We start from the raw sequence: 72,089 nt of genomic DNA on the forward strand, positions 1-72,089 counted from the left end.
CTTCTTCGAAGTTCCTCTTTGGTTGTATGTTGCAGTCTGCCTATAACCAACATAAACCTTTCTATTGCTCTCTGTGAGAGTGCTCATCTTTATTTGTTCAGAGGCAGTGGTATTCTGGGTCTTCCACACAACAACACCAGTAAAATATTTGTAAGATTAGACTTTGTGGCTATGGGAAGCTAAAAATACTTTGCAATTTCCCAAAAGCCATCCAACCCACTTCCCTCCTTTTCAGCTCTAGGCCTAGTTCATTGTCCATTAGTATTGTCACTCACCTTTTCAAAACTCCAGTGGCTCCCTATTATATCCATAATAAATTTTAGCAGCTCCCTGTTACCCCTGAGATCCAATATAGAATCCTCTGTAACCTCATCCCTTCCCTCCCTTCTAGTCTTTTTGCATGTTATTCTCTTCCACAAACTATAATCCAGGGAACACTGGATTTCTTGCCAGTGCTTTCCTTCTTCATGGGGGACACTGCATCTCCATATGCATGACAATCCTAACTGTACTTTTCATTGTCTGTCCTCCATAACTGGAATTCTCTCCCTCCTTATCTAAGCCCCTGTGAAGTATTCCTTCAATTCTCAGTTCAAATTCTGCTTCTCGAAGAGGCCTTCATGATCCATCTCAATTCTAGTACCTTCCGCTTTGTGTACATCTAATATAAACATGGGCATCTGCATGTCGCCTCCCCCATGTCGCCTCCCCCATGTCGGCTCCTTGAGGTCTTTTGTATTTGCCTTTCTTAGTGTCCCCAGAGCTTAGCACACACAGCACCTTCCTCAAGTTGTTCCATCATTTTTCTGTCATGGCCTACTCTTCATGACTCCATTTTGGGGTTTCTTGGCAGAGATACTGGAGTTGTTGGGAGCCAAAGAGGCCTGAGCCAGGACTTCAGATAATTACCTGGATATCAGTGGACCAGAATATCAAAGACCTCTTTGAGAAGTGACTTTTCCTCGAGTTAAGCTCCAGAGTTCTTTTGATATGGGTTACACTTATAAGGTGCTGGTCAAAGCAATACACTTTGCCAGAGGGTGAGATCAACCAGAGCACAAAGGATTGTTGTTATGCCAAGCTCAGGGCACAGATTGCTTGCTGGGCCTTAGCTCTGGGAAACAGGGTGTCTCAAAAATATTTTGACAGGAGATACTTTGGGGTAAACGATCCAGAAGGTAGTTTTCTGGAATGTTTGTTGTTAGATTTTGATGTTACATTTTGAGTTTTAAGTTGTCTTCCTCCCTCCCAACCTTACATTAGGAAAGTCCAACATTGGATATAGATATGTATGAGGAATCATACAATACGTGCTTCCATATACCAGTTCTTTCTTTGGAGGTGGAGAGCAATTTCCTTCATAAGCCCTTTATAGTTGAGTTGAATGATCATATTTCTTAGAATAGCTTACTAATTCACTGATACTCTTCAAACAATACTGCTGTTAATGTATACAATATTCCCTTGGTTCTGCTTGTTTCACTCTGCATTATTTCATGCAAGTCTTTCTATGTTTTTCTAAAACCAATCTGCTCTTCATTTCTTACAGTGTAGTAGTACTCCATCACAATCATATACCACAATTTATTCAGCCATTCCCCAATTGATGGGCATCCCATCAATTTCCATTTCTTTGCCACTATATAGAAAGATGCTATAAATATTTTATAACATGTGGGTTCTTTTCTTTTTGCCCTGATCACCTCAGGAAACAGATCTAATAGTGGTATTTCTGGGTCAAAGAGTATACACAGTTTTACAACTCTTTGAGTATAATTCCAAATTTTTCTCTAAAATAGTTGGATCAGATCACCATTCCACCAACAGCACATTAATGTTCTAGTTTTTCTATATCCCCTTGAGCATTTATAACTTTTTCCTTCTAATATTTTAGCCAATCTGCTAGGTGTGAGATGATTCCTTAAAGTTGTGTTGGTTTGCATTTCTCTAACCAATAATTTAGAGCATTTTTTTCATATAACTATATATAGATTTGATTTCTCCTTCTAAAAACTACTGTTCATATCCTTTGATCATTTATCAATTGGGAATGACTCATATTTTTAACAAATTTGACAAAGTTCTCTATATATTTTGAGATATGAAGCCTTTATCCAAGAAACTAGTTATAAAAATTTCCCCTCAATTTTGTTTTCCTTCTAATCTTGACTACATTTGCTTTATTTGTACAAAGCCTTATTAATTTAATGTAATCAAAATTATTTATTTTATATCCCACAATACTATCTATTCTTGTTCATTCATAAATTCTTCCCTTATTCATAACTCTGATAGGTAATATGTTCCTCATGCCTTTAATTTACTTATGATATCTCCCTGTATATCTAGGTCAGAATTTTAAAAAAATAATCAACAAATGATTAGCACATATTATATTCTCTACATCTTTCAAAGATGAGATGGTAAAGATATCCTGCTTGTGAAAACCGGCTTATTTCCTATTAATGGCCTCAGCAAGTATGTCATCTATCTGTATATAGATGACCTTCATAAGGATTTTATATAGTTGAGAAAAGAGGCATATAGATAGTTGCTGATATTTCTTCAGTCATTCCTTTTGAGGAATTAGTAAGGTCTTGTATGTTTTTCCCCTCTTTAGTACCTTGTAAATTGGTTTGTCATAGTTATATTGCCTACAGCATGAATATTTTCCATTTGCACCTGATCAAATCTGACAGCTTTTCCCATCTTTGTTCTCTTTAGTGCCATTTCTTCATTTTCCATGAGCACCTTAGGGACTAAGGTGTTAAGGTACAAGTGTAGTAGTTCTCACTATCCTTGTGACAATTTTTACAAATAGTTTGCATTTTTTTTCTCTGTTTGTATACTTCATTTTCATCCTTGGATGCCCATGGGTTAGATAACTTCTTTATCTTCCACTGCTTTTCTTTTATTTCGGAGAGGATACTAATAATTTTCACCCATTGTCCTTCCTGAAATTATAAAGACAAGTTTATGTTATAACCTGTTATGTTGCTTTTGGCAGCCATGTCCCTCCATTTGGCAAGTAACTCCAATTTTTGATGACTAAGCTGGTTTTTTTGCTCTTTTGGTTTCCTTTTTGTTGCAATTAATTTACATTGGTTTAACTTCTTGATAAAAATTATCATAGTCAGTGTCAATATCATTTCTATTGTTCATTTTTCAATTTTAAAATTTTCAATAGCTTAAATAATTCAGGGCTAAATCTTAATTGCACACCATGTATTTATCTCATTCTAAATCTTTTTATTTATTATAAATTTGGTTCTTACCTCTAACAAGTTGATGATCTAACAATACATAGAAAGCTGGATCAGAGATAACTTCTATGTTCACAGTAAATTTTTTCTTGTCTGCTAAAATGTAACCAATTCCATTCTTATTTTTTTTGCCTTTTGGAGGGGAAATGCAGGGCAATTGGGGTCAAATGATTTGCCCAAGGTCACATAGCCAGTAAATGTTATGTGTCCGAGGCTGGATTTGAATTCAGATCCTCCTGAGTCCAGGACTGGAGCTCTATTCACTGTACCACCCAGCCACCCCAATCAATTCCATTCTTGATGTCCATGTCCAGTGCCTACCCATTCTTTTCTAAAAGAAAAATTTAATGACATGAAGATGTGTGTGACACTTTGCCATACAACTAGGTCCCAGTTAGCATGAATAATGAATCCCCTGAAGTGGTTGCATGTATTCAAATTGCCACTACTCAAGGTTATAATCAAGAGAAAATTTGATAATTGTTTCCAGCCCAGTGGGAATATGCAGTATGCATGCAAACAATGCAACCATTTCAGGGAATTTGTTGTTCACTATCATTAGGATCTTGTTATATTCTATAAATCTTTGGCCTCTCTTATTTCTTTCTCCTAAACCCTACTTTCCAATATATTTCTACCAATCTTTACCTTTTTTCACCTTTTCACTATAGTCACCAAGAATCTAAATGTGATTTGATTTGAAATGGAGAGTTTTATCAAGTTCTTCATAGAATTTATCTACCCCTTGTCCTCTCCAACTGATATTGGTTCATAAGCTGCAATTATTTTCATGATAGTCTTTTGCCAAATGCTTATCATTGTGCTATAAAAAGCAATGATCAAATATCTGATAAAATAACATTACTTGGAGATTTGGAGACTATGACAAAACCTGCTCTGTTGACTCTTTCCTTTGCCTCTCTCAGGAGTATCTGTGAGCCATCCTTCAATTTAGCTGCCATTCCCTTCTTTCTTCTGGATTTATTTATAGCAAGACTCATGTGATTCAGCTCCTCTAGTCATATGTCCACTCATTGGGCATTGGAGAAGGTACCTGTAGGGTACCAGTAGCCAAACTAAAATTTTTGACAGTCCAAAACCTGTGTGATTTAGAGGAACCGCCTGCCCATATCCCTGCTACTCTACTGCCATCACAGTATTTATACACAGGAGGGAGGACCATTTTGGGGGGAAAAAAACCTTTTTTTTCCCTGTTTCATGGGTTCTCATGACCAAAATGTTTCTTTGTCAGGTGACCATTTATGCTGGTAATGTGCCTTTCAGTGATTAGCTAGGATAGTTATTGAAAGACAGATTAGGTCCATTCCTGGGACCATGATCAGGATTAAATCAATTCCACTTTTTTGGGAGTAACTTTGAAATGTTTGTAAAGCTCAAAGAAATGAGGGAACAGGCCCAAGCTTGATTTAAGGAACTTTTGTCTCTCCTTTACATTAAGCTGGTTACTTTGCTCATGGGAATTTAGGTTTAGCTAAACATGCTAAGCCACAGGATTACATATATATGTTCTCAAATAGTTTTAACAGATGGTCTCTTTGGCATGTGAAGAAGCTTCTACTGACTTACTGGGTTATTTTTCCAGTAGCAAGGATGAACATATATGGATCTTACTCCTGGTCTCCTTCCTAAGACTACTGTGTCGTGAGAATATACAATAGTTTTTCACAGGGGTCTCATCAGCAACAAGTTTTAACTAACTTTAGCTAACTAGTCTGATGGCTCAGCTCAGTATTTCCCATATCCAGAGAACCCTGGTGCTGTGTGGTATGAATAATGATTCCATGAGGAAATTTCAATGCTTACAGTATTGTTCCTTTCAAAATATAAGTTTAATTTCTTCTATTTTGTTGTAAAATTTTACTGATCCTTAGAATACCAAGGGTGGGGTTTTTTTTTAATCAACTTAGACCAGCATCTCTCCCTTCCATCAATATATATTTTAGCCATAAATGATCCTATAGCTAAATTGGTTTGGGAAATGCTATTTAGGAAGCACTTACAGAAAAGGTAAGGTATGGCTAAGAGGAGAGAGAAGTTGACAACATGAGTGTGACTGGAACTAGTGAAATGTTTATGGCAAATGATGACTATATGAGAAAAGCTAATCCACCCACTCATGTCAGTAATTCCAGATATGTGACCATAATGGCCTAGAGAATCAACCCCTCTCACAAAGTTCATTGTTACTTGTCTTTGTACCCATGCAGGGCCACAGTCAAATTTTTCATACTAATGATGTCCCAGAAATAGTTATAGTGCCCAAGAAAATATCAGTACTTCAGTGAGGAGAAGACTTGCAACTGAAGGCCAGTAGTCTCCAAATGCACCAGTATGTTACCAGGTTTATACTTAAACTTAATGGGGTAGCAAAGATGCCAGGAAGAAATCAAACAGGCTTTGAAGCTCTTCTGGCGTGTTGTTTCTAACTAAGTAGTTCGCTGACTATGTTAGCTTTCAGAATTGACCAAGTTGAAGGGGATATGTGTGGTTTTGAAACAACAGACTCTCTCATTATCAACCAAACCATGAGAAAACACATTTTAAGCAGTTGATTTTGAAATATTATGTGTGAATAATATCTTTCAGATGACTAATTTATTTTTAATTTAAAATAAATTATGTTGATCTCTTTTGTTTTTATATTACCTAAATTTCCCCTACATCCCACTCTTCCCCCTCCCAAAGAACCATTCCACATAATAAATACTTTTTAAAAAGAAAAATGAAAGAGAAAGAGGGAAAAAATCATCAAAATTGATCAATATATCAGAAAAAAACCTAATAATACATACAATATTCCATATCTGTGGACCTTGTACCTCTGCAAAGATGTAGGGAAGAGACATCTTCTCACATTTCTTCTTTGGGGCCAAGTTTGTTCTCTGTAATATCATAATATTTATTTTTCTATTGTTTTGTGAGGGTTGTAGTTGTTCTATTTTTATATTGTTGCAGTCATGTATGTTGATTCTTGGTTTCACTAGCTACATTTTGCATCAGTTTATATAAGATTTTCCATGTTTCTCTGTATTCATCATGTGATATACCGTGTTTCCCTGATAATAAGACGTATCCCGAAAATAAGCCCTCCCCTTACTGTGTAAGATTCCTCTAAAATAAGCTCTCCCCCGAAAATAAGCCCTATTGAGATTGCTACTGTAGTGAAGGTGATCCCCTGCACTACACGCTACATTAGGGTGCCCTCTGTATGCACCATCCCCTCCCCCCCCTGAAACGCACGCCGTGCTCCGAGCTGCATCCAATCAGAGCTGCAGCAGTGAGCGCGTCATCCTGTTCTTCCCCAGTGATTTGCTTGCTGGCACCATTGAGAGTAGTGCCGTGGAGGAGAGCTGAGGCAGGACAACATAAAAACCCGGTATGTAAGCGGGAGTGAGGGGGCATGATGGAGGATAAAAAGACCATGATGGAGGAAAAAAGAAGAACTCAGGGGGCATGATGGAGTGAAAAGAAGGACTGATGGTCATAATTTTATTATTCTGTCTGTTTTGACCCCCAGACATGAGTACAAAAAGGAAGAGCTATACTGTTGAGTATAAGAAAGCAATTGTAGAGGAGTCACATGGCAAGAATCTTGCAGTTTTCTGTAAAGAAAAACTTTTGGATCTTCGAATGGTCAGAAAATGGAGAGCAGATTATAATAACCTCAATCAACAGGTGGATGAGGGAAAAGGGGAAAAGCGCAGGTCTGGATCAGGTCGGCAGCCCTTATATCCTGACTTGGAGATCCTCATTGGTGAATGGATTGCTGACAGGAGAGCAAAGGCCTTGGTTGTGCGCAGGGCTGATATTCAAGCATTTGCCCTTTCAATGGCACCAGAGTTTGAAATGGTCTCAGAAGGATTCAAAGCATCACAACACTGGTTGAACGGTTTCCTTCAATGGTATGAACTGTCCCTACGTAAGAAGATCAACAACACTGCTTAAGCTGGAAGATGCTGAAGTTATTAAACATGCACTTGCATTCAAGTTCTTTATTGATAGGAGCGACATTTCCAAGTACCAAACCTGCAATATGATTGCTATGGATGAAACTGCAGTGTTTATGGGACAAGGATCTCAAACAACAATTCATCACAGGGGTGCAACGTCAATCTACATTCCCACCACTGGCTATGAAAGTGCACGGGTCACCTGTGTTTTGGCAATTCGTTTGGATGGAAAGAAAGCCACACCTCTAATCATCAGTAAGGGCAAGAAAGATAAGATTGAACGTGTATCTGGCATTTACGTTCTTGAAACCGAAAAAGCCTGGTGTACACAAGCCGTTATAAGAAAGTGGGTTGATTTAATGCTGCCACTTGTTATGAGAGGTAACCAAAGAGGTCTGATAGTCTGGGATTCAGCCAGCACTCACCGCGCTAAAGAAATGAAGAACTTCCTTTCAGAGAGAAGAATAGATCAAGTAATGATTCCTGCAGGAATGACTGCCTATCTCCAGATCCTTGATATTGCAATAAACAAGCCATTCAAGGACCATTTGCGCATGGAAGTCAATGACTACATTGAAAATAGAATGGAAAGAAATCAGCGTGGAAACTTTGTGAAGCCCTGTCTGCAAGAAGTCGTGACTTGGGTGAAGAAGTCATGGGATAAAATTACTGACAGCTGTGTCGCCAAGGCACTACGAGCAGGTTACCTGGGCAAGACATATTCATTTAAAGAGAGCTATATTGCTGGACATGACAGATTGGGTCCACTTCTTCTGAAGGAAATGGAGGCGCAAGACATCCAGGATGGAATTCAGGGTATGGACACTTATGACGATGTTGTTGAAGAAGATGACATGATCATTATTGAATAAAGGTACATTTTTTTGTTCACATTTACCTGTTTATTAAAATTGCTGTCAATGTTCATTAAAATAAGCCCTCCCCTGAAAATAAGCCCTCTGGTGTTTTTCTGTCCCAAAAAAATATAATAAGACAGTGTCTTATTATCGGGGAAACACGGTAGCACAGCAATATTCCATTAGGCAACAATTAAAGCCAGGCACAGCAATTACTTTTAATGAACTATCTTGCTTAAATAATAACCTCAGGAATCCCTGTGTTCATTTCATCTTTGTGTTTGTTTCATGCTGACATCCTGCAGATCTTTTCCATTCCTAGGGATTCCATTGACTTCATAAATAAGTACATAATAATTGGAAACTTTGCTTGGCCCAGAAGGATCTAGTACTATCTCTGTCTCGACTAAAAGGCCTATCTGAATGGATTCACCTACAATCTGGACTGGGTTCAGTCCTAGGGAAGCCTGGCTTACAATGAAGAAGGTTAAGCTTTTTTTTTTTTTCCTTACATTCTTTTTCTCTTATTTCCTATGTACAAATGAAATGCTAGACACACATCACACACACACACACACACACACACACACACAAAACCTCACAAGCGTGCTTTGACAGAAAGACTAAAAATAGGTTTCAGTAACTTAACATTACAAGGTCACTTCCATGACCAGAAACATCCATCAATAAAATAAACATAAAAACAGAAGAAACAGCTAGGGTTCAAAAGTCTGTCTTAGGGCTGTCCTGATGGCAGCTGGGCTAGGGAAAAGGGCAAACTAGCGTTTCTCCACTCCTTCTAGGAAATTCTAGAAATACAGGATGCTTCATTTCAAAGAAGAAGAGAGATAGGGGTAGAGGTCACTTTCTTTTTAAAAGACCATTGACTCATTAGCTTATCTTACTCAGTGACCAATAAGGGGATTGCTTTGTCATTCTCAAAGTATCCAAACACTGAGCTAGTACATATAGTCATACATGGTCGGGGTATCTCTGACATGGCCTATTTACTATATCCAACCCTCCAGTTAAAAATGTGTACATAAAAGAGAGACCTCAGTTCTCTCTTAGACCTTATACATCAATGCTACCACTCCCAATGGATATGAAACATCTTTACTCAATAAATTTCATTGATTCCCTATTGCCTACAAGACCAAATGCAAAATCCTCTTGGTGTCCAAAGTCCTTCATAACCTAGCCTCCTCCTACCTTTCCAGTCTTCTGATACCTTACCCCCTAACAGGTATTCTTCAATTCAGTGACAATGGCTTCCTTGCTATTCCACAAACAAGATACTCCATCTCTCTGCTTAGGGCATTTTCTTTAGCTGTCTCCCATGCCTGGAATGATCCTTCTCCTCATCTCTGCCTACTGGCTTCCCTGCCTTTCTTTAAGTGCCAACTAAGAAGCCATCTTTTCTGGAAGCCTTTCCCAACACCTCTTAATTCTAATGCCTTCTCTCTGGTCATTGCTGTTGTTGCTGCTTGTTTGTTCAGTTATGTCTGACGTTTCATGACCCCATGGACCACAGCACAGCAGGCCCTTCTAGCCTCCACTATCTCCCCTGAAATCTGGCCAAACTCATCTTTGTCGCTTCTATGACACTACGTCTTTGTGTCACCTCTGCTGTCCCCCTCTCCTTTGGCCTTCCATCTTTCCCAACATCATGGTCTTTTCTACTGAGTTCTGTCTTCTCATGTGTCCACAGTATTTAATCTTCAGCTTCAATATTTGTCCTTCCAATGAGTAGTCTACATTAATTTTTTTTAAGTATTGACTGATTTGATCTCCTTGCTGTCCAAGGGACTCTCAAACAAAAGTCTTCTCCAGCACCACAATTCAAAAGTAAAGCTCAGACATACAGCACTACCAGAAAAACCATAGCTTTGACTATGTGGACCTTTGGGGGCCGGGTGATGTCTCTGATCTTTAGCATACTGTCCCTATTTGGTTTGTTAATTATTTCCCATTTATCCTGTTAATAGCCTGTGTGTGTGTGTGTGTGTGTGTGTGTGTTGTCTCCTCCATTTAATCATAAGCTCCTTGAAGACAAGAACTGTCTTTTGCCTCTTTTTTGTATCCCTAGCACTTAGCATGATGTAGTAAGCATACCACAGGTGTTTAATAAATGTCTGTTTATTGGTTGAAACCACAAAGCAAACTGCTAGCAACTCATCTTTTCTCAAGTTCCAACCCTCAGCTCCTTCAGGCTCATTCCTGCCATTCTCATCACATTCAGAGACCAACATAATTATTTTTTTTTCCTATGGAAAAAAGGTTCACTGCTGAGAGGAAAATGATAGCGTCAAACCCCAGCTGTGATTTACCACCTGGATACTGTTTGCCTGCCTGGTTGGTGATTCCACCTTGGATTTCCCCTGACCATTAGCTGTTCCGATTATTTGGATATCTTTTCATCAGTAATTAGTCTGTATCTGTACAGTCTGCTCTATAAACTGTACATAAAATACATCTAGTCCTCCACCATATACTCTGTTGCCTTTGTTCTATCCTCAGTGGGACTAGGGGCCACAGGGAGCTTTTTGAGGACATAGTGGTGGTATAGTGACATGATCCTGAAGCTTTAGATGCAGGATTTAACCACCAACAACAACAACAACATGCACAAAACTCAGAGAGGCGGATTCAAAAACATTTTCAAATTAAATAGTTAACGATAACTCACATATTAATAGATATGTATATATGAAGGGGGAAAGAGAGAGAGAGGAGAGAGAGATAGAGAAGGAGAGAGAGAGAGAGAGAGAGAGAGAGAGAGAGAGAGAGAGAGAGAGTTTTATAGTTTATAAACTTTTTTTTATAGTGAAAAAAGGGTGAAAATGGGAGAAAAAATAACAAGGAGATTTTCAGACAGAAGACAGTCTTTCACAGCCCATGCAATCTGATGCCTTATATCTGATTTGAAGTTCACCCTCAGATATCCATTGGAGAGCAAAAAAAACAATACCAAGGCAGAACAAAAGAGAGAGAGCATTCACAAAACAGAAAGAAACTGAGAGAGGGATCTGAACTACTCCAGCCCATCTGCTTGACAGGAAGTTCTGCTGAGTAACTTTGGTTTTAGATGAAAACCTCATGACCCATTTCTGTCAGGGGTGGGACTAGGCAACCTGGGTTGTGCTGTAGCTACTGGGGTCAGATTTCCTCCTTTATAGGAAGGGCTTGAAAAGTGAATATGGGGACTAAAGTGTTAAGAGGACTGAAGAACTGTGCCTCTGGAGGGAATAGAGGATACCTCAGCAGGCTTAAAATTCAGAAAAGCTTTTCTGTTGTGGTAAAGAGGCCAGGACAATTAATAGTTAGGGCAAGCCCATGCTGATTCCAATGGAAGGAGCACAGCCTTCTAGATCTATGGCTTTAGCTAATTAGTCTTTTTTTTTAATCATTCAAGTTTTATAAACTTTATTATAGAGAAATTACCCTCCAGTGACTAGACAACTGCCAACTCTGATTTCTCTCTCAGGCTCTTAATGGGGGGAGGGGTGCCAGAAGGAAGAGGGAGGGAGGGAAGGAGGGAGCTGAAGGGACTTTTCGACTTCCTAATTGTCATCAGCAAGAAACCTCAGACACTGGTCTAGCTGGTCCAACCAGATTTCAAGAGCAAAGACTCAGGAGTTTCACTTACCCAGAACTCCAGATAAAGATGACTTTGACATTTATAAGGAAATAAGGGTTGTGGGTGAAATGATCTATTACACAGTTTTGTATAAGAAAGATTTTTATATAGAAAGATTTTTCTAGACCTGAACCCCTTGTCTATGCACTCCTAGGAATGGGTGTGTTTAGGTGTGTGCACAGACCTCCTCAGTTTTAGTTCATGTGTCAGACTCCCATTTCAGGTGATTTATCCTACATATAAAATAGGTGGGGTTTTCCCCACCAAAGTGAATCCTCAGGCTGTGTATGCAACACAAGGTTATTTTTAAAGAACCGTGACCTTCATGTTAAATACTTTGCTTTATGTTTTTCGCAAAGTTTCCCCCCTGCTCATCAGTACTTTACCCTGGTTTCTGTATCCATTCCAGGGGTCTGGCAGATGTCCATTTAACATGACTCATTGCCATTATTTTCTGCCCACCCTGCTCCCCATCTCAGGCAGTGAGTGCATGCCACACAAATTCTGCTAGGCCAGCTATAACAGAAACTGTCCATTCTTTCCCCAAACCTACCAAAGCTATTCCAGTTACCTGGAGATAGTTTTTTAAGAAGAAAAAGGACCCTTTTTCATTGGAGGCCAGCTGTATTGATGAAGATCTAGGTATATCATCTTAAGAGGCCAACTGCACTCATTTCTTGGAGAGGTTTTCAGAAACTCTATCCCCTCTCCTCATATTCTTACATATTTGTCTTTTTTCCTGCAGTTCTGAATGTAATTTAATTCCAGACGACAGCAATTTAGTGCCTAGCATAAAATGATCTGGGGCAACTAGCAACTAGGTGGTGCACTAGCTGTGTGACCCTGGGCAAGTCAGGTCCCTATTTGGCTCAGTTTCCTCATCTGTTTAATAGACTGGAGAAGGAAATGGCAAACCCCTCCAGTATCTTTGCCAAGAAAACTCAAATGGGATCACAAAGAGTCAGACATGACTGAGAAGACTGAACAACAACAAAATTAACTGATATTTGTGAGAAATATAGAAGTACATTGCCTCCAATGAGCTCATCACATAGTTCTGCAATTCCTCAACTGTGCTCTGGGGTGCCACAGCAAAATCACAGGGGTGCAGCAGGGTATTTTTAAATTTTGAAGGAAACAGTAATACTCAACAACTCAGTCATGAGGCAACTACTAGTTCAAGGTAACTCAGTTTCAACATTAGATTGTGCTACATTCCTTTTGATAATGTTCTCCAAAGTTGAAGATAAGTTTTTGGCTACTTTTACTTTCAGCTACAACAACAAATAACTTCTTGAACTTTCTCATTTGCAAAACTGAGTTTTTGATAGTTATTGTGAGAAAGCAAATGCTACAGGAAAATCGATGTGGAACAAGAAATGAGAGTGGCAATGTTCAATCTGATTCCAAGGGCATCAAGAGGGTACCTAATAGATACAGACATTTCCTTAGTGATTGCAGTTATTTAAGAATGAAATGAAAATATTACTTTTTCTTTCAATTTATGTGTATTGTTTTCAAATGGATACTAGAATGCTAAGACTTATGTACTTTAGTTGTTTGAACCTAACTACTTAACAAAAGAAACTATTAAATATTTCTTTTTACCTGTGGGTGCTATGAAAAAATTATTGAAACACTAAGGGCACTGTGAATTGAGAAAGTTTGGAAACTTCTGGCCTAGTTGGTAGTTAAGTTCACAATTCTCTCCCTATATTCAAGCACGCTTGGTCCTCCATCCATGAAGTAATGGTTAAGTCCAAACTAACCATTTTGATATTTGCAAGGCTTGAGTAGCAGAACAAGACAGACTATCTTTGAACAGGTCCAAGTTGGAGTAGATAGTAAAACTCCCTTTTTTTTCTTTTTAAACTGAGACATGGAAGGGACCTTCGAGGTAATTTCATTCAGTCCCTTTGTTTCACAGATGAGAGAACAGAGGAATAGAGAGGTTTGCCTGAGGCCATAGAGGTAAGTGGTACAGCTGAAATCTGAGCCCATTTCCTGTCATTTCAAATCCCATGATCTTTTTGCTGTTCTGTCTTAAGAAAAAATTCTGTATTGCATTTGTCTTGGTATCCTCCATGATTGGTATCTTCAATGTGCCTTGCATATAGAGTTTAACAAATATTTGTTGAATTGAATTATAGGTCACTGTAATCTATGGTTTGATATATGCCTTTTGATGATGATCTAAAGACAAATACACAATTATGTGTAAAAGAGATTATAGTAAAACTATATCTCTCTCCTGAAAATTCACCCAATGGTGGAATTGTGGAATTCCTTGTGGAATTTTGCTCAAGTTTCCAGAGGGGAATCCAAAATTAGAGAAAGGCAATACAGCTCGAAAGAGAAACTAACAGGGTTACTGTACTGGGAAATGCCTGTCTTCCATCTGGAATAAAAGTGTGGAAATGTTGATAACACGTGATTCTTAGTCCAAGGACTAGGTAGCTCCCTGTTTCTCTTAAAACAGAACTTCCCATGGCAACTGGTAAGGGCTGCTTATCCTGCAAATTATATATTGAACAAAACAAGGGAAAAGTTTTAGCTTGGAGCCTGAAGATTTTCTTCTTCAACCCCTGCCTTGTACACATTTGGGTTGGACTGACCTTTGTCCAGTCTGCTAACTTTCAGTGGGGGCAGATGGTGAGCAGCCACCAAAATGTAATGAACTTCAAGGGAATTTCCCAGGGAGTCAAACAGAACTCTGTGATCTTCTGGGATGACAGCAAACTCACCAGAAGGACAAGTAAGCAAAAATCTAGCCCTCCCTGAGCTTTCAGATAATTCAGTTCTTAGTCTTCAGACTAAGGAGAAAATGAGCATTTTTCAGCTTTGAAAAAGAAACACCACATCATTCAGTGAAATCTATTGTCATCAGTATATCATCGACTAATATGAAATGTCTTCAACACCTCCTCATAAGGGCTAATATCACATTTTGTAACAACTGTGAGAAATGAAACTCAGTCTAAGAATGAGATGAAGCACAATTCATTCCAATCCTGAAGTATATTTTCTTTATAAATATACGAATATTTAGGAGTATTTCAGCAAATCATACTCAGTTAATATGTTTCTTTCTCAAGATTGCTTATATGTAAAAATCGCTCCAGTGCAAATGTAGGTCTCCCTTAGGATCAATAAGAGGAAAAAGGATTTTATTTTGAAAATGATCCACAGGTAGATCTGCCAAGTATGTAGCCAAACCCCATGCAGCAACTTTGTACTTCAAAATCCAGGTACTTCTAGATAGGCAATCTCAAGTTTCTGATTTATAAAAATTTAATAGCTTATTCTCCCCACCACCACCACCCACAACATGTGAAAATGAGTTTTTTATTTTAATGAAAGGAAAAGAGGACTATTTTAACCTTCGATTGTCTGCTTACATATCCTCCACCCACCTCAGTGTGTCATTTTCAGAATTCTAGAATCACAGAATACTGAATTTGGAAGTAACTCCAGAGATAATGTGGTCCAACTGCATTACTGAGAAAATGAGAAACCCAGGAGGTTAGATGTCATCCAACTAGTTAATGACAAAATTGAAGCTAGAGTTTAGTTCAATTTTATAGTATGGTGCACTTTCTACTGGATCAAGATGCTTCTTCCTTTTTAAAAGTCCAGTAGTGGAAATGACCCCAGGTGGCACAGAGGCCCAGACAGAGGCCTGATCAATGTGGCGGCAAGATGACCCACCAATCACAAGGGCCACTGCCAAGCCTATCACCACAGGGCTGGGACTAGACAGAGCAGGGTAAGAGTCAAATGCATGGCCCCTGGTAGGGGCAGCAGCTACTCCTGGGACTACCAATCCACAGCCTAGAAATTTAAAAAGCCACTATCTGGACTTCCAGGGACCAGGATGGCAGAGTAAACCTGGGCTGCTCCAATCCCCCCCTGACCCTGAAAAGGTAGTAATTATTGCCCCAGGGCAAAACTTTAAACAGTAAAGACTTGGGAACTCTAGAGGAAGGGCAGGCTTGGGTCCTGCCTCAAAATGGGTAAAAACCAGACTGCAAAGACAAAGACTCAGGAATCCTACTATCATGAGAGGAAGGAACCAAATTCAGAGAGAGACAGTGTTGACTCCAGACCCACAGCTGAAGCCTCAATAGGGAACTGGTCTCAAGCACGGAAAGCATTCTTAGATGAGCTCAAAAAGAACTTTGAAAACAAAATTAGAGAGATAGAAGATAAAATGAATAATTCTTTTAAAATCAAAATTGCAAAACAAGAAAAACATTATAATGAAGAAAACAGCTCCTTAAAAAGAAAAATGTGTGATATGGAAAAGGAGCTTCAAAAACTAACCAAGTAAAATAATTCACTAAAAACTAGAATCAACCAAATTGAAGTGAATAACTCTATGAGGAACCAAGAATCAGTCAAACAAAACATCAAGAATGAAAAATTAGAGAAAGAGGTAAAATATCTCAATGGAAAAATAACTGACCTGGAAAACAGATCCAGGAGAGATAATCTGAGAATCATTGGTCTACTGGAAAATCATGATGAAAAAATGAGCCTGGACAGCATCTTCCAAGAGCTCATCAAGGAAAACTTGCCCTGAGATACTAGAACCTGAGGGTAAAATAGAAATCAAGAGAATCCACTGGTCACCTCCTGAAAGATATCCTAACTTGAAAAGTTCGAGAAATATTGTGGCCAAACTCCAGAACTACCAGGTAAAAGAGAAAATACAACAAGCAGCCACAAAGAAACAATTCAAATATCATGGAACCACAGTGAGGATAGCACAGGATCTGGCAGCATCTACACTGAAAGATTGGAGGAACTGGAATATAATTTTTCACAAGGCAAAAGAGCTCTGGTTACAACCAAGGATCACCTACCAAGCAAAACTGAATGTATTCTTCCAGGCAAGGAGATGGTCATTCAATGATATAATGGATTTCTAGACCTTCCTGATGAAAAAGCCAGAGCTCATGGAAAATTCAACCTCCAGTTACAAGACACAATAGAGACATAGAATGGTAAACAAGGAAAACACAACACACACACACACACACACACACACACACACTGTTATTTAATAAGAGCAAACTGTTTATAGACAAGTAGAGGGTATGGGTATAAATTATACAAAATTACAATTAAAAAAACCTTATTAAGGGCTACAAAGGGACTGCAATGGAAGAAGAGGAAAGATTGAAGCGAAAAACGGTAAATTATGCCACACAAAGAGGCATAAAAACATTATAGTAGAGGGAAAGAAAGGAAGGAGATGAGCATTATATGAGCTTCTCCCTCATTGGTTCTGGTGCAAGGAGGGAATAACACAACAGTTAAGCATAAGACTCTATTAATAAGAGACATAAAATGTAACATAATAGAAGGAAAGAGGGGAGGGAGAGAAGCTTTGCATGAGATCTGTTCTTGTCTATCTTGGTTTGAAGAAGAAATAACATACTACACTAAGTATAAAAATCTATCATATCCTACAGGCAGTAGGAGGGGGGAAGGGCTAAGGAAGGGGAGGACGTGGTTAGAAGGGAGGGAAGAAGTAATGGGGAAGAGGAGGAAAGGGGAGGGGGGCTGATAAGAAGGGAATGGCAGTAGTTAAAAGGAAAATTATTAAGGAGGGGAAGGGAGAAGGGGAGAAAAATAAAAGCATAAACAGGGGAGAGAATAGGATGGAGGGAAAGAGATAGATAGTAATCATAACTGTGAATGTGAATGGGATGAACTCTCCCATAAAATGGAGGCAGATAACAGAATGGATTAAAAACTATAATCCTACAATATGTGGTTTGCAAGAAACACATCTGAAACAGAGGGATACACACAGGGTAAAGGTAAAAGGCTGGAGTAAAATATATCATGCCTCAGCTAAAGTAAAAAAAAGCAGGGGTAGCAATCCTTATCTCAGATAAAGCAAAAGCAAAAATTGATCTAATTAAAAGAGATAAGGAAGGAAACTATATCCTGCTAAAAGGCACCATCAAAAATGAAGCCATATCATTACTTAACATGTATGCACCAAATGGCATAGCATCCAAATTCCTAGAGGAGAAGGTAAGGGAAATAGAGGAAGAAATAGATAGCAAAACTATACTAGTGGGGGACCTTAATATCCCTCTCTCTGAACTTGATAAATCCAACCTCAAGATAAACAAGAAAGAAGTTAAGGAGGTGAATAGAATTTTAGACAAGGTAGGCATGATAGATCTCTGGAGAAAACAGAATAAAATAAAATAAAAAACTGAATAAAAAGGAATATACCCTTTTTTCAACAGTACAGGGCACATACACAAAAATCAGCCATGTACTAGGACATAATAACCTTGCAATTCAGTACAGGAAGGCAGAAATATTAAATGCATCATTCTCAGATAATGATGCAATAAAAATCATATGCAATAAAGGGCCATGGAAAGACAAACTAAAAACTAATTGGAAACTAAACAAATTAATCCTAAAGAATGAGTGGGTCAAACAAGAAATTATAGAAACAATCAGTAACTTCATTCAAGAGAATGACAATAATGAGACATGTCAAAATTTATGGGATGCAGCAAAGGCAGTTCTTAAGGGAAGTTTTATATCCCTGAGTACATACATGAATAAATTAGAGAAAAGGGAGGTCAACGAATTGGGCATGCAATTGAAAAAGCTAGAAAAAGATCAAATTGAAAATCTGCAATTAAATACTAAATTAGAAATATTGAAAACCAAAGGAGAGATGAATAAAATTGAAATTAAGAAAACTATTGAATTAATATATAAAACTAAGAGCTGGTTTTATGAAAAATAAACACAATAAAATTGATAGACAGTCATTATGATTTTAAAAAAAGAAAGAAGAAAACCAAATTATGAGTATCAAAAATGAAAAGGGTGAACCTACCACCAATGAAGAGGAAATTAAAACAATAATTAGGAATTATTTTGCCCAGTTGTATGCACATAAATTTGACAATCTTAGTGAAATGGATGAATATTTACAAAAATATAGGTTGCCCAAATTAACTGAAGAGGAAGTAAATTACTTAAATAACCCCATCTCATAAAAAGAAATCAAACAAGTCATCAGTGAACTCCTTAGGAAAAAATCTCCAGGACCAGATGGATTTACTAGTGCATTCTATCAAACATTTAAAGAACAATTTATTCCAATACTCTACAAACTATTTGGGAAAATCAGTGAAGACGGAGTCCTACCAAATTCTTTTTATGACACAAACATGGTACTGATATCTAAATCAGGAAGAGACAAAATGGAAAAGGAAACTTATAGAACACTTTCCCTCATGAATATAGATGCAAAAACTTTAAATAAAATATTAGTAAAAAGATTACAGCAACTGATCACAAGAATAATACACTTTGATCAGGTAGGATTTATTCCAGGAATGCAAAGATGGTTTAATATCAGGAAAACCATCAGCATAATTGACCATATCAACAATAAAACTAGCAGAAACAACATTATTATCTCAATAGATGCAGAAAAGGCTTTTGACAAAATACAACATCCATTCCTATTATATTAAAAACACTAGAAAGTATAGGAATAAATGGAGCCTTCCTTAAAATAATATGTAGCATTTATTTAAAGCCATCAGCAAGTATTAGATGTAATGGGGATAAGCTAGAAGCATTTCCAATAGGATCAGGGGTGAAACAAGGGTGTCCACTATCACCCCTCTTATTCAGTCTGGTACTAGAAATGTTAGCAGTAGCAATTAAAGAAGAAAAAGAAATCAAAGGAATCAAGTTAGGCAAAGAAGAGACCAAGCTATCACTCTTTGCAGATGATATGATGATATACTTAGAGAATCCTAGAGAATCAAGTAAAAAACTGCTTGAGACAATAAATAAATTTGGCAAAGTTGCAGGATATAAAATAAACCCACATAAATCCTCAGCATTCCTGTATATTTCTAATGAAATCCAACAAGAGATAGAAAGAGAAGTCCCATTTAAAGTTACTGTAGACATTATAAAATATTTGAGAATCTACCTGCCAAAACAAACCCAGGACCTATATAAACACAACTACAAAACACTTTTCACACAAATAAAGTCAGATCTACCATGTTTCCCTGATAATAAGACCTATCCCGAAAATAAGCCCTCCCCTTACTGTGTAAGATTCCTCTAAAATAAGCCCTCCCCCGAAAATAAGCCCTATTGAGATTGCTACTGTAGTGAAGGTGATCCCCTGTGCTACACACTACATTACAGTACCCTCTGTATGCACCGTCTCCCCCCCCCCCGGGTGAAACGCATGCCGCACTCCGAGCTGCATCCAATCAGAGCTGCAGCAGTGAGAGTGTCATCCTGTTCTTCCCCAGTGATTTGCTTATTGAATAAAGGTACATTTTTTTGTTCACATTTACCTGTTTATTAAAATTGCTGTCAATGTTCATTAAAATAAGCCCTCCCCTGAAAATAAGCCCTCTGGTGTTTTTCTGTCCAAAAAAATTAATAAGACTGTCATTATCGGGGAAACACGGTAACTAATTGGAAAAACATAAATTGCTCATGGCTAGGTGGAGCTAATATAATAAAAATGACTGGTATGGCATTAAATATGTCAATTTATCCAAAATTACTTTATAGAACTAGAAAAAATAGAAACAAAATTCATTTGGAAGAACAAAAGGTCTAGAATACCAAGAGAATTAATGAAAAAAAAAAAAACTAGGGAAGGTGGCCTAGCTATACCAGATTTTAATCTGTATTATAAAGCAGCAGTCACCAAAACTACTTGGTATTGGCTGGGGAATAGAGCAGTGGATCAATGGAATAGATTGGGTACATGAGACTCAGTAGTCAATGACTCTAATAATCTACTCTTTGATAAACCCAAAGACCCCAGCTTTTGGGATAAGAACTCACTATTTGATAAAAACTGCTGGGAAAACTGGGATATAGTATGGCAGAAACTGAGCAAAGACCATTATCTAACACCATATACCAAAGATACTGTAAGCAATCTGGGAAAGCAAGGAATAGTTTACCCGTCCAATTTATGGAGAGGGAAAGACTTCATGACCAAACAAGAATTAGAGAGCATTATAAAATGCAAAATGGATAACTTTGATTACATGAAATTGAAAAGCTTCTGTACAAACAAAGCCAATGTAACCAAGATTAAGAGGGAAGAGGAAAACTGGGAAAGAATTTTTACAACTAATGTCTCTGATAAAGGCCTCATTTCTAAAATATACAGAGAATTGAGTGAAATCTATAAGAATACAAGTCATTCCCCAACTGATAAATGGTCAAAGGATATGAACAGGCAGTTCTCAGGGGAAGAAATTAAAGATATCTATAAGCATATGAAAAAATGCTCTAAATCACTGTTGATTAGAGAAATGCAATTCAAAACAACTCTGAGGTACCACATCTCACCAGTCAGATTGGCTAAGATGACAAAACAGGAAAATGAGAAATGCTGGAGAGGATGTGGAAAAACTGGAACAATAGTGCATTGCTGGTGGAGTTATGAACTGATTCAACCAGTCTGGAGAGCAATCTGGAACTATGCCCACAGGGCTATAAGTAATTTCATATCCTTTGACCCAACCATACCACTTCTAGGGTTGTATCCCAAAGAGATCATAGAAGCAGGAGGAAGACCCTTATGTACAAAAATATTTATAGCAGCTCTTTTTGTGGTGGCAAAGATTTGGAAATTAAGGGGATGCCCATCAGTTGGGGAATGGCTAAACAAGTTATGGTTTATGAATGTAATGGAACACTACTGTGCTATAATAAATGAGGAGCAGATGGACTTCATATTTACCTGGAGAGGCTTATATGAACTGATGCTGAGTGAGAAGAACAGAACCAGGAAAAATTTGTACATAATTACGGACACAATGTATGTGTGACGACCGACTGTGATAGACTGGACTCTTCTCAGCAATGCAGGGCTATAAGTCAACATTTTTGTCTTATATTTTCATCTTTTTCTTTTCTTTTCTTTTTTTATTTTAGAAAAGAAAAGGACGCAGGACCTGGATCCTATGAACAAATGCTATTTGAATTGAATTGAATTGAATTGAAATCTTATCAAGTCTAGCAATTTTCCCTACTTCTCACCCTGTTACTTACTACCTATTTGACAACCAGAAATCTACTCACAGCTTTTGGTTTCTGAAAATGTTCTTTTGCAAAGAATTCTGACCGGCTTATTGACTCGCTGACCCAAATATAAATGAACACAATACATAAGAGAGAAGAAGAAAATGTTAACAGTATTCTCAGGAGAAAAATCAACTAACATAATGGAAATTATTCACAGAAGGTTAGACCTGGGTGAGAACTTTTATAGACCAGGAAAATGTGTTCCAGAGTAGGTTAGGCCACATAACTCATGAATTCCAGAAGTTGGGTTCAAACTTGGTCCATAATCATAGAATCTCAGGGTTAGAAGGAGATTCATTATGATCTATGTATTTAAGGAGATTTGCTTTAGTCAATACATAATAATCAGAATGATAAGAATAATTAACATTGGGGCCGCTAGGTGGCTCAGTGAATAGAACACCAGCCTTGGAATCAGGAGGACCTGAGTTCAAATCTGCCCTCAGACACTTGACACACTTACTAGCCGTGTGACCTTGGGCAAGTCACTTAACCCCAACTGCCCTCCAAAAAGAAAAAAAAAGGGAAGAAGAAGAGGTAACATTTATATAGCACTTATAATGTGACAGGCACTCTACTAAGAACTTTATAATAATTATCCCATTTTATCCTCACACCAACCCTGGGAGGTAGGTGCTATTATTGTTATCCCCATTTTATAGATGAGGAAATTGATGCAAACAGAGGTTAAGTGACTTGCCATAGCTAGTAAGTATCTGAAGCTGATTTGAATTCAGGTATTCCTGACCCCAGGCCTAGCACTCTATCAACTGCTATACCTGTATACAACCGTATAAAGGGGTGGTTAGTTAGGCATTGAGTGAGACCAAACCCACTACCCACTAGGGCAATGCCTTTCCTTTGGGGATAGCTGTAATGGTTAGAAGGTTTTCCTTATGTCAAGCTAAATTTCTGTCTCTACAACTTTGACTCACTGTTCCTGATTCTTCCCTCTGGATCCAAGTGGAGCAAATCTAATTCTTCCTTCACACAACAGATCATCAGATACTTGAAGGCAACTATCATGTTCCCTCTAATATTTCTTTTTCCTTCAATTGAGCCTCATGAAGCACGATTCCAAGCCTTCACTATACTGGGGATATATTCACTATATCTCCTTTATATGCTTTCCAGCTAATCTGTGTCCTTTTTTACAACAGGCCAGATATGGACGGATCATGGTAGTAGGACTATCATTGCTCCATTCCAAAACAATGGTCCTCTCTTGCTATATCCTAAGGTCACATTGGTATTTTTGGTTGCCACTGTTAACTATCTACTAAAACTCCTCATTCTTTATTAGTTGAACTATTGTCTAATCAAACCTTCTCTTGCACTTGCAAAGCTATTTTTTTTAAACCAAGTGCAAAACTTTACCTCTTTTAAGATATTTACCCTTACTTAATTTTATCTGATTAAGTTCGACCCAGGGTTCTAGCCTTTCAAGATCTTTTTGGATCTTGATTCTATCATGCAGAGGGTAATTTATTTCTCAGCTTTATGTCATCTGAAAATTTGATAATAATAATAACTAGTACTATAACAGGTTTACAAAGAGCTTTATAGATATTATCTCATTTTATCTTCATAATAATCCTGAGATAGGGGATATTATTATTCTCATTTTACAGATGAGGAAAGTCAAACATGGTAAGATTAAGTGACTTGCCTAGCATCACACAGTATCTGAAATGATGTAAGGATGATTCATACTAGATCTTGATATTACCCACAAGTATTCCACTTTCAGGGCAGGTAGGTGGTGCAGTGAATAAAGAACTGGGCCAGGAGTTAGGAAGACCTGCGTTCAAATCCAACCTCAGACACTACTAGCTATTTGACCCTGGGCAAGTCACTTAACTCTGTTTGCCTCAGTTTCCTCATCTATAAAATGAGCAGGAAAAGGGAAACCACTCTACTATCTTTGCCAAGAAAACCCCAAATGGGGTCACAAAGAGTTGGACTGAAACAACTCAACAATAACAACATCAAGACCTCCAATCCCTGCATACCACAGTACTTTCTCAGGACATTATTCCTGCTCTGACTTCACTTATCTCCTTATCCAATCTCAACCCAATAATTAGCCATTTCAACTGTTCATTATCTTCTCTCTTCTGCTCATGAATTTCTTGCTCTCGTCCTAATGCTTCTCTTCTCTTGCCAAACCTCAGTCCTGAATTACTTCTACCATCCATATCCCCTACTCCTACTTACAATATATGTTTCAAATATATATTTCAACTGGATACATTACAAATTTATGTTATCTAACCACAACTGGGCCCTCATTATAGCAAGGAAGTCCGTATGTCCCTCTCCAATGGACTCCCTATCTTATTCCCCACAAAAGCTCTATTCCAAGTTTTCTCTTCCTTCTTCTATCCTCCTATATCTCTACTTTTTCCCACTCACCTCTCTCAGCTGAAGAACCTGCATCTTCCTTTGATGAGAAAATTAAGGTCATTAGCCAAAGGCTTCCTTTTCTCCCCTTTTTTTCATCTTAAAACCCCTTGATTTCATCTCAAAACCTCTCAAAACTTCTTGAGAATAAAGGTTATCTGATTGTATCATTCGTTGTAATTTTATCCCTGGCACATAGAACAGTGCCCTGCACATAGTAGGAAGTTAATAATTACTTGTTAACTGACTGATTATTGTAATGGCAAGCACAGAAGTAGTTCACACCTTGTTTCAGCTATTGAATTAACACCTTGTTTCAGTTCAAGTTTCTTTTGAGCCTTGTATCAAGTCTGTTAAGAAACAGAATGTGTGAACCCCACAGCTTGTGAACCCTAGAACTCATGAACCCTGCAAGAGGAAGGGGAGGAGCTAATGATCATATATAAGGAGAATTTCCAGGCTAGAGACAGCAGAACTGAGAAAAGGACTCTTGTAGTGGCAGAGTCAAGAAGAAGAAAACTTGTGGTATCCCAGCACTCTGTCTGCTCTGTGTGTGTTGATGTTTGCTTGTGATACTTTGTACAGAAGCCCTGGGACCTGACTGGAAGCCCTGAAAGAGAATTTTCTGGTTGTATGTGTACAGAAGTCCTGGAAGAGAGTTTTGGAGGTCCTGGGACTTTACTGATGATTTGTGCTGACCTCTTGGACCTTGTTTGTGGGTCAGTGTTGATTTCTAGGTTGATGATCTGTGTTGAGTTCTCAGACCTTGTTGGTGGGTCTGAGTTGATTTCACAGGCAGATAGTGAATTGATGATGGTGCCAGCAATGTGTATGAATATTATTGTGGCTCTGTCAAGCTTTGCCTTCCCAGAAACAGGAACTATGAAGGACTTGAGGTGGATTGGACACTGTGAATTTCAATATGGAACAGGAGCTGGATGAAGAACTGAACAACGAACTGGGAGATGCCTGCCTTTGAACCCAGGTGACAGTTGGAGCTGGGACCATGGAAGCTGAGAACCAAACTTGAGTCAAGCTGAAAGAAGACTTTACTTGTATACTGTGTACTTACTGAGAAGATTATGATTTACTGTGACCTAGGGGTGAAGAACTTTGACTTTTGTACTTTGTGATTGAATTAAGGATTTTGTGATTTTCTAAATGATTGTACTTTGCTTAAAATTATGTGACCACTTTGGTGAAAACTATGTGGCCATTTTAGTGATAAGTTGTTGACTTGTGACATGGTAAATGTTGTATTTTAAATTTCTGTGATAAGTTGTAACATTGTGAATGCTTTTTAAAATTTTCTATGAATGTTTTGCTCTGATTTGTTATTGAATAAATAGAGAATTAGCTATATTATGTAATCAGAACCTTGAAAGCTATTCACAGCAGCAGTCCTCTGGAAAGCTGCTCATGCGTGGCTTTACAATTATAGATACAGAAGATGCGTTCAAATGTCTAAGATCATATGACTTCTAAGTGTCAAAATCAGGACTAGCATTTTCAAATCTGAATTTGAATTAAAACCCAGCTCTTCTAGCTATTAGGTCAAATATATTTCTATATTCTATGCTATTCTCTTAAGTCCCCCAAATCTACTATGGTAGATATTCCTCCTTCCACAAGTGGGACTTGAAGATGGCATTCACATGACCAGGAAGATGGAAGAATAGTCATTTTTTTCAAATCTCTTCATAACTCTCAACTTCACTTTCTCCCAAAAGAAATTGTGTATTAGACATATAGTAATTACAGCTAAGTCCAAAAAAAGGAGACAATCACCAACAAAGTGAAATATTTTTTTGTTTTAAGTGTATTTTATATAAATCATTGTTGGGGGCAAGCCTAATGGTAACATCCTTTTAGTTCAGGTTTAATTTTGGGATGAAATAGAGCACTTGCATATCATTTAACAGTTAATAAAAAGTCTACTTAGTCCAACATGGCAAAGATGGCACTTAGCTTCTATAGACAAGGGACCACCCTCCATCATCAGATCTTTATGATGACTCACATGTTTTTCAGATATCTACCAAATTGGAGGGGTCAGGATTCCAAATAACTGGGATTTTTTATGCCTGCAGGTGACTGGGAAGTATACCAATACAGCTACACATTTCTAGGAAGATGCATCAAATAAGGAAGGGATCAATCAGGTCCAGGGAAAGTTTTGTTGCCTTTTAGGGAAAACTATTCCATGGTAAGAAGGGAGGTGTGGGAAACCTTCTTAGATCCTATCAAAGCAACATATTATCAGATTCTGTTTTCTAATCCATTTTGCTATTGTTTTCTATTTTGTAGATGAATTCATCTCATTTACATTCCAGAATATAGTTGTCAAATATGTATTTCTCCTCATCATGTTTTCTTATAACTTTTCTTCTCTGCTCCTGCTTCTCCACTCCTTTACAAATGGGATTTGATTAATTGTAAATTGATGTGTGAGGGCTGCTGAGGCCCTTTTTCAGGGCTACTTTCCACTTTTAGTGTCCACCTGCCATCTTATAGATGGCACTTGTGTACCCAAGAAGCTGTAGAATGTGCAACAGTCACATTCTGGTAAAACCATTTTAGCAGATGGGTTAAACCAGGTTAAAGTTAACTAATGGGCTTCAGCCCTGTTGGTGAGATAGAGGGGTGTATACCCTAAGCATGTGAAGATTTCCACCAACAGAATGGGTAGATAGGAGCAATTTGTTGTTCCAACAATTTGAAGGCCACAGAAGCAAGTGTTGTAGGGTTCTTAGAGCTTGGTCAGACATGGAAGATGCCAAGATCATCCCAAGTCATTGCCAATCATCTTGACTTTTGTGTTGTCTCTGGATTCTAATGATTTTGGAAGAGGAAATGAAGCTGATGACTGCACAACTCTGCCTCACTTAAATCCAATTTATGCATGAGTTGAAAAATATCACTCATATCATTTTACCATTTTTACCTACCTCAAAGTCCAATGATGATGGACAAGTGATAAAACAGCAGGTGCAGATACACTGAGACCTGTAGTCACAACCCTACACACAGACAGCCTAGGCCATAGGGTCATCTTCTCATGAGACTGAAGTAACACTGGGATTCAGCAGCCCCCTGGGTGTCTGAGCAGCCTTTTTAAAGGATAACACTGCTTACTTTCTGGTGTGAGGAAGATGTCCTAGAAATTGAATGCCTCACCTAACCTAACCCTGGCCTATTTACCATGGCAGGCAGGGATCCTACTCTGTGGTTGAAACATGAAAAAATGTACAAAAGCTTTTGGGAAGACAACTCCACTCCTGTTGGTATGTGGAATTTGTGCACACTTATGGACAATATAAAATCCAGCAGACCTGAAAGATGAACAGTTCTTTTTGTGAGAGAACTCAGCAGGTATTGCATCCAAACAGCAGCCCCGGTTGAAACAAGACTGGCAAATGAAGGCCTGTTTATTAAAGTTGGAGGTGGATACAAGTTTTTCTGGAGTAGTCACTGTGATGAGCTGCACCATGAAGCTGGTATAGGTTTCACAATCAAATCTAATCTAGTCAACAAGTCTGTATGCCTACTAAAAGGAGTGAACAATAGGCTCATGAAAATGCTATTGCCACTTGCAGGAAAGTGCCATGCCACCATCATCAGTGTGCATGATCCCACCATGGCAAACCCTGAAGAGGTCAAAGAAAATTTTTAAAAAGACCTGAAAACCCTCATCATCAATGTCCCAAAACAAGACAAGCTTGTAATTCTAGGTGACTTTAATGCCAGAGTAGGCACAAACTACCAGAGATGGCAGGGAGTCCTTGGGAGGAATGGAGTAAGAAACAACAATAGCAATGGTTATTTCCTACTGAAGACTTGTATTTTCATGACCTAACATCTAACTAATAACACTAACATCATCTTCTATTTACCTAAATGCAGCGAAACTTTGTGGTTTCACCCTTACAGTAAACTGGCATTTAAGAGACTTTGTCATTGTAAGGAGAAGAAAAAGACAGGATGTGAGAATGATGAAGATGATGTGTGGCACAGAGTGCTGGACCAATCATAGACCTATTTTCACTGAACTAAACATTCAACAAAAGAAGTCTTTTTGTTTGCAGATGATTGTACACTCAATGCAGCCTCTGTGACTGAGATGGAATAGAGTATGTAACCATCAGCTATAATGCTGTGGATAAGTCCACTTACCTTGACAGTGTAATTTTCATTAATGATGAGGTTGGTGCACACATTGCCAGAACTAGCTCAGTTTTTAGGAGGCTCCAAAAGAGGCTGCCACCAAACTGAAGGCCCACAAAGCACATGTCCTGACCTGTAAACCTGGCCAGGAGAGACACACCATGCCAAGAAACTGAATTATTCCCATTTGAATTGTCTTAGGAAAATTCTGAAGATCACCTGGCAGGAAAGGTACTGGACACTTTCTCAAGCTGAACTGCCAAGCATTCAAATTCTACTGTACAGAGTGCAGCTTTGCTGGGCTGACCACTTTGCTGGTGCTTGTCTACACACTGTAGCAGCAAGCACCCCAGCATCCCTAGGGTAGCTACCAACACAGGTTCTTAGATCTGCTTTTCTAAAGGAAAGCAACTCAAAATGGGTTAACAATCTTGCTTTAATCAATCAAACATATAATTTACCTAGTTCAGGGGAAAAAATCAGCACCCCGAACTTCAGATTATACAGAGATTACAAGCAGACAACAAATACAGAGAAACAAATCAGCAGACAGGCTTTCAACTGTCTGACCATTACACCCATACCTAGTCAGTTACCAGAGAGGGAAGCATCAACATCAGGATTTTCAAAGCCGGAGGGCTCAACAGCTGCCCAGAGTCTGGTCAAATCTCACAACACTTCTCAAAGTGACCCCCAAAACAAAGCCTCACATCAGGGTTTATATAGCCTTCTCCTGACTCAGAGAATGTAACAACCCTCTTGACCCACTGCCCAGTCACAAAGTATCTCCTGAAAAACAAGCCACAGGCTCCAGGTGCACTTAAGCCTTCAAAGGGCCTAGGGGCAGGGAAGATTTTAAATTCCCATTCCCATAACACACACCAGATGTACATTTGCCTAAAAGGCTATTTAATGGAGAATTCACAAAAGGCAAGTGTTCACATGATGGTCAGAAGAAGTGATACAAGAACACTCTCAGAGTCTCTCTGAGGAACTTTGGAACTGATTGTGAGACACTGGCAGAGGACCACCAACTATGGCATGTCTGTGTCAAAGAAGGCTCTGTGCTCTATGAACAAAACAGAATTACAGCAGCTCAAAAGTAAAGCACAAATTTAGAGACGTCTCCATTTCAGATTATGCTCAACCTGTGGTAGAGTTTTCTGAGCTCATATTGGTCTGATCAGCCACAGGCAGACACAGGGTATTTGGAACCCCATGTAGTGATATCATTTTGATCCTCTACAAGTAGGAATGCCAACAACTGGATGAGGCATAGAGTGCTGAGCCATGGCCACTTTTGGGGAATGAGTTCAACACTCCATGGGCTGTGCTTTAATATATAGATAATTAGTGTAGGAGGAGATGAAGGGTCCCTGCTACTTCTGATAACCACATTCCACATATTAAACGTTCACAATGAAGGAGTTAAAAGTTTCCAAGGATCTTTCATTTTGGAAATGGATTTTTTTTTTTTGGTTATTTTTACTCACATAAATAACAAGTTTACTAGATTCGCATTGCCTTCCAGAAAATACAAACAGGGTTTCCTTAGAATATACACATTCCTTCCTTATAAAAGGAAGGGAAGGGAGAAAGACAGAAAAGAAATGTGAGAGAGGAGAAAAGAGGGAAACAGAAAGTAAAAGAAGAAATAGTAGAGGGGAAGGGAATAGAAGAAAGACAAAAGAAAGGAAAGAGCTCTAGCCTAGCTGACACAGGAGTCATTCTTATAGATAGCTGAGATGGGGTGTTTAGCACCACCCCTCTTTGTTGATTTATCACTGGGGGTATGGGGAAGAGAAGGGAGTGAGAATATCAATTCATAGAATGCAATGTTTTTCCTGCCATTACTGAACATATAAAGCAAAAGAATATTTCTCCCTGGCTCCATTGCTCCAAACTACCCCCTTTGGATCCATATGGACTATGTACAATCTTGGTGGGTAGGAGGAGACCTTCTCAATAATAAGTCTGTGGTTCATTCCTCCTCCTCATACCCTAATTTCCCCTGTGAATATCAGATTCTGTCTCATTTCTTCTTCTTTGAGCCCCTTGTTGTTCTTCAGTCATTTTTTAGTCACGTCTGATTCTTGGAGTTCCCATTTGGAGTTTTCCTGGCAAAGATACTAGAAATGGATTTGCCATTTCCTTCTCTGGCTCATTTTACAGATGAAGAAATTGAAGCAAACGGGGCTAAGTGACTTTCCCAGGGTCACACAGTTAGTAAATGTCTGAGACCAGGTTTGAACTTATGAAGATGAGTCTAGCTACCCCTACCCCAACCTAAGTCCCTTGGATGCCCTCCAGGCTACCAATAAACATTTAAACCCAGAACAGAATAATTTTTTTAAAGCTATGGAAAGAATGGAAAAGAGACACACATTTGTGTTTGAATCAGGTTAGCTTCCCAACAATTGTGGCACCAAGTAATTAAATCCATTCCTCTTGCCCTGTAATTACAGGTTGTAGTCCTGGAAATGTCAGCTGCCTTCCCCTTTACACTCTGATATCTTATGCTTTAATCACAGATCCCACCCATGATCTTTCACCTAGTGCACAATTGTTCCAGCTCCCAGATTTCCTATTTTAGTCCAGGAATTCACTAGCACTGCCTCAATTACTGTCGCCTTGTACTGCTGCTGCTGCCACTACTGCCAATCTCATAGTTGTACAACCTTGAGATCCTTCTTATCCTTTGTCACAACATCTTCTTAGGTAAAAAGTAAACAGGCAGAGACACATCTTCATCTGATTTTAATCAGCTTTCTGGCACTGAAGTTCTTAATGGGAGTCAATCAGAGGAAAGAACGAGGAGACCTGTGGCCTAAAGCCAATACTGAAGACAGAAATATATACTGAGGATAAGTTACAGTTTTAACTTAGGTGAGGATATTAGGAAAAGAAGGAAGGAAGGAAGGAAGGAAGGAAGGAAGGAAGGAAGGAAGGAAGGAAGGAAGGAAGGAAGGGAAATAAGTGAAATAGGAAAAGAGAAAGTAGAGAAACAGAAAGAGAAAGGATAAATAGGAAAGAGGAAAGGAGGAGAATGAGAGGAGAAAGAAGACAAAGGAGTGGAAAGGGGAAACTGAGGGAGGAAAGGATAGACAAAGAAAAAGGAGAGGAGGACTTTCTCTATGAAAAACAGGGAGCATACTTGACCACACAGATACATTACTTATCTCTTAAAAGAACTAGAGCAGGGGCAGCCAGGTGGCTCAGCGAGAAAGAGCACCAGCTCCAATGTCGGGATGACCTGGAGATCAAATCTGGGCTCAGATACTCAGCACCACACCCAGAAATAACTGGCCATGTAACCTTGAGCAAGTTACTTAACCCCGATTGCTTAAAAAAAAAAGAACTAGAGCATATGTTGACAGACCAATAATGATTATCACTATTGTCAGACCTATCCTCATGAAGAAAATATTCCTGATGTCAGAGAACTTTCTACCTATTTTGCCTACTCAAGAATCTAATTTTATAAGATGTTGTAAAGAAGACCTCTTCTCTCTTTCCCATTCCCACAACCATACAAATGAGTGACTATAACTTTTAAACTGATTGTACTTTATGTTTATAGTTCAAGAGAAACTCTAAAAGGCTTTCCTTTCATTAGTTGGCTTTCCTTTCTGAGGACAGTGGGGACTGTGCTCATCAAATAGAGAGAACCAAGAACATCCAGGAAAATGCCTATGATTGCCAGGACTTTTAGGCTGTTAGCAAATGTTTGAGTTCCTGAAATATGGATGTAATCCCTGGCAGTCAAGGACTCTCTGTAAAGGGCTTCTTCTATTAATTGGATCACTTGTAGAAATCAAGTTAGAGCCAAAAGAAGCATGCCTCTTGAGGACTGGAGGACAGAGAAAGCAACAGTTTATGTTAAGTTTAGGTCTGAAAATTAAAGTGACTTCCTAATGTTCTGGGAGAAGAAATAGGTCATCTTCCTTCCTTCTGGTAACATAGTTAGTGGGTCCTAAAAAAGGAAGAGTCATGCGAGCTGGTTATATCACATACAAAAAGAGCTTTTAGCCACTTCCAAATTTATTATTTTCTATCTCATTCTCCAGGGACCCCTGAATCCTGCAGTTAGGATTAAAGAGCAGAAACAGATCAACTTCCAGCTGTTCAGATTTAAAACTAAAATCAAGAATAAATTTGTGTGGGAGCCCAACCAACGCAATCTAAACTGAAAAACCATGATGGCTCCCAAATTCCTTTAAAAATGGCTAAAAATTTCAACAAATGAAAAAACAAAATCTACTGGCCAACATCCCTCTAATTTTCTGGTTTATAATACTTCTCAAACTGTGCAAAACTAAGATCTGCAAACTGGGAATTGTGAAATGAAGATTCATTTCTCTTGGACTGACAAAATGTTTTTTGGGGAGAGGCAAATTACTAATCCTCTATCCTTACTCTTGTGATAATTATAACAATTTAGGTATTATATAGAAGCTTCTCCCTTTGACTGAATACTGAGCCCCATTGTCAATTTTTTCTTTGTTAACCTAGGTCCCTCATGAAGATTCACTCCCTTTTCGTTGGGAAGTAGAGTTTGGGGGAGAGGAGTCATGAGAAAAAGTGACTGGCTAGATCACCATCAACCCTTCCCAATTTTCTCATTGACTAATCTCCTTCCAAACTGACCCCTGAGTTGTGTACTAATACAATAACCTTTGAAACTCAAATCATCAATATGAAACTATCCAATTGTTTCAAAGCATTTTGACAACAGGTACAAAGGTCTACTCTTATGGCTTTCCCAATCTCTTCTTTCTGCTCATGTTCCTCCTTTGGATTTCTTATTGTTTTTTCCTGGGTTATAGAGACTGCATTCTAATTGTGACATGGAGTGAGACACAATTTTCCTGACTTCTGATCTAAATGGCAATGCAAGCCACAGCTCCCAGGGCGGAGTATCAGGCTGCCTTGTACTTAGCATTTAAGGGTGAAGGAGCAGTGTTCTTCAGGAAGTAAAGCATGAGGACATTGTATAAGCAGGAACTTTTTATTCTAGAAATGGAACTAGGAATAGGAAGAAATGATAGAAACTCTTAATAAAATAAGTCCAATTTCAAGTCAAATCTGGGCAACTTATAAACAATAATTTACTTTCACCAATTCAACAAATCAAAGAGAATTCATAGTATAAGGGTGTTGGAAGGTGTATTGATTGAGTCAATCAATCAAATAGCCAGATAGTAACAAGATGGTAGGTGCTGATACCTAACCAGGTGAAAACATTTCTCTATTGAATCAATTAGTTATAGTTCAGATTGACTGAAAAAAAAAAACCATGGTATTGCCCTAGGATCATCTATAAAATAATGATCCAGTAAGGAGTCTGGGTATTGGAGCATTTGGTAACTTAGGGTTCCAGCCAAGTCCCTAAGAAGGAATCGCTTGGCGGGGGGAAGGAGAAAAGAATACTGTACTCACAGTCTCGGTCTCTGTTATCCCCCTAAACAGTGTCCCAGTACAGCAGCTGTTGGCACCTGTGTCTACATCAAAAGGTTAAGAAAGACTGATATGGAAGGGCAGGTTCAAGGCTTTTCAAAGAACTCAGCAGAAATGCTAGACAATCTAGATGGAACATCTTGGGGACTCCAGCAGAAATGACTTCCAGGGAGAGGATTCTGGGAAGATGGCAGAGTAGGTCAGAAAACTTTCAGTTCTCCAAATTTCCTCCACAAAAATACAAACAAATAAACAAACAAAAGCTGCAACATCACCTCAGAGCAACAGAAACAAATACAGGTAAAGCAGTTGTCCTCATAAGAAAATTTGAGAAGACCCCAGGAAAGACCTGACCCGTGAAGTGCAAACACGTCCAGCCCAATTCTGCAGAATTAATAAACAACAAGCCCCTGGGGTAGCCTCATCCTTAGAAACTTTCATGTGTGGGGATCTGAGAGCTTAGTATGAAAAGATTGAAAGACTGTACAATCAAGGGACACCAAATGTGTCTGCTGACCAGACACATCCTGAGTTGTGGCTGCCGGGAGAAGGAGCTAGTACATACCTGGTGAGGGCAGTAGCAGAGGGGCAGGGACCCTGCTGGCTGTGGGCGTCTGCAAGAGAGCAAAGTCCCTGGTTTCAGTTCCAGGGCAGAGAGGAACTGTAATTTGCAATCACTGGAGGAACCACAGGGAACTAGATTATGGGACAGCAGGACTGGGAGCCATAACTGTGACTTAAGAGGAAAGAGGAGAGCCCAAGGTTGAACCCTGAGACAGACCTCAGAAAATAAGAGTAAGAAGGACCTGAGGCTTGGGGTATCATTCCCCATACCTCGGGACTACAACTCGATTTTACTAACCACTGCTAAAAACAAAAAGTAAATAAATCAAAATGAGCAAGCAAAGGACAAAGAACCTAACCACAGATGGTTACTGTGGGGGTATAGAAGATCAGGGTTCATATCTGGAGGAAGAGAATGGAACCAAAATAGCCACTGCTTTTTCAATGAGAAATGTCCAATGGTCCCAAGTACAAAAAAAATTCTTGAAAGAACTTGAAAGAGACTTTAAAATCAAATAAGAGAGATTGAGGAAAAATTAGTAAAAAATAAGAGCAATACAAGAAAATCAAGAAAATTATAAAAAGAAAGTCAATCAACTGTAAATAGAGAATCAAAATCTAAAGGAAGAAAAGCAAGAGGAAGCTAATGACATTCTAAGACAAAGAAATTATAAAATAAAATCAAAAGAATGAAAAAATAGAAGAGAAAGTGAAAACTTTTCAGAAAACCACTGATCTAGAGAAAAGATTGAAGGGAAAAAATATGAGAATAGTTGGACTACCTGAAAACTATGATTAATAAAAAGAATCTTGATACAATATTATAAGAAATTATCAAGGAAAATTGCACTGAAGTTTTAGAACAAGAAGGTAAAGCAGAAATGGAAAAAAAAACTGCCAACCACCACCTGAAAGAGATCCCAGGAGGAAAACTTACTGGAATATCATAGCCAACTTTGAAAGCTCTCAGGTTAAGGACAAAATATTGCAACAAGATAAAAAAAATAACAATATTTGAATATCATGGAGCTACAATAAGGATTACACAAGACCTAGCAGCTCCTATGTTGAAGGACCATAGGTCTTGGAATACTATATTTAATAGAGCAAAAGAGCTGGGGTTATGACCAAGGGTTAATTTACCCAGCAAAGTTCTGTATAATCCTGAATGAAAAAGAAATGGATACTTAATGAACTCAAAGACTTTCAAATTTTTGTAACAAAAACCCCAGAACTTAAGGAAAAATTTGACATGTAACATCCAGGAGAAATATAAGGTAAACATTAAAGACCAATTATAAGGGACTCAATAAGGTCAAATTGTTTATTTCCTATATGTGAAAATATTAGTAGTATTCTTATGACTGGCATCATTACTTGGGTAGGTTGAAAGAAAGGCATGGACTGAGACAAATATGATGGAGTGATTCTAAAAAAAATAAATAAAACCATGTAGAGAAAGGGAAAAAGGAGCACTTATCTCACACAAATGAGGCAAAAAAGGAAAAATGTATACAGAAGAAGCTAGTGGGGGAGGGCAGCTAGTGCTAGAAACTTACTCTCATTAGGAATGGGTTAAAGAGGGAACAACATATATATAATGGGTATAAAAGTTTTCTAAATTCAGAAAGAAATAAGAAGGCAAGAGGGGAGAGGATAAAGTTGGGGATCTTGTGCAGTAGTTCATTTATTCAACATTGTAAGCTCCTCAAGGTCAGGGGTTGTCTTTTGCCTTTTTTTGTATCTTCAGCACTTAGCACACTGACTGACACATAGTAGATGCTTCATAAATGTTTATTGATTGACTGAACATGTATTATTTGAGTCCCTGCTTCCTACCTTATAGGGGCCCCTCAGGTTCTAGTCATTCCCTATAGGAAACTTGATTAAAGAAAGAATTTGGGACAAAAATCAAAGGATGAAATACTGTGGAATTACTACACTGGATATGTAGCCCTTCAGAGCAGCAACAGATACTAAGACCTAACATTTTTGCCCATGAGATAGGGGAAGGGGTGAGGGATAGTGACTGATTTATTTCCTAGGAAGCTAATTCTCAGTTAATTCTCTCCTCCAAGGGCAGCTACAACTAACTGCTCCCACAAGCTACCTCCTCTCCGTTTTAGTAGCTATGTGAAAGATGGATTGGAATAGGGAAAAATCTGAGACAGGGAGATCAATAGTCCAAATGAAAAGTGCCAAAGGCCTAAATTAGAGTAGGGACTATGTGAGTAGTGAGGAGTCAGATGCGAGATGTTTTAGAAGTAGAAATAATATGTGGCAACTGATTGGATACAGAGGGTGAGTGACACTGCAGAGTTAAGGATGATATGGTGGCTGTGAATTTAGGTGACTACAGGGATAGTATGTCTTTGACAGAAATTGAATAAATTATACCAGCCCTCTAGTAGGACCAGAATTGAGTCCAAAGGCATCCACTTTAAAAAGTTACAGGCTCACAGGATAATCAGAATGAATAACACCAGCTTTGACACTTTCATTTCTCATTAAATGAAACCTCCAGATAGGTGGGTTTTTTTTCCTTCTTTGAATGTGAGAAACCATCTAGTCTAACCCTCTAATTTGGGCAGCTAGGTGGTACAGTGGACAGAGCACTGGACTTAGAGCCAGGAAGACCCGAGTTAAAATTTTACTTCAGATGCTTTCTAGCTATGTGACTGGGCAAGTCACTTAACTCTGTTTGCCTCAGTTTCTTCAGCTGTAAAAATGAGCTGGAGAAAAAATGGCAAACTATTCTAGTATCTCTGCAAAGAAAACCCCAAAAGGGATCAGAGTCGGACAGGACTGAAAACTACTAAACAGCAACCCCTTAATATAGTAGAGAAGCAACTGAGGCCCAGAGAAGTTGTGAATTGCCTAAGTTTACACACCTAGTAAGTAGGAGAAATGGAATTCAAGTCTCAGTCCTTTGATGCCAGACTGCACTGTTTCCTCTCTAACAAGCTTCCTCTTTCATTTCAAAAGGTTAATGCTAGCCTTGTTCTATCAGTGTTTGTAATTTAAGTACAACACAATAGTATATTTAAAGGAAACCCTTGGTCAGGTGCTTTCATAGTTGACAAAGCTAAAATTAAATTTATCATTATTATGGGACAAAAAAAAGTGCCCAAGAGCGGAAAGAGTTCTCTGACCCCCTGTAAGTACACAGACCCTCAGTCTCATCCCCGCCCCAACCCAAATCCCGAAGGCTTTAAGGAAGGAAGAAACCCTTGGTCATAATTTTATCAGGATTTCCTCAGAGAGCCACTAGGCCATGGGCTATCATATTTCTGTTTTCTAATCCTGGATTATTTCAAAATCTGTAGCTACAGGACTTGTTAGCTGAGCTGAGGGGTACCATAAATAATATTGTTCATTTATTTGTTACCTCAGTGGCAAAAAAACAAATTAAACTGGCTCAGAAAGATTTGTTCACTCTACCTCTTTTTAAAGTGTGACATGTTTCCTCTCCCCCATCAGCCACTCCCCCCAACTCACACCTGCACTTGCATTTGTTGGTTGAGTCCCCAGAGGAGGGGTTCTAGGAGTAACCCTGGCTAGACTCTGTACTTCAAAACACTATCACACATGAGCCCTGATAGTGTTCCTTCCCATGAATAATCAGTCAGTTGACTCATTTAGCTTTTAGAAAAAGCATCTACTAAGAAGGTATTACTAATAAGAGCAGCTGGTACAAAAAATCCCCCCAAAAACCTGGGGTATGTTTTCCCACAAATGCATAGTATCAATGGGAAGAATGAGTTCAAATTTAGAGTTCAGTGGTAATGAGGCACAAGTGTAAAAGACACAGTGGCAAAGGAAGAAGAATTCACAACTCTTGCCAGTAGAAGTCCTTTCTCCCTTTGAGGGTCTTCAAACTAAGTTCCCCTTAGATGTAATCTTTGGTAGGTACCTATCTAGAGAATCTGTAGCTGGCATTTCTCTCGGGTACAGATACTGTATCATGAGAGAAAAAGCAAACACGTATAGCAGTATATAAAATCTTGTAGTTATGGATATTTTAAAGTGAAGCACTATACAAATTTAACTTTCATAAATTCAATGCAAATTTAATCTTTCACACCACGCTCAGTCTCTTAGGACTGGTATCTAACAGGATTTATCCTCCACTCCCACTCCCACTCTCACAAACTTGGGGCACCAGGGGCAAGGCTTGATGAGATAAGGCTCAAGCTATGCCTCCCTTGAATCAGCTTTCTGGTGGCCTCTGGTTGTGTGGCTGTGGATTCATGGCCACTTAAGGGCATAAAAGGTCTCACCCATTTAGGGTTAAGGCCACATTAATTTGATGGATATCTGAAGATCATGCAAATCATAACACACTTCCTCTGATGAACAGATTTGCATACAGATTAAGAGAGAAGCATTTATAGAAGTTCTTTGCCACTATATTCTTAGGGTATATCCTTGCTGTGTTAAGCCAAAGTAAACCTCCTTTTGTTAACTGTTCAAGAACTTGCTTACAAGGGACTCATTTCATGCCAACATCAAACCTGAACTAACAGGTTGTTCACACCAGTCCTGTTTCTGATGTTCTCCAAAGTGGAGAATTAGCCAACACGAATGAAGTATGATGAAAAGACAACAGACAAATAAAATGTTCTATAAACATTAAGAGTTTGGCCCAGCTTTTTTTTTTTTTACAAAAGGAAAAAAAAAAAAAAAAAAAAAGAAATGAAAAAAAAAAAAAAAACAAGGAAAAACCACAAGTGCATTTTGCCAACTCAGATCCTCCTAAAGCCGAAGGGCAGCTAATGGACATAAAAACAGCAAAATAAAAAAGGTTATATTGATGGCTGTAGGGATTAACATGACACAGAACTGAGGTACCCCAGAGAAGTATGACCACCGAATCAGAGGTTTTGATGTGTGGAGATGAGATCAGAGACGGGATAAAGGAGATATGAGATTGAGAGGAGGGAGGAAGAAACGTGAGGCCCCTCATTGATCTAAGAAGGCTCTGCTTTATCTTATTACTCCATCTCAGAGAGTGATTTCCTCCACCTAGGCTCCAGAGGTGGACTGGCTTTCACCACCAAGAAAATGCAAGAGAAGTTCACACTGCATGATTCACTGATGAGTCACCAAAGCAAATGAGGGTGTGGTCTAATGCTAAGCCTCCCTCCACGCAGGCTTCCTTAGCCTTGGGGAGCTCTCAGAGTCGGCTGAATCTAGCTACTCCACATGGGTGCTGTTCTCTGTCCTTCTTTAGAGGCTAAAATGGGAAGTTGTGCACGCCTGACATGGTAACGAAGAGTTCTTGTTGCAGTGGAGTTGGTTCTTCAATGAGGTTCTGTAAGGGAAGGGGAGAAATTCATAGAGGAAGTGGGTAGATAGGTCGATCTTTACAATTCCTCCCCTCTCCCAACCTGCCACACCCTCTGACTAATATGTGTATACACCAAAAGGCACAAGATCTAAATTAATAAAAGAAAATTAATGGGCTTGTAAAAAGGTAGAGAAAGTATCACAAGAAAAGTAGGAGACTTTAATTTTCCTCCTTAAGAGCTGGTTGAATGTAAAGGAAAGATAAACAGAAGAGAAAAAATAAGCTAAAAGAATTATAGGAGAATTTAGATTTATGTCATCTTCTGAGTGGAAATATTAGGAATATACATTTTTAACACCACACATAGCCTTTTTAACAAATCATCCATGTACTTGGTCATAGAAATATTATAAATAAATGTAACAAACCACAAAACTCATAAATCCTGGGGTGGCTATATGGCACAGTAAATAGAGCACTGGCCCTAAGTCAGGAGGACCTGAGTTCAATTCGGCCTCAGACATTTGACATACTTACTAGCTGTGTGACCTTGGGCAAGTCACTTAACCCCAATTGCCCTGCCTTCCTCCCTCCAAAAAGCAAAAAAAAAAAAATCTCCCAAAAAAAACAAAGTCACAAATCCATCATCTGAAAACTTATAGTACTAGATGGAAACTTAATAATATTAACATGCTGAACAATGAATGAGGTCAAAGAACAAGTCGCTAAAACAATAAATAACTGTGAAAGACAAAGACAATGCTGAGATAATAGGCCAAAACTTCTAGGATTTCTCCTCACAAGAAAAATGAAATTCCTCTTTAATAAAATAGAACAAGTAGGGCGGCCAGGTAGCACAGCGAGTAAGAGCACCGGCTCCAGTGTCGGCCTGACCTGGAGATTGAATCCCGGGCTCAGACACTTAGCACCCACCCAGAAACACCTGGCTGTGTAACCTTAAGCAAGTTACTTAACCCCGATTGCTTAAAAAAAAAAAAATAGAACAAGAGAGGATTAACTCAATACTGAATTCAAAAATTTACAACTAAAATTCGTTTCAAAAAATAAAAATGAGTAGGTCAAAAAAACAAGTCATGGAAATAATAAATAACTGAAAAACAAGAATAATGATGAGACAATATTCTAAAATTTCTGGAATGTAGCAGTCTTCAGAGGAGGGAAAATCTCTATTTAATAAGATAGACCAAAATTAACTGAATACTGAATTCAAAAAATTTAAAAATACACAAAATTAAGAAAAAGGCACAAAAGAAGAAATATTAACAATTTAGAGGAAAATATATAAATTGGAAAACAAAAAGACTATAGGACTGATAAAACTTAAAGTTGATTCAAAAGACTTAAAATTTTAAACTTTTAACCAACTTTATCAAAAATTAATAAAGTTTAAAATGAACAAGGTACATTACACCAGAAAAGAAACAAAGATTATCAGAATTTACTATACATAGTTATGTCCTAGAAAACCTGAGAATTTAAACCAGATTATCTACCAAAAAAATTACCCAAATTAAGAAAATATCACATAAGAATCTTAAGTAATCAAATCTCAGAAAAGGAAATTGCACTACCCATAAAGGAACTACCACAGTGGGGATTAGTGGGAGAAAACAGGTGCAGATAGATTTACAGGAGAATTCTATCAGACTTTTAAAAAATAGCTAATACCTGCACTGTATAAATTAATCTCAAAAACTAAGAAAGCAAGCACCCTACCCAACTCCTTTTATGAGAAAAATATAATCCTAATAACTAAACCAAGGAAGGAAAAACAAAAAAAGTAAATATAGACCAATAGTATTAATTAATATTGATTCAAAAATTTTATATGAAATTTGGACAAATAGATTATAACAATTTTAAAAATTTTCATGTATTTTATTTTTTAATTTATGAAATAAAACAACCATTTACATAACACAGTATAATTTTTTAAAAAGACACATGAAACTGCAAATCTATTATGTACAACTTGCTATTCCTTTTAAATATATAATAGTTATCATATACATTTCTTTTTCTTCCCTCCCCTCCACCCTACCGTAGAGATGGCTACCATTCAACACAAATATGTGTGTATGTAAATTCATTCTTTACATGATTTGCCATTTTCTTCTCTAGTGTGTTCCCATTTTACAGATGAGGAACTAAGGTATATGAGGGTTAAGTGACTTGTCCAAGGTCACATATCTAGGAGTGTCCGAGGCTGGATTTAAACTCAGATCTTCCTGACTCTATTCCTAGTGCTCTATCCACTACACCACCTAGTTGCCCCTTCAGTAGATTAGCAGGCTATAAAATAAATTCTTGAAAAGCAATAGCATTTCTATACAACAATAACAAAATCCAGAAAGCAATAAAAGAAAGTGAAGACATTTAAAATAACTATATTTGTAAAATATGTTTCATTCTACCAAATCACACTCAGTGCCCGTATTAATTAATATTGAAAATAAAACACCCACCCATTTCCTTACATATGTTGCCTTTTCCTATTAGAATGTTAAGTTCCTTGAAGGCAGAGACTCTTCTACTTTTTTTCCCCAGCATAAGGGTTGGTGTATAGTATATACTTAGTAATTTTTTTTATTCAGTCATTCAGTCTAGTGATATCTTTCTTTTTCACAAAATTCCCAAAACTATAGTTGTAAAGAACCTCAAAATACATTCAGTCAAACTCATACCTGAAAAGGAATTTCTGCTATAACATATATGAAACATGGTCATCCAACCTTTGCTTAAAGAACTCCAACTCTCAAGACAGTACATTCAATTTGGGGGGAGCAACTCCAATTATGAGGAATGTTTTTCCAGCATCACAAGTCTAAATTTGCCTTTTTGCAACTTTCGCTCACTATTTGTGGTTCTGCCTTCTAGAACCAAACAAAACAAATTTAATCCTTATTCATTATAGAAATAGAGAAAGTAAAATGAAGCATGCATTCATTCTTCATTCAGACACCATTAGTTCTTTCCCTGGGTATTGGTGCCTTTTTTTATCACACATCTTTTGGAATTGTCTTGGATCATTGTAATTGAAGACAATAGCTAAATCATTCACAGTTGATCGTCATATAATATTGCTGTTATAGTGTACAATGTTCTCCTGGTTCTACTCATTTCATTTTGCAACAGTTCATGTAAGTCTTTCCAGGTTTTTCCAAAATCATCCAAATTGTCATTTCTTATAGGTACTTTAAGATTTGCAAAGTGCTTTACAAGTATTATTTCATTTTATCCTCACAACCACCTTGGGAGATAGGTGCTAGTATTACCCTTATTTTACAGATGAGGAAACTGAGGCTGGTGAAAGTTAATTGACTTTGCCAGGGCCAAAGGTACTGTCACCTCCCTGTTCCTGGAAATTATATCTTTTAAGGCAACCCTCTTAGGCTTCTGTGGATGTTGCATCACACAACTGCTGACTCATATTAAGCATGCAACCTACTAAAACCCTTTGATCTTTTTCATGAAAATTGCTACTCTGCCTATGTCAACCTCATTTGTACTTGTGAAGCTGATTTTGTGAACCCAAGTGTAAAGTTATACATATATTTCCTCCTACTAGATTCAGTCCTTGATCTAGCCCATGAAGATCTTTCTGGGCATATCCTCCATCATCTAGCATATTAGGTCTCTCTCCTAGCTTTGTTTTATGTTCAATGGAGTTCAAATGAAAAGTGTCATCCCACACAGAGACAGCTTTAATAACTTTTATTGCTAAATTCACAAGGGAATGAGGAAAACATCTATTAGCAGGGACAGTTTTAGTGTGCATCCTCTACGTTTGTAGTGGCAGTGGGCTGCACACGGTGCATGGGTGGGATGGGGATATTCATGCTCAAGTCTGATACTTCTCAGAGCTCAACTTTATAAATCATCAAGACAAAGAAACAATATGATACCAATGAGAGACTGCCCTGTTATCTATAGGACCAGTAAAATGAGGGTATTTTCTAAATTACCTAATAAAGAGGTTGGAATGCAGAGCAGGGAAATAGGAATGAATAGGGAAGTAGGAAAGTAAAGTCTAATGGTTCCATGTCAGTAAGAGAGTGAAAACGGAAGCCTGGGGCTGTACATAAACTGTGTTTCATTGTTTCATATGCAGTATACCTTTTTTACTATCAAGATTGTAATATCTTAAGATCAGAAAGTGTAACAGACTTCTAATCCTACATAAAAGGTATATGAGAAATATTTTTTATTTGATCATTAGAAACCAAGACAGTAGAGACTTAGAATCCCTCCAGAATATATTAATTGAAATATGGACCCCATCACTTCTTTAGAGGCTAGTTTTTATCCTCATGTATTTTAAGAAAGTAAATAAAGAGGCGGCCAGATGGCTCAGTGAGTAAGAGCACCAGCCCCAGTGTCAGGATGACCTGGGGAATCGAATCTGGGCTCTGATACTTAGCACCACACCCAGAAATAACTGGCCGTGTAACCTTGAGCAAGTTACTTAACCCCAATTGCTCTTAAAAAAAAAAGTGAATAAGAAAGATGCTTTTTTTTCCTAAGAGATTTAAACCTGATTTTTAAAGAGGAAAAGTAAATCGTAAACATGCTACTATTGTTAAATTGATTATTTGTCCCAGCAGCTAGGTTGAATTTGGAAGCAAATGCCTCCATTCCTGAAATTTTGTCACCATCAGGTATTTAAACTCTAAACCACACACACACGTATATATATGTGTGCGTGTGTGTGTGTATATATACATATATATATATATATATATATCAATGATAAATAACAATTACAATGATAAATAACATCCAAGTCACAAACTCAGAAGAGAATAGCTTCACCATATCCACAAGCAAAGCCTAAAGGAAAAACACAGCTTAGCTACAAGGTCAACTAGGATGCCTGGCTGAAGTGAAGCAAAAGTTTAAAAATAATTATGTAAATCAAAGGACAGCTTTAGAGGAAAGAAATTGAAAATAAATGAGAACTTTAAAGGAAAGACTTGGCAGCAGAAAACAGCTGGGTTAAAAAGTTACCTGGATGGGGCGGCCAGGTAGCACAGCGAGTAAGAGCACCGGCTCCAGTGTCGGCATGACCTGGAGATCAAATCCAGGGCTCAGACACTTAGCACCCACCCAGAAACACCTGGCCATGTAACCTTGAGCAAGTTACTTAACCCCAGTTGCTTTTGAAAAAAAAAAAGTTACCTGAGTAACAGACTCTTTGAAAATTAGAATGGACCCCAAAGAAAAAAATCAATGATTTCATGTGGCAACAAGGAATATTAAAGGCAAGGACAATAGAAGAAAATGTGAAATGTCTCATACAAAAAAAAAACTCACCTGGGCAACAATTCTAAGAGAGAAAAAATCTAATGATATTACCTAAAATTCTTGATTTTAAAAAAAGAGCCTGTATACCATATTTTTTTTCTTTCCTTTTTTAGATACCATATTTTAAGAAATCATTCATCAAAACTCCCCGGGGTTATTAGAATCAGAAGGCAAAGAGAGAGTAAAAAGAATACAATGGTCATCTCCTGAAAGAAATTCCACAATTAAAACTCACAGGAACATAATAGCCAAAATCTACATATATATATATATATATATATATATATATAGGAATATTTGTCTGTTCCTTAAAGCCCCATCACAAAAGATGGGTAGTAAAGAAATGGAAAGTCATTGTTTATAGTATATCAGACTTTGTGTCATGAAATAAATAATAAATTAGGAGTTGTGAGCTCTGAGTTGAAGACCTGACTCCATTGTTTTTCTAATTACATAAGTCACTAAAAATTTATGAGCCTCGGAGTCCTCATATGTAAATAGGGGTAATAATACTTGTCCTGCTCACCTCACAGGGTTATTTGCAAGAACCAAATTACATATGTATGTGAAAACACTTTGAAAACTGTCCAACACTTCTAACAGTGTCTGGGAGTTGGAAGTGTTTACCTAAAGAGTACTAAATACTTTATCAGGCCTCTGACCCCTTTGTCGAGCCACTCTTGCCTCAAACCTACCTTCATACATGACCCTGTCTCTAGTCAAAACCTTCAGCTTCATGTCAGAGGGGACAAGAAGGAGAGGAGTTTCCTTGAACTTAGGGAAATGAAACAATAGGAAGGGAAAGTTGCTGGAAGCTCCCCACGTCTCAAATATGGAGTTACTTTTCTCTTTCTGTAACCAACTATATCTTCTCTTTCAACTGCCTCTAAACAAATGAAATATATACAGACCAATGTAATGGAAGTCTGGTGTAACTCACCACACGAAGATGCTAGGGACTCTGCTTCCTACTTCCAAAAGTCACGATGATACAGAATGGAAGAGCCTTTGAGAATCTGTGAAGCATGAACGGGAAATCTGCAGTTCTTAGAGGAGCTGGGTGATGACAGCATTTAGTGGAACCTTAGTGGAAACTTAGTGGAGCCTTGACCTTGAGAGTTTGAAAGGTTCAGTAGGAACTTCAGCACCCTGACATTCCAGAATTTGGTTCTGCAGCCAGAGTAGCAATGATCTAGAACAGCTGCCGTGATCTTCAGGATCCCAGGCCAGCGATAGCTGAAACGAGGACGCATCTAACAGCAATGCCACCTTTGGACATGATCTGGGCTGGACCATTCCCCTGGTAGTTTAGGTTTGACATTGGAACAAAACGAGACACTCATAAATCATTCACCAGTTAATAAGAGGAAATTTACTTAGCTGTGGCAGGAGAAGGATATTCAATAATGACTATAGAGACATTGAGGTCACCTTGAGTCAATTCACCTGAGCAAAGCTCCCTTGCCTCAGGAGCCCAGCATCAGGGTCCCCAGAACTTCTCTTGGCTGTTTTGTATTCAGGCAACCAGGCAGTGATTTCAATAGCCTATACCTTTAATCCTTTGAAGCAACCAGGACTCTAGGATAGCATCAGCACCTTGTAAAGAAAAATTTGCCTATTTTGAATGGGGGACTAGGGGAGGGAGGGAAGAGGGGGACAGTGAGGATATTTGTGTTGCTATTCTTTCAGTCTGACTCTTCAAGACCCCATGGACATAGCATACTAGGACCTTCTATCTTCTACCACCTCTCAAAGTTTGTCCAAGCTCATGTCTGTTGCTTCTGACAGAAAAATCGTTAATATAATGACAGAAATTGTTAATACCAAATGTAATATGGACTGCCACTCATTTAATGATCCTAGTAGTGTCAGAGTTTTAGTAATGTCTTTACATTCCTATTCTTAAGATATCTAATCTTGATTAGGTCGAAGCTGAACCATACCTTAAATTCCCCCACCCAGGGGGAATTACCTTGTAAAGGAACCTAGTTCAAGATGGATCTCAGCTTCTAATGTCCTTGCCCCCTTCCTTTGGGATTCATGACATGAAGGGCAAAATAGCCAGAATGAAATGGTTTTTCTTGACCAGATTGCCAAGGGCCTCTGAAGTCTTTGTGACCAGATCTCACTATCTCATACTACCTCCTCCCAAGTATAAAAGCTTTTGCATGGGTCTTGGAGTAGGGAAATCCATTGTACTCTGTACTCATGGGACATCCCTCAGGGAGGTAGGTTTGCTACCCTATTATCTCAAGATGCTTTATTCCTCAACTCATGGCTTTGATTTATTTCAGCACTTGACACTTCTGTGACACTCTCTATCCTCTGCCTTCTTCTCCTTTTTGCTTTCAATCTTTCCCAACATCAAGGTCTTTTTTAATGAGTCCTATCTTCTCATTATGTGACCAAAGTATTTAAGCTTGTCTTTCCAATGAGTAGTCGGAATTAATTTCTTCAAGTACTGACTGATTTGATCTCCTTTCTGTCCAAGAGACTCTCAAAAGTCTTCTCCAGCACCATAATCTAAAAGCTTGGATTCTGTGGTGCTCAGCTTTTCCTATAGTCCAACTCTCACATTCATACATTCCTTCTGTAAGGAATTAGAACATATTTATTAGACATAGACATAAAGCTATTAGACATAACTTTGACTATATAGACCTTTGTCAGCAAGGATATTACTGCTACCACAGAACATGAACTTGGTAGGACTGATGCTATGTAAGAACTGAGCTAAATTGAGCCTATTTTCTCCCAGAAATTAATGTGAGGAAGGGGAAAGTAAGCCCCTGAGGAACTGGGGGTTTTGTTCTTCCTGTATCTTCAAAGTTGATTGATATTTGGTGGTTAAGTGGAACTGGAGCACTAGTCACTGGACCAATAACAATGGGGGAATATAGCCAGTGGGGGCTTGAGCTGACAGCAGTAAAGAAGAGACAACCTTCTCCCCCAACCCCTCAAGCTGCTGGCATAGTCTGAGGGGGAAATGTAGCCAGTCTGGCTCTGGAGGAATGAGTCAAAGCACAAAAGCTACCAGCCTACTCTGTGAAAGTGAACCCCACATACTCATCCATTGTTAGGATCCCCTTCCCAGAGGTCACTACTTGGGACATCAGGCTGCAGACCTGGATTCTGGAACACAAGGGTACCAAGGGAGGCTCCACCTTCTTCATACCACCAGAGTACAGATGTTGTGCTGTGTGAGAACTCAAACTCTGGAACACCAGGAGGCTGAGATACTCTCTGGACCTCTTTTTTCAATTTTAATTTAAAAATTTTTTTTTTTAATTTTAAAATTTTAATTTGTGGAATAAAACAAGAATCTCTATAACATAGTATAATTTTTTAAAAAGATGATTGCACACAAACCTGCAAATCTATTATGTACAACTTGCTTTTCCTTTTAAATATATAGTAAAGTGATTTGTGATTTTTTTTCTTCTCTTGCACCCCTCCACAAGAGATGGCTACTATTAGACATAAATATGTATATGTATGTAAAATAATTCTATAAATACTTCCATTTATCAGTCCTTTCTCTGGATGCAGATAGCATCTTCCTTCGTATGACCTTTGTAGTTATTTTGGGTATTTATAATAATCAAATGATTTATTAGCTCAAAGCTGTTCTTGAAATAATATTGTTGGGGCAGCTAGGTGGCGCAGTGAGTAAAGAGCTGGCCCCAGAGTCAGGAGGACCCAAGTTTGGTTCCAGCCTCAGACACTTAACACCCACACAAAAAAACTAGCCGTGTAACCTTGGGCAAGTTACTTAACCCGAATTACCCTCCAAAAGGCAAAACAAAAAACAATATTGTTGTTACCAGATACAATGCTCTCTTGTTTCTGCTCATTTCACTCTTCATTATTTTGTGTAAGTCTATCCATGTTTTTCTAAGCTTGTTGAGCTCATCATTTCTTATAGTGCAATAATATTTCATAACGATAGTATACCATAATTTGTTTAGCCATTTCTCAATTGATGGGCATCCTTGCAATTTCCAGTTCTTTGCCAACACAAAGAAAGGCTATAAGTATTTTAGCACATATAGTAGGTACTTTCCCTTTCCCCCTAATCATGTTTGGAAACAGACCTAGTAGTGGTATTGCTGGGTCAAAGGGTCCTCTGGACTTTTCAAACTCTCAAGGTCAGAGGCTCCACTTGCCTGGTCATGTACCATAATTGAAGGGGTCACCAAACTCTCCCAGGAGTTCTGGAGTGAAGATAAAATGGCTAAAGTTGATAGGCCTTTTAAAATGTTCCTATAGCTTCTTCTCAACATATAGGTAGTTGACCAGAACCAGTTACAGAATGTCTATACAGGCTCCATATTCTCTTCAAAAATACTTCCATTCCACATCATCACAACTGTCTCAGAAGCAGGAAGTAGCTTCTCCAACATCACTGTGTGGGGAGATACCAGTAGAGGCACTCTGCACTTATGCACCAAATTTCCATTACACCAATGTATTCATTGCAGTTTTTATCTTAATACCAGATTCTAGAGACTAGATGAACAAGAATATAAAATATGAATTTTAAAGAAACAGAGATCGGGGCGGCTAGGTGGTGCAGTGAATAGAGCACTGGCCCTGGAGCCAGGATGACCTGAGTTAAAAAACGGCTTCAGAGACTTAACACTTACTAGCCATGTGACTTTGGGCAAGTCACTTAACCCCAACTGCCCTGCTTTTCCGCCTCCAAAAAGCAAAAACAAACAAACAAACAAAAAGAAACAGAGATAAGCTCTGGAATGGATACACACTTTCCCTACCAGGTGAGGAGTGGTGGGAACAGTAGAGATGTTATATATCACTATTTGTAGTTTCCAGAAAATGAAAACAGCTACAGTACCTGGCATGAAGAGTTAGACACGACTGAACAACAACAATCGCTTCTGCAGTCGCTGCAGGTGGTCCCATATCTCACCTCAGATCGTGACCTTAGCAGTGACTGACAGCAATGACTCAGTCCTAGGTGTTCTTCCTATCTCCTCAGTCAAGTAGTGAAATTGTCCACCACAAAGGCAGTGATGGGGTGCGGATGTGGAGCTGATGGCAGCCCCCTTCCCTCCATCACCCACTGCTGAGGCTTCTGCCTTTCCTCTTGTGTCAGCAACACACTTTCTGGCCTTCAACAACCTCTCAGCACCCTTTTATACACCCATGAGATTTTATTTCATCTGCCATGAAATTTCAGTTACTTCTCCCTCTAGGAGTAAAGAGACTTTATTTTGTTTTGTTTTGTTTTTTAGGCATAGTCATAGCCCCTGTGTAAGGGTTCTCATAAACAGGAGTGGAAGACTTCATATCTGTCAGCAGACACTAACATCCAGTGCCATGCTACACATTGCATAAAAGCCTAAATACAAAAATATAAACTTCTGTCTGAAACACACACAGACATATATAATACACATAGACATACAATATCCTACTTCGTGGAGTGCCTCAGTCAATCAAACAAACAAAAAGACAAAAACAAAACCCCAGGGCTGAGAGGCTACCTTTCAACTGGAATTTTATAACTGGGTTGTGCTTGCTCACTCTCTGCAATAAGGAAATCCCTTTGGCATCCACAGGAAAGACTAGAATGCCCTCCTGAGGCAATCTGGGTCCCTGGTACTGTTTCAAAGTCTCCTTGAGAAATTCCACTGACACCATCATCCAGTAGCTAATACAGCCCATGTTTGCCTGGTTTCTCCAGGTTTTCCCCAGACCTGCACATTTCACTTCTTCATGTATTCAGAGGATTGAGAGCAAGTAACTAGGATGGAAAGTGACTAGAATATTGTTCTGAACACAGTATAGATGATTACCTGGCAATTCAAGACCACTGAGACATGGCTACACCATGAGAGAAAGACCACTGGTAGGGGTTACCTTGCCTGGTAAAGGAATACTCTCTCGTGTGCATTTGGAAGTCAGAGGCCAAGCCTTTTTGGGATGCAAGGAGATATGAATTAGGGCCAAAGACCTGCTGGAGCCCAACCTCAAGAGAAACAAAGATAAAACAGCCATTTGCCAGTAAGTGTCACTTGGGAGCAAATCAAGATGGTTCCTGGTCCTGAGTCTTCTGAGCCACATGTGAGATACAAGGAGACATTCTATGATTGTGATGTTTAAGATGAATAAACAGTAGCTCTCCTTTGCTAATGGTTCCTGGCTGGATATGTTCCTTTGGGAAAGACAAATTCATGATTTGAGCTCTTAATAGAACCTAATAGCAGAGTCGCTGCTAGGGAGACAGTTGACCCTTTCACCAGAGTGGTGTGCAGCTGCTTGGAAAGTATGGATACTGTGATCAATTATTTGCCTGTTTCATGAAATAAAGGTATTATGAGTCATGTGGAACAGGGTAGGAGAAAAAATCTTCATGGTAAATGAGACATAATATATACCCTAAGCTATACGTAGAGATTTTTCCTGTAAGAAACTATGGCTGGGGGGTGGCTAGGTGGCACAGTGAATAGAGCACCAGCTCTGGAGTCAGGACAACCTGAGTTCAAATTCGACTTCAGACACTTAACACAAAAACTAGCCATGTGACCTTGGGCAAGTCACTTAGCCCCAATTGCCCTACAAAAAATAAAAACAAAAAAAAAAGGAAGAAAGAAACTATGGCTGGGGGCAAAATTAACAAGTTAAACTTTTGATCCACATATGAAATATTTTACATGAATGAATTTTTTTAGATTTATAAAGATAAAAATACAGAAGCTTAGGTCAAGGTAGGGGGAAAGGCACTTGCTGCGATTAGGTCAACTTCCTAATCTATCAGCATCAATTTTTTCCTGCCAGAGAGTACCTAACCATCTCTCCTACCAGACAAGTGGTGTACCTTCTACTTGGTCTATCATTATACACAGGGATTAAAAGTTGTATTTCCCTAATATGAAAACATTTCATACCCAAAGGTAAGACCAAGGGATGTCATGCTAAATAGAATTCTACATTGCTTTCCAAAGAACTGGTGACAAAACGCAGAGCAAGGAACAGAAGAATTTTCTTGGGACTGAAACTAACATATCTTGTTTTCTTTTTAAAGTTTCCTGGGTAGATGTAAAGTTAAGGAGCTGGTGTGACTAAACAGAGCAAAAGATCTTTAAAAAAAAGAATAGTGTGACCCTGGGCAAGTCACTTAACCCCAACTGCCTTGCAAAAAAAAAATGCAAACAATGATAATAATAAGAATAATAATTACTCGAGTCCTCAAAACAGAGGTTCTTAACCTGGGGGCCATGAATTTGTTGTTTTTAAAAAATATTTTGATAGCTGCATTTCAACATAATTGATTTTCTTTGTAATGTTACCTACTTTATTTTAGGCATTTAAAAGCATGATTCTAAGAAGAGGGTCTATAGCCTTCACCAGACTGCCAAAGGTGTCCATTTCACAAATAAGGTTGAAAGGCCCTGCCTTAGACATGATTATGATTGGCTAGTTCTAAATTCAAAGCCTGCCTTAGTAATAAAGAGGTTGAATTTAAAGTCACAATAGGAAAGCTGTATGAATTTCTCAATTATTCACAAGAAAGTGTCCTTTAGCACAATGAGAAATAAAGGCAATCTTTTTTCCCCCATAGGCCCTCTCTAGCTTTGGCTATTATGTAAAGTATAAAGCTATGAGATGTTACTTGTAGTTTAATTTCTTTCTGCTAACCTTTCCAGAGCTATAATTCCACTGGGAAAGGAGAAATCACTGCATTTAGTGGTAATCAAATAAGATGTCAGAGAGACCAAACCAGGACTTGGGCAATTTCTTTCCATTCTCCAAGTGAATTGGAGTTCATAAAGGCTTTAAAAATTAGCTCTTTGATTCATTGCTTCTCTCTAGCAACTTATCCAGGGTAAACAGGGCCAAAAACCCATTGATCACATTGCTCTTACCAAGTATACAACTACGCAAACTTTCCTTTCTCCGCCCCTCCTGAATCCTCATCTGTTTTCCCCATCTGCTCCTATTTCCTGTCCAGCTCCTCATATCTTAATGGAAAGTTTTTGCTAGTTTTACTAACAAGTCCTTGAGGATTCCTCTAATGATTTAAATTCATAGCTTTAGATAGAACTGAAAGGAACCTTCTAGGTAATCTAGTCCAATCCCCTACTCCATTTTATAGGTAAGAAACTGAGGTCAAGAGGTTGAATGCCTCATCCAAGGTCATACAGTTAATAGGTGTCAGATCTGAGGCTCTCATTGTCAGGACCCACCTATTTGCTTTATCTTGTCTGTTCAGTTCTGGATGCTTGGGTTCTCCTTCCATGTAGATTGTGGCTCCATTATGTGTGAGGGAGATGGGGCAGAGGTACAGAAAGAGGTGTGGGCAAAAAGGAGGGAAGACATGGGACCACAACAGTTCTAAGGCCAGTACAGAATGGTAGGAGAAAGATAAGCGCTCTCAAAACTGTCCCTTCTGGGTTCATTTTAGAGAAAGTTACTCTCCTCTTCATTCCCTCTATTCCAGCCAATCTAGATTCATCATTCATTCTCCCATCTCTGTTGCTTTCTTATAGGTTATTGCCCATACTTGGAACCATTCTGTCCTCACTTCATCCCCACAGAATCTCTAGCTTCCTTCTACATCATACGACTTTAGAACTTCTCTCCCAACCTCCATTGTCACTAGCAGGTCACCAAACCATAGCTACCATGTCACCTCAGGACTCTCAGAGTAGCTTGGAGGGGGTCGGGTCTGTCTTTTTAGATGCTATATAGCTCACAATGCCCAATTGATGTGCTTCCCATCATGATTATCACTTGATATTGATAAGTCAGCCAATATTAATTAGCTACCAAGCATTTCTATAGCTTCTACTATTCATCGGGTACTTTACAAATAATATCTCATAGCTTTTAGAAAAGAGCACTTACTAAGGAAGCATAGTTGATATATTAATGCTGTATCAATTCTCCCATAAGTCTGTGACACACATCCCCATTAGTATATAGCTCAAATAGCACAGGTGGCAAAGGAGAAACTTATAGCTCTATGATGTACTTGTACTGGAGACCTCAAGATGTTCCCCTTAGGGATGGTGTAGGTTTTCTGCTGGGTTCTTTGTGGAACTTTGAATTTGCTTTCCTTATTTCATCCAAACTATTCCTGGCCCCCAAGTTTGACACTGCTGTCAGCCCGTACCTGTTCTAGGGATGCTGCTTGGATGGCAAGGGAAAGGTCCACATCCTTTGAACCCTTCAAAGTTTGAGAGACTCCTTTGGCCCAAGAGGATAGGGAGGAGACTAAGACCAAGGATGAAGTTTGGGACTCAGATTCTTCCCCCACCCCCAGCCCATCCCAGTCAATGCCTTCTCTTGTGGACAGGAATGCTTTTTTTCCTCTTCACTGTCAGAGATTAAAGTCTTCAATTCCAACTATCTCAATGATTTTTACAGGCTCCAAAATGTGTGACCAACTCCATCAGAAATCCAAAAATGCTCTGTGTCATATAGGTAGAGATATCCATTTCTTGTTTACACTTAATGAATAATTGAGATGTGTTCTTACCTGATAAATTAGTGCATAATATATAATCGCTTATTTTTAAATGGGCTCTACTGATTGTGGTGATTACATTTCAAGTTTCTCCTCAGGTGTTACCTTCTACCAAAAGGCTAACCCAGGTCCTCCTGGGTTTTAGATGTGTATATATCATATTATTACAATAGAATGTAAGCTTCATGAGGCAGGGATTGCTCTATATCTCTAGCCTAACATAGTAGGTACTTGATAAATGGTGGCAATTAAAATCGAATTGGGAGTAATGGCATAGCAACTACATGGGTTAAGAAGGAAAAACTCCAGTAACTCAAGCCCTCTTGAGGGCTGATGTAGGCACACAAACCACAGGGTCAATTAGTACCACTTGAGGAACTTAGAAAGGAGAGCTGGAGCTATTACTGGGTCACATGATAGAAGACTAAACATTTTCTCTTATCCCTGTGACTTCTCAAAACTCCCCCCCCAAAAAGAATTATTCCAAAAAGGTATAATTAATTGTAGCTCTGTTCACAGATTAAAACACCAAGAACTCTTCACAACAGCAACAGAATTCAGCATCTCACAGAGCAAAGTTGAAGTATGTTCTACCTGGGGCAGCAGCACTCAGCTAGGGAACTAAACAATACAGGGAACTGGGACAAGGTGCCAGTGGAGGGGGGGGGGGGAGTGATAAGGGTAAGAAGGCTGCCCCAGGACTGAAGGAAAGAGGAGTGCCATCCAGCAAGAGCCAATTATCCCCTTCTTTCTCCCACAAAAGTCACTTGGAGCAGGGAATGAGGCCAATGAAATGTGAACTACTCATCTTAAGAGGAAACTTAGACAGCTTTGAGGTCTAGCTCTCAGGGGATCTGCCATAAAACGGGAAGGAGTCATAAACTGAGTAAAAGAATGTAAGGAAAAAAGACTAAAATTACTGAAGATATAAGGAGAAAGAAAAGTAATATAAAAACCTTGAACTTAAGCAGATAAATCAACAGGGAAGATATTAATAACAGAAGGGAATAATGCTTCCAGGACATCTAAGTCCAAACATTTGTGAATCTATATTACCAGAAAAGGAAAATTAACCAATACCTAATAAGGTAGAAGACCCTGTATATTTCCAAAAGAGCATAGAACTACAGCAGGATGTTCAAGAATGGCTCAAGAAAAATAAGAATAAGGTAAAAGAATTTATAGCCTGCACAGCAGAAACAATTGGCAGAATAAAATACCAGAATTCATGGTGGCAACTTTTTCCAAAAAAGCAAAAGAGAGAACAATTAGTTGTGAATACAACATAGAAGTGAAATTAAATCTGGAAGAGAATCCAAAAATGGCAACATTAAAATTGATCTTGAAGACAGGTTGTATAGAGCTATCTTAAGATAATAAGCTTCGGGGCGACTAGGTGGTACAGTGAGTAAAGCACTGGCCCTGGAGTCAGGAGGACCTGAGTTCAGTTCTGGTCTCAGACACTTAACACCCACACAAAAAAAAACTAGCCGTGTAACCTTGGGCAAGTTACTTAACCCCAATTACCCTCCAAAAGGCAAAAAAAAAAGATAATAAGCTTCCAAAAAAAAAAAACATAACAAGTCAAAAAACCTGAACTCAATAATGCAAGAAATAATACAAGAAAACTGCCTAGCACTTCTGAATACAGAATGCCAATTGAAAGAATCCATAGATTGTCTCAGGAAAAAAATAAAATAAAAACCCTATGCTTCAAACTCTAAGACACATAATGATGAACAGTGTCAATGACAGACAAAAATTTCTCCAAGCAATTAGGTTTAAGACTTTTAAATATAAAGCAAAGGAAGTTTTAATAACACGAAACCATTCTATATCTGCCATAAATCATAGAAGGGAATGGAATGGGTTCTGAAGAATCAAGGAGCATAAGATGCAAATAGAAAGTGAAATACTTTGCAAACCTGGCCCCAGTCATCAATGGGGAAAAAAAAAAAAAAGCATGGATGTTTAATAAAAAAGAGGTATTTAAAGCAGTCCTACACACATACAAATACATACACACACACACACACACTCACACAATGTGAGCAGGTTGTTTGCTTTGCAAACAGTTCAGGCAATAGAAACACAACATAAACAAATACAACAAACACAAAAAGAACAAAGTAAGGAAATAAATTTTCCCATAAAAAAGGAAAAATATAAAAAGAGAAAGAGACCTAAGGGGTCAAAAACATCATCCTCAACAAGATAATAACAGTAAGTTGAGTCATGAGATTTCTTTCTAAAAGGACAGAAAGAGATAAAGCAGATCTTAAATAGAGGAAGTAATGGTGAAGGAAGAGGCCTGAATCTGCTTAAAGAAGGGGAATTAGTGTGTGTGTGTGTGTGTGTGTGTGGATTAAACTGAAGAATGGAAGGACAAGGGGAGAGAAGAGAGAGTGGAGGGGAATGTGTGATGTACCTTAATCAAATCAATTATAAACAATGAATGGAAAATAACTCCTGTAGTCTCTCAACAAGAAGAGATGGGGGGAGGGGGAGTGACAAAGGGAAAGATTGAAACGGGGGAAAGAAAGAAAGAAATTTCAATACAGTGGTGAGAACAGGTCCCATTGAGGAACACTCATTTGGAAAGAACAAGAAATTTTGTAAGGAGAGACGGGGATTTTATACTGGATGTAATTTGGAGGGATTTCAGTGTTTAGAGAATGCTGCCTCTGAAAGAACGTTGTGTTTCTATTGGTAGTATTTAGACTAAGAAGAAGGGAAATTAGAAATTTGGGGGCAACTGACATTCAGAGGATAAGAGGGCATAGAAGCAGATAGGAGATTTCATGGCAAATGGGGAGAAAAAGATCATGGGAAGGGAAAAGGGGTAGTAAAGAACTGCACAATCATGGACACAGGAAAATTTCAACCATAAAGCAATATTTTAATCCTCTCTATCACCTGTAGGAATGACCTTCTAAGAGTGAGTCACAATAAGCAAAAAAAAAAAAAAAAGGAGAAGGGGACAAGATCTATGATGTAATAACATAAAAACTATATAGAAGAGGGAATTCAGGGGCAGCTAGGTGGCACAGTGAGTAAAGCCCCGCCCCAGAGTCAGGAGGACTCGAGTTCTGTTCCAGCCTCAGACACTTAACACCCACACAAAAACACTAGCTGTGTAACCTTGGGCAAGTTACTTAATCCCAATTGCCCTCCAAAAAGCAAAAAAGAAGAGGGAACTCAACATATGTACTTTAGAGGCTTTAATTCCATGAGGAATATGAAGACTAAAGAAAAAATGAATAAATAAAAGGGCCATGAATCAACATATAAAAGTCTAGAAAGAATAAAAATAGAAAGGTAAGAGAATGGGGGAAATTATTTTTAGAAAAAGGCACAAAAAATGAAAAAAACAATAGAAGTTGAAGGAAAGAAAATGGATTTTATTTAACTGAGAGAAAAAGGAGGGGAAGAATTAAACTAGATAAAAGGAAGAAAGAAAAAGGAATCAATAAATTAAGTAAATTTCCAAAATGAAGGAAAAGTGTGACAAATATGAAGGAAGAACTTTAGGGTAAAGGGGAGAGAGACTGTGGGCTTTGGGTTTCCTTAAAACTGATTAAGAAAAAATCATTAGGGGCGGCTAGGTGGTACAGTGAGTAAAGCTCTGGCCCCATAGTCAGGAGGACCCGGAGTTCAGTTCCGACCTCAAATACTTAACACCCACACAAAAACACTAGCTGTGTAACCTTGGGCAGGTTACTTAACCCCAGTTGCCCTCCAAAAGGCAAATAATAATAATAGTTAAAGAAATAAAATACTCAATTCACAGAGAAAGGGGGACAAAAGAAAATCTTAATTCAGAAAAAAATATTAAAAACAAATTTAGAGAAAAGTAAATCTTATTCTGACAACTTCCAAAAAAATGAAAGAGAGTGATAGATCAAACAAGAAAACAAAATTCTACAGCCTATTGCTTACAAGACACATCTAAAAAAGCAAAGACATATACAGAATAAAAATGAGAAGTTGGAACTAAATTTACCATGCATCAGGTGGACTCAAAAAATCAGGAGTTACAATAATGCTATCAGACAAAACCAAAATAAAAATTTACAATATGAGAAACAAAGGAAAGAATTCTGTTTCCACAGGAGGAGTGATAACAGGATGTAAGTTGGAGGTGACTGGTTCTAATCAGAGCTATGACCTAGCAGAACCAGGCTTCTGATTAAGTAAAAGATTAGAAGCTTATACACATGCTTAATGAGCCATTTACTATTATCTAACACACTCCCAGGGCAGAGCAAGCTAATTTAAATGCACATGGGATACATGATGAGGGAAGGAGAACATATCAAGGAGGAGAACATGAAATAGGCAGTTCAGGAGGTTGCATCTAGCCAATGGAGAGCAAGAGGGGGGAATTTAAATTAGGAACAGGGCACAAAAAACTTTTCATTTGTTTGAACAAGAGTACTCCTTGAAGGAGTACTTGATGAAGTACCAATTCATAAGAAATGTAAAATAAATGTAAAATAGAATGAGAACTTTCCTGGTTTCACAATTATTTTCTTTATAGAGCAAGCATGCTTCTCACAATCATACAAAAAAGATAAAGAAAGGAACTACATTATTCCAAAAGAAAGCATATAAAATAAATTAATATGACTGCTAAACTTATATGTTCCAAATACTTTAACACATAAATTCATAAAGGAAAAATTAACTGAGCTACAAGAATACATAGATACTAATATAATAACAGCAGGAGACTTTAATGTTCTTCTTTAAGTTTTAGACAAATCTAACAGAAAAATAAATAAAAGGGGAAATATAGAATTGAACCAATTGCCAGAGAAAGTCAAACTAAAAAAAATCTATGCCATCTTCTAAAAAGAACAACTAAAGAATATATGTATACATAAGTACACACATAAATATACATATATTTCTCAGTATCATATGGAATTTTTACAAAAATTAAGCTTTTACTAGGGCACATATACATAATATACATACACATATGTACACACATATGTGTGTACATGTGTGCATATGTGTGTGTTTATAAAACAACTGGGCATCCGGATCTCATTCAAATGAGTTCAGGAGCTACTGTTCCCATTTCTGATTGATAAGAGAGCTTTGGCCTGCTCAATTTTCAACTTAGACTGGTTTACCTTTTCTTAAGCAATCTGGTAGGTGTCTTACCTCCCCACAACCAGCTCCTGAGGAATCACTGTATTAATGATGAACTTAGTGTGGATAACCAATTGGCATGGCCCACTGCAGCACAAACAAGTACAGTTCTAACATCTAAACTAGGAAAGGATAAAACAACAACAAAAAAGAAGACTCCCTATTTAAAACTCCTGGGAAAATTAAAACAGTGTGACAGAAACTAGGCTTAGATCAGTATCTTATATCATATTACACATTGAATTAAAGATAGTATCACAGAATATTAGAAAATATGCAGTTCATTCTTAACCAATCAAAGGATAAAGGCAATTGTGAAAAATAAAATAGATAACTTTGATTAAATGAAATTAAAAAGCTTCTACACAAATAAAAATAGGTAAGAAGGGAAATAGTCAAATGGGTATAAATCTGTGTCATATTTGTCAGATAAGAGTTTAATATCAAAGCTGTAAAAAAATTAATAGTTAGGGGTGGGAACCTGTGGTTTTAAAGGAATATGTAGCCCTCTAGGTACTCAAGTGCAGCCCTTTGACGGAATCCAAACTTCATAGAACAAATCCCCTTAATAAAAAGGATTTGTTTTGTAACACTTAACACTTCTGTCAAAAGGCTGCACTCAAGGACCTAGGAGGTCTACATGTGGCCTCAAGATGAAAGGTTCCCCACTCCTGAATAGTTTAAAAACAAAAGTCATTCCTCAACAAGGAAGTGGTCAAAGGATATGTATCAAAAGAAAAACTGCAAATTATTAGCAACCATTTGAAAGAATGCTCTAAATCATTAATAATAAGAGAAATGCAATTCATTTGAGATTTCACCTCACATTCAGCAAAAAAATTGATCAAGATGAGAGGAGGAAATAGTCAATGTTGGAGACAGGCATACTAATGCATTGTTGGTGGAACTGCAAATCTGTACAACCATTTTGTAAAATAATTTGGAATTATACAAATAAAGTTACTAAAATGTGAATACTCTTTGACCCAGAGATTAAATGAAGAATGAATAAACAAATTTTAGTACATGAATGTAATGGAATATTACCGTTCTATAAAAAGCAAAGGCTATGATTAATACAGAGAAGCTTAGAAAGACATATCAACTGATATAGATTAAAGTGTACAGAAACAAGAAAACAATATACACAATGATCACAACAATGTAAATTGGAAAAACAACTACAAAACAATCAAGAGTGAATGCTACAAAATTTCAAAGATGTATGGCCCCAAAGCAAACATGAAGAGATGGAAGGTCCACAGGTGTAATACATTGGGTACAATTTCAGACTTCTACCGTGTATTGATAGATTTTCTTGATTTTTTTTCTCTTTTTATTTTTTTTCTCTAAAAAATATTATATAGGATGGCTCTCTAGGAAAGGGGAGAGGAAAGGATATTGGGGAAAAATCTGGTGATGAAAAACAAAAAAGATTAATAAAACGTCTTTTTTTGAAAGAGATGGGGCTGAGATTATTAACAGATTTTTTTTTCCCTAGGGGTGGCTAGGTGGCGCAGTGAATAGAGCACCGGCCCTGAAATCAAGAGGACCTGAGTTCAAATGGGGCCTCAGACACTTAACACTTATTAGCCTTGTGACCTTGGGCAAGTCACTTAACCCCAACTGCCCTCCAAAAGCAAAAAAAAAAAAAAAAGAGAAAGATACTTCTAGAGACCTGTAAGTTTTCAGTTCTTTCAAGTTGGTATGATCTAAGGAGAGGTGCTTACTCCTCTCCTGGCCTGTGCTCTGGTCTGTGAGTGACCACAAGCACTCTTTTCTGCCCTAGAACTGTGAGGAGGATCTTCCCTCCACTGTTCTGCTATGCTAGTGTTCTCTCTGGGACTACCACCTGGGACTGTGACCCGGATCCAAGTTTGGGCAAAGCAACAGAGTCCTGCCTCAGTACTAGCAAAAAGACCCCTGTAATCTCCTTTTAACTAGTTGTTCGACCCCTGTCGAACTGAGAGCTCCAGAAACAGCCACCACTGAAGCTGCTGCTGATTCAGTCACTCCCAAGGCCTACTCCTAGTTTGCTGGTGCCAGGACTGTGCTGGTGTGGCCTGGACTGGACTGCACTCCACTCTCACGCAGGTGCACCAGACCTTTCCTGCTGACCTTCTAAGCTGTCTTGGGCAGGGAATTTGTTTAGAGACATTTTTAAAGGTATTTGGAGGGTTTGGGGGGAGATCTCAGGTAAGTCCCTGCCTTTACTCCACCATGTTGGCTCCACCTCCTTATGTAATGAAGCTTCTGCTGGTCACACCCAGATCACCTAACATAGAGGTACTCTACCTCTCCTACCAGTGGGTGAGGGATGGCCTTCTTTGATTGACTGTGTATGTGAAAAAGGCTGTCTTTGAAACTAACCAGACTGGAATAATCTCTCTCTTTCCTATATGCTCTTTCTTACATGCTCTTTTCTGCTGCATCTAGAAGGTCAAGATCATAGTTCATCCACAGCAGGGATACCATAAACTGAACTGGCAAGAGGGAAATTACTTCTTTCCTCTGTTCTCCTTCTTATCCATTGGCTCAATGTGCTTGGGGTTGTTTGTTTCTGTTCTGTGTCCTTTATCCTTATTCATTTCAGGTATAAGTGGTAATCCCCACTGGATCTGGGACTTGTAGCCATGGTGATCATTAAGCCAAGATCCCAGGTGGGATATTGCAGTCAGTCAACCCTAAAGGGAAGCTTTGGGAAGCCAAGGTGCCTGGGACCAGAGCCCAGGAGGATTTTGTACTTGGAGGTAAAAACATCCTGCAAAAAGGTATGAGAAAAAGCACACAGCTTTGCTTCACTCCTTTGGTTACTAGAGAAGCACATTGTCCATGATCCAGAACCCAGGCAAGCATGCAGTCATGAAACTGACATAGAATATTGATTAACTTCTCCAGGCAATCAAAGTTTGCCCTCACGACTGACACTATCAACGGCCTTGGTCAGATCTATGAACATTGTACACAGACTTCTCATCTGTTTCTGGCATTTCTCCTAGAACTAATGGGCAGAAAACACCATATTAGCAGTTCCTTGGCCCTTTCTGAAGCCACACTGGCTCTCAGGTAGGTGGCCATCTTCCAGGTGAAGGATTAGCCTAATGTCTTCTTAGGAAGATTCTGAAGATCACCTGGCAGAATAAGGTACCAAACACTGAACTCCTTTCTTGAACTAAACTGCCAAGCATTCAAATTCTACTGCAGAGAGCACAGCTCTGATGGGTTGGCTACATTGTTTCAATACCTAATGTTCCCTTGCCTAAACGACTATTTTATGGAGACCTCACACAAGACAAACACTCACATGGTAGTCAGAGGAAGCAATACAAGGACACTCTCCAGGTCTCTGAAGAACTTTGAAACTGATTGCCTGATGTGGGAGACAGTGGCAAAGGACTGGCTTGCCTGGCATACCCACATCAAAAAAGGCACTGTGCTCTACGAGCAAAGAAGAATTAAAGTCACTCAAAAGAAACACAAGATGCACAAATTTAGAGAATCCGCCCCAAATGTTCACATGGACTATTTGTGCCTGACCTATGGTAGAACATTCTAATCTCATGGTATTGGTCTGATCAACTAGTTTGACACAATGTAACTTGACTTTAACAAGCAAGGTCATTTTGATCTCTTCAAGAACAAAGGACAACAACCATATCTAGGGATGTGCTGTATAAGAACTGAGCTAAACTATGAACCTAATCGCCCTTCTCCTACCCTATCCCAAAGACTGAAGTGGTACAAGCGGGGAGTGGTATGCCTCCCATATATTAGGAAGTTATATTTGTGATTTTGCCTTTTGAATTTTGAATTTTGCCTTTGTCCCTCGTAAAATCTCCTAGGACCATTAGTGGCTAAATGGCGTAGAGCACCTTGCCTATTCTTAAGAGAATACTATCTCGGGGGCAGCCAAGTAGCACAGTAAGTAAGAGCACCAGCCCCAGAGTAGGGATGACCTGGGATCGAATCCAGGCTCAGACACTTAGCACCCACCCAGAAACACCTGTCCGTGTAACCTTGAGCAAGTTACTTAACCCCAATTGCTTTAAAAAAAAAAAAAAGAGAATACCATCTCTAGCACACATATCCCCCCTTAAGGTTACTGGAGAAGCTTTGGGGTGGGGTAAAATGTTAATGTATGTTGATTTTTGTCAATTTCCTTTTTTAAAAAAGGAAATAATAAAAAGAAAAAGAATGGGAAGGGACCTACACTGCCACATCCCCTTCCCAGCATATTTAGGAATATGGCCTAATATGGCCCGTGACTAATCATTTCACAGAAAAGCAAAAATTGGGAGCCATTCGGAGGTGCTGAATGCTTAATGAGATGGAAAGCAGGTGGTAAAAGCTGTAAATAGCTGTTACTTTCTTTATATCTCTTACACTGGGTAAAATACATAATTAGGGGGAGGTTAGGTGGCACAGTGAATAGAGCACCAACCCTGGAGTCAGGAGGACCTGAGTTCAAATCTGGTCTCAGACACTTAACACTTAACTAGCTGTGTGACCTTGGGCTAGTCACTTAACCCCAATTGCCCTGCCCTCCCCTCTCCAAAAAAAAAAAAAGCAAACAAAACAAAACCCCATAATTAAAATAAGCCCAATTTGTCTAAGAGGCAGTATCAACTAATTAACATAGGTAATTTCCTTTTATTTTTGAAGAGGAAGGTCCATTTAGGTTTGATGAGAATGACTGAAAATGTGTGTGAGTATTGTTTTGCTCCTAAATCTGTAGCAAGTCCAGATCTCCAGCTGTAGAAGGCAGTCCACATGCTGCTCATAAATCTTAGATCCTCAGCAATCTAGTCCAATCCTTTCATTTAACAAATGAGGAAACTGATTCCCAAAGAAGGTAAGTGACTTGTCCACAGTTGCCACACAGTTGCCAAAGGCAGGATATAAACCTGGGTCCCCTGCCTCCCAAGAGCAGTGAATGCTCCCTCCACTCTACCATACTTCCTCTTACATATCTGATTGCCAGTGGTAGTAGATAACCAGCCAGAATTTGGCTTTCCAGAAAAGAGAAAGGAATATGTTACTTTAAAAAAAAAGTACAGTAAAACAAAAAGCCTATGGTACCTCCTCCCACCCCCTGCCAATTGGTCAACTGGTCACAGTCTTCCTGGCTATCTGTCATTTTCTATCTCTTCATTCATCTCCATATCCTTGTTGCCATATGAAGCTTTGAGGGGCTGACTTCTAGCCCAGTAGAGAGCATTGGCAAAGAGACAAGCTCCCTTGACCTGGAACCTAGTCAAGATTTCCTCTTCCCTTCTGTCTTTGAATATGTGGGGGAGGGTTAGAGGTAGTAATCTTATAATGTCATACTTGGCTGATGCATTTGGTTAGTTTTACTGAACTGTTTTTTTATCTCTTTTTAAAAAAAAATCCTTGTTATAAGAGATAGCTTTCTGTGAGAAGGAGAAGAGAAATAAAGTTGTTGTTTTTTTTTTTTAACATTTCCTCTCAGGAAGCAAAACACTCTTTAGAAGACAAGGGAGGAAGTGGACAGCAATGGCTGAGAGCTGGAGATGACTGTTACCCTATCTGCATCTATTACCCAGGGTAAACTGCTCACCTAAAATAAATCCAACTTGTTTAAAAGGCAGTATCAAGCAAGAGACTGGGAGTTTCCTATAATTTTCACTGCAACATATTCTATTTATAAAGCTGAGTCATCACATGCAGTCATTTCACAGCCACTCTAGCATACAGGGGGGAAAATGTTAACAGGAAATGAAGAGCACACCCAAAAATATAAGAATGACTCAAAACTTTGGGCTCCAGTTTCTCCCGCCTTTTTTCCTTTCTGAGCACTGCTGAAAACTCAAGCAGTTAGATTCACCTTACTAATCATAACTGGGACTAGGAGTGAGCAAAGTAGGTATCCACCTGTGGAAAAAACAACTATACCCCCCAAATCAAAAGCTTATGTAACAAAATTTTAACAATCAAGCAGGACTCAAACGAAGAGATATGAGAAGACACCCCCTAACCCACCCCTTCGTGGAAGTGGGAGGTCTACAGGTATTACACTTTGCATGTGTTTTGGGGACTTTTATAATGTATCGATCAGTTGTACTGATTTTTTCTTCCTCTTCGAAAAACTATTATATGAGATGGGAGAGGAAAAGAGAAGGAAACTGGGGGTAACTATGATTATGTAAGAAACAAAAGACCAATAAAAATCTTAAAAAAAAAAAGAAAGAAATTGTGCAACTTTAGAAATAGCAGTTTCAGTTGAACAATGAGGTCAGGAGACAGATTGCAAAGATTTAAGGAAGAGAATGAGAGGAAAGGAGGTGGGGGCATTGATTAAAGAAGGCCTTCTCAAGGAGTTTAGCCACAAAAGGGAAAGGAGATATGGGATGGGGTGGATTAATAAGTGACGGTTTCTTAAGGATGGAAGAGAGATGGATATATTTATAGTCTATAGGGAAGCAACCCGCAGACACGGAGAGATTAAAGAAAATGAGAGGGTAGATATACATGCAGGTACAACCAATACTGGAAAGGGAAGCAGTGTTATCAGGAAGGAGTCAGTAAGTGTAAGAATATGAAGGGAGAAAGAAAGGAAAAATTTTTACAATTAAATCCATTTGTTATTGTAGCCTAACTTGTCTGGACATTGCTAATTTGCCCTAGACAGAGGTGCCCTGGAAGAGCCGTTAGAGCAGGCCCAGGTTGCCTAACATGGAGGGCTGCAGGTTGGGGAGGCTCATTGGCCTGGCTGCCTGCATCTTTAACGCTGGTGAGACTGATCCCTTTGCTCGATTTCAGCTGCTCTTTTATTCTTCTCCTTCCGCTAAGCTCTTTTCAGAAGCTTTTATCTGCTGTGTCCAGAGGGTAAAGATTCCAGTTCACCCACAGCAAGAACCAGTGAAGGGGTCGGCTAGGTGGCGCAGTGAGTAAGAGCGACAGCCTGGGAGTCGGGAGGACCCTGGATCGGTTCCGGCCTCAGATACTTACCACCACCCCCCCCCCCCAACCACACACACACACAAAAACTGGCCGTGTAACCTTGGGCAAGTTACTTAACCCCAATTGCTTAAAAAAAAAAAAAAAGAACCAGTGAAGGGAGAAGGATTTCCTTCCACTGATCCCTCTCTTTTACCCTGGGCTCTGAGCCATGGCAACCTCGGAGCCAGGATTGCAAGCAGGATGGCACAGCCAGTCAGCCTGGCATGGAAGCCTAGAGAAGCCAGGGAGTCTGGGATTTGAGCCCACAGGAAGTTTTAGACTTGGAACTAGGACTGTGCTCTCTGTGAACTGAGTGAGCTAAATTATGACTCTAATCTCCTCCCTTCCCCAGAGACTGAGATGGTGATAGTAAAGGGGATTATCTTTTCTACTTCTTTGGGGAACAGGTTTGCATATTTGTAATGATGTCCTTGGGTAAATATTTCCTTTTAAAAGTGATTCCTACTGTTAGTGGCTAAATGGAACAGGCATGCAGGGGACTACTTCAACAATTAAAGCAACACCATCTGTGGGAGCTGGAGTCCTGAGCTTAGACATCTCCAACCTGCCTTAAGGGTCCTGGAGAACTCCTGGGGAAGGGTGAAATATGGCACGCCTGGCCTTCAGGCAGTGGGGAGGGCAGTTAGTGTTATGTTATCTGTGTTGTAGGTGTTCTAGAGAGCACAGTGGAGTGTTAGATAGCTTTAGAAAGGGATGTCAGAGAGCTTGGGTCGAAGGGGATGGGAAGCAGGAAAAGGTCTGTGGAAGATGGAGATTGGAGTGTGAACACTGGCGATCAGGGGTTCAGAATCACTGGGACAAGGTGGGTGTCAGCCACTGAGGAATGGGTTCAGAGAGATTATTGTTGTCCATGTTTGTCCTCAGGTGGAGTTCTCCTATGTATGTGTCTTGAAAGTGCAGTGCTGGGGATGGCAGTACGTGGATAGGCATCCAGAGAGAGTGCTTGGGAGGCAAATAATAAGTTCCCATGGCTTCATGGTATCTCTAGGATAAACATAAAACCCCTGTCTGGCATTTAAAGTCCTTCACAACCTGGTCCCTTGCTACCTTTCTCCTTCCTCTTCACTCACTCCATGTATCCTTACAACACTGGCCTTACTGTTCCCTGCAAATGACCCTCTCTCTCCTAATTCCAGGCTTATTTGCTGGCTGACCCAGACACCTGGAACAATTTCCTCCCCCTTCCCTGAACCTCCTGGCTTCCTTCAAGATTCAGGAAGCCTTCACCAGTCCCTTCGAACCTCCCCACTCCCAACTACTAATAGCTTTCCTCGAGATAGAATAGAGATCATTCCATTTACACTGTCAATATCTTGTAGGCATAATTTTCACATGTTGTCTCCCTGACTGGGATATGAGCTCCTGGAGGAAAGGGACAATGTTTTTGCCTTCCTTTGTATCCCCAACACTTAGCACAGTACCTGCCCCATTGTAAGCACACAATCAATGTTTGTTGACATACTGACCAGCTGGTTAGGGCCTGTCAGGCTCACAACAAGGGAAGGAGGCAACTATGGGTTTGAAACTGTACAAAAAGGAGACAAAAAAGGGGCCAAGGTCAAAACCTAAATTAAGCTAGCAGGAGACGAAATTGAAACCCAATAATTTCTACACAAGTTAGAGGCTAACCACCACATCCAGGACACAGTAGGGCTTGCCCCATCATCCCAGAGTAGAGGAGAGAGAGCAGCATCTCACCCAAACCCTAAGTCCTAATTCAGAAACTGAAGCTAGAGATATGAGTAAAAAGATGAAAGAGTACTTAAAATAAATGAGAAAAAAAGATGAAAAATATGTTAAAAGAAATAATATTCGGGGCAGCCAGGTAGCACAGCAAGTAAGAGCACCAGCTCCAGTGTTGGGATGACCTGGAGATCGAATCCCGGGCTCAGACACTTAGCACCCACCCAGAAATACCTGGCCGTGTAACCTTGAGCAAGTTACTTAACCCCGATTGCTTAAAATTAAAAGAAAAAAAAAAGAAATAATATTCAGGGAAGGAAGAATTAGATAACTTAGAAGAGATAATGGTAAACCTTAATCCAATCAATTAATCCAATCATTATCAGTGATCTCATGAAAAAACAAGAAATATTAAAGCAAAATCAAAAGAGTAAATGGGAAGGAGGAAGCTTGCATATTTCTTAGCTGTGAATGCTACCTTTATAAAAATTGGCCATGGGGGAAAGGAGAGGAATAAGGTTTCACAAAAATGAAGAACAGCAGAAATATTTAAACATTCTTTACTGACAACAATGAAATAAAATTATATTAAATAAAGGACCTTTGAAGAAAGGATTAAATATTAATTGAAACCTAAATAATTTAATCTTCAAGAACTCATGGGTCAAAGAACAAATCACAGAAATAATGCAAAATTTCATCAAAGAAAATGACAATGAGTTAATATACCAAAATTTATCCTAAAGCAGTCATTAGGGAAAAATTTATACCTCTAAAAATGTTCATCATCAGAAGAGAGACAGAAGAGGTCAATGAATTGGGCATGCAATTAAAAAAAAAAACTACAAAAGCAGCAAATACAAAACTCCAATTAAATACCAAAATAGAAATTCTGAAAATTAAAAAAGATGAACAAAATAGAAATAAAAATAATTAAATTGATAAATAAAACTAGAAGTTGTAGTTTTTCAAGTAAAAACTAACAAAATAAATAAATAACTACTGGGAGGTGGGGGTGGAGAAGAAAACCAAATTGTATAAAATAGGAAAAAGGAGAAATCCCAACAACTGAAGATGAAATAAAGGAAACTATCAGAAACTATTTTGTGCAATTATATGATAACAAGTGATAAATAAAGTTGATGAATATGTACAAAAATACAAAATACCCAGATTATCAGAGCAAGAAATAAATTATTTAGATAGCCCAATCATAGAAAAAGAAATTGAACAAGCCATAAATGAGCTCCTAAATTAAAAACTTTAGGATTAGATGGATTTACAAATGCATTTTATTGAACTTTGAAGAGCAATTTATTCTAATGTTAAATAAACTGTTTGCAAAAATAGGAAAAGAGGGGTAGCTAAGTGGCACAATGGATAAAGCACTAACCCTGGAGTCAGGAGGGCCTGAGTTCAAATCTGATCTCCTATACTTACTAGCTGTGTGACCCTGATCAAGTCACTTAACCCCAATCCCCCCCCCCCCCCCAAAAAAAAAAAATAAGGAAAGAAAGAGCCACAGTAGGAGTAATATCCCAATCTCTCTTTGCCTGAAGGTTAGGCAAAGCTTTCCTTAAAAGGTATTGAAACCATCTTTGAACTCAGGGGAGAGAAGGTTCAGGCTGTTAACTTCAGTTATTGGTCATCTAAGTATCAATCAATAGACATAATTAAGTGCCATGGGTCTTTTTGTATGTTATCAACAAAACCCAGCAGGATAAGAAAGAGAAACCCCATTCAAAATAAATACAAAGTATAAAAAAATACATTGGAGCCCATCTACTAAGATACGCATGGAAACTATATGAATACAACTACAAAATATTCTCAGCAGAAATAAAGACAGATCTAAATAATTGGAAAAATATTGATCACTCATGAACCACTTAATCAGTCAATAAGCATTTCTTTAGCGCTCATGCTAAGCACTAGGGGTACAAAGAAAGACAAAAAACAGACAGACAGACAAGACAAGACAGTCGCTGTCCTCAAGGAGTTCATAATCCAATAGTGGAGACGACTTGTGAACAACCACATACAAAGAGATTGAGGTAATCACAGAGGGAAGGTACTTGCATTAAGATGAATGGAGAAAGGCTTCTTAATAAAAGGTGGGAGTGTAGCTGGGTAAACCACAGAGGCTGGGGGCTGTAACCCATATAATAAAAATGACAATACTATCTTAATTAATTTACCTGTGCTATTACATAACAGTCAAGTACCAAATTATGACTTAATAAAGGTAGGAAAAAAAATAACAAAATTCATCTGGAGAAACAAAAGGTTAAGAATCTCAGTGAAAATTTAAACAAAAAAGTGAGGAGGGAGGGGGCCTCGCAGTGCCAGATGTCAAGCTATAACTGTTAAATAGTAATCATAAAAACAATTTGGTAATGGTTGAAAAAAAATAGGTTGACTTGTGGAAGAGATTGTATACACAATATAGAGAAACAAATATAGCATCCTAGAGCTGCATAACCCTCAGCAGAGAAGGTGATGTGGGAGGACTTGAAGAGATGGTAAATTAGACAGGGAATCAGTCAGGGGAGATTTGTAGGATTGCTTTGGCCATAGTAAGGGCTCGGTGGAGATTAGTTAGCATATATATCATTGATTCAGTCAGCACGGTTTCATGGTTTCCTTGAGCTCTGTTCAGCAACAGGGGAATAGGAGCAAAAGAAGGTGCATGGTGGGAATAATCCGCGGTTAGGCAAGGCGTGATCGGTGATAGGACAAGGGAGCAAGGGATTCAAGAGGAGAGGATAATGTGCAGTTGAAATGACTTACCAAGGGGTCAAGACTAGGAAGGCAGAGGAGTGCAGCAAGAACACAGGTGAAATCTGGGGTTGGTCCTGAGGCACAGATAGAGGGATCAGTAGTCATGGTGAAGACAAAGAATAGGTTTAGGAGAAGTAAGGCACGGGAAGAGATGGAAAGATCAAAAGATTAAAACCAGATCAAGGACATTCAGAGTTCTTGAACACAGGACTAGAACACTTGTAAGTATTGGCAAGACCAAGGGGATGACCTTGTGTGTGGCAGAGGCACAGTGAAGGAGCAGGTCACAGGGACCAATTAAAAGAATTAAGAACACATATATGATGAAGCCCCTTAGAATGAGGGCCAAAGTTGGAAGGGAAAGGAAAACTATGAGTTAGACACTGACCTCACTGAGAAAGGATTATTCTGGGGATCAGTAGATAGTAGCTGCCAGATTCTGGTTTGGATGATAAATTTGTATATCATGGATATCAAAGGAGAAGACTTTGCTGAGTGATGGCAGTAGAACAATTTGAAAGTGACAATGGAGTATTCTGACTACCACCATGATCAGCAAGAAAATGGGGTATATCAATACTGGAAAAGGTGTTGAGGGAATGTAGCAGCAAGCACCTAGCATACCCAGGATGACTGCTAGCACTGGTTCTTTGATTTGCTTTTCTAAAGGAAAGCAACTCAAAATGGGTTAACAATCTTGCTTTAATCAAACATGTCATTTACCTAGTTCAGGGGGAAAAGGTCAGTACCCTGAACTTCAGAGAATACAAACAGAGGTTACAAGCAGACAACAAATACAGACAGAGAAACATCAGCAGACAGGCCTCCAGCTGTCTGACTATTACATCCATACCTAGTCAGTTACCAGAGAGGGAAGCACTAACATCTGGGTTTTCAAAGCTGGGGGACTCAATGGCTGCCCAGAG

At 38.7% G+C, this 72,089-nt stretch overlaps 1 long non-coding RNA gene across 1 annotated transcript; it reads right to left on the minus strand.

Moving 5' to 3' along the window:
* Positions 1–2,060: 2,060 nt before the first annotated feature.
* On the minus strand, positions 2,061–34,527 carry LOC138156973 (uncharacterized). Its single transcript, XR_011167252.1, has 3 exons — positions 34,452–34,527; positions 6,077–6,166; positions 2,061–2,954 (listed from the first exon to the last, which is right to left on the minus strand). It is a non-coding gene; the product is annotated as an uncharacterized lncRNA (long non-coding RNA).
* Positions 34,528–72,089: the final 37,562 nt, after the last annotated feature.

Source organism: Petaurus breviceps, unplaced genomic scaffold (assembly GCF_028583685.1).
Source record: "Petaurus breviceps papuanus isolate PSGF00001 unplaced genomic scaffold, PetGlider_PUasm1.0 164, whole genome shotgun sequence".
In the NCBI taxonomy this organism is placed as follows: Eukaryota; Metazoa; Chordata; class Mammalia; order Diprotodontia; family Petauridae; genus Petaurus; species Petaurus breviceps.